Raw genomic sequence first — 72,089 nt, 5'->3', positions numbered from 1 at the left:
CCATCTTGAGCCACTTTGTATATTGGACATTGCCAGTCAATGTCAAACAAGTGTTTTTGACTGATCAGCACAATCATGTAATTTAGGGGCAGTGTGCAAAGGTTTGTGACATCATGTGGGGAGTTAATGTGATTTTTTGCCAAAGGAACTTTCTACCCAATCAGGGTCACTTAACATATACATACATAAAGGGGACTGACTTAGACCCACCAATCAGCTCCTGTGGCCTTACAAATGTTGTATGGTAATTTTACAAAGTATGTATAAAATGTTCACCCGCAGTGGGGTGCATTGACAGTTCATTTCAGTTCCACGGGGCAGGCTGAACCGTGCTCCCAGCTTTTTGGGTCCAATAAATGTGTGTTACTTTTTGCTTGGTGTACACTCCTTTTTTGGATTTTTTTTTGTTCCTTTGATTACTCTCACTGCAGATACCCTGGCACACATTCATCAGTGTCTCTGCTTAATAATGGTCTGCTACTGCCGGCATGTGATTGTTATTTACTCTATTAATAATGAGAGCAAAAACACTGAAAAAATACTGATTGTTAAGCTATTATATATACATCGGAGTAGTAGTTCCTTTGTGCATCAAAACCCATTGCTTGTGTTTATCTCTGTATTTCCTAATCCCTCAGTGATCAGAAATTGATTATTGTAAAAAGAAATTGTGCATTTACAGCTTTCAGATAGAAATTAGCAATTTGTACTTGATTATTGTCCCATAATTCAATGTTCACTTGATTTCCAGTGGACATGGAAAAACGTACTTTTGTTTTGGATTATATTATTAAACCAGTACATTTTGTATGAATCTAACTTTCATTAATCATTTTAAAATCATTTTCTGAAGAAACGTAATCATCTGTGCTTGTTATGTAAAAATTTCCCTTGGGCTATATGCTCTGTTGATAATACATCTGAAATGCTTCTTTGCATACATGTTTTTTCAAAGACCCCATCGCATGTATGTTTACATTTAACAAATTCAGAGTTTGGAAGGAATGAAACGTCTCTTAAAAAATAATTCCCATCAGTCGACTTAAGGAAAAACCTGGATACAGTTTTGCATCTTTCAGTTGATACCATTCTATACAGGTAATGGATTTTGTAATACAGTGTTTATAACGAAATTAAAATAGTGACAAACGTTTTCAGTGATACATAAATAACGACAAAAATGTTCAATTTTTAATTAAAGTATATGTGGGGGTGGGGTAAGGGATTACAAAGTGTGAGGTGTTCGGGGGTTAGTAAAGCAGGGGAAATGGTAGCTTGGGGGGTACTCCCAAGACAAAAAAAGAGAAAAAGAAGTGACCTTTCTTCGTTATTTTAGACTTACTGCAAAAATTGTCACTGTTTACTTGTTGTTATGAAGACGTACCATTGATTTTCCCTGTCAGCATTGGTGAATGTGAATTGTATTAAATAATTCATCTTTTCTAATGTACTTAATACTGTCGGCCAGTCTATAAGCATGGGACCAAGATTCAAACCTGTGCTGCACTGCATTGCTTTGGCTTCCAAGGCAAACGTGTTCCCATGAGTTACCGTCTCGGTATTTAGCTGATGAATTCACTCCATCACATGAAATGTATTGCTGTTGGGTAGAGTTCCCTCTGAATTGCAACCTACTGGCCTTGTTGAAAGTGATAAACTTCTCTTCTGTTTACCCTGGTTCCTCCCAACTTCCCACTTCAAGTGCTAAGAAGCATTAACTCTATGCGATTGTGCTGTATAAAACACCACCATAATAAACATATTAATTTAAAAAGTCTTCAAAAGATTTCATATGCTCTTGCTAGATGACAGAAAAGTCATAAATGTAGAATAATAATTGTGCTCTTCCTTTCAGCCACGCTAGTGTTGACAACTACCAGTGACCAACTTTTCATTTCAAAACAAAAGCACACAAAAGGTAAAGTGAGTTTATTAGACAAAGGTACACACAATTAAGAAAAGGGAGAAGAAACACTGGTCAAAGAAAAATCTTTATGATTTACATCTCAGAATATACAAAAACACTTTGTAAAACAGAAGTTTTAGAATAAGGTTCATGTTTTGTGCCAGCAAAGGTAAACAAAGAAATGTAAGTTTTTTTAGCGGTTTGAATAAAATAATGTGTGTGGACGTTATTGTTCAAACACAATTTCTTGAAGCAAATCAGAGTTCAATGAAGCAGCTTAAAGATACAAGCACCGTCGTAGAGGTGAAATTAGGTTTGTACAGAACATCTAATGGCCAGCACTAAGCACCTTTAGCAAGGGTGTGTAACTGAACTATCAAGATCAAAAATGGACAAAACACATAGCACAATAGTATAAGTCATTGCAAGAGCTGTAGATCCCATTCAAAGATGATGATGCACCCCACAGATGCATGCATGGCAATATTGTGTCAGTCAGAGACTTGGTTGCTATGTTAAATACATGGCTAAGCAGATGATGCTTTAATGGAGTTCCTTTGAATATTTGGAAAAATGCAAAAAGCCAAAAAATGATGAAAAATTGAACTTTCTTTTTCTTTTGATCTTTTTTAAATTTAAAATTACTCATCTAATTAATCGATAGTGTTTTTTAATTTCTAGGAGTTAACATTTTTTGAGTTATGTTTAAAGTGTACTAGACAGATATGGATCATGAAAATAATAAAGGGCAGTTTAAGTAGAGCAGTGTACATTGTGAATGCAGATTGCTTAAAAAGATTATCTAAAAATGTATATTTTATACTTTTTTGACATTGTCTACACCATGGAACCTAACCACGTGCCCAATTTCAGGTTTGTAGCATGTTGTGAAGTATGCTGAACATTTAAAACAGACACACACGCACACATATCCACATTTGGCAGGGGTAAGCATTGCAGATTGCTGATCTTTTATACTGTTTACATTGTCTAGACCATGGACCCTACACACATGCCAAATTTCAGGTGTGTAGCATGTTGGGAAGTATACCAAAATTTTCAAACAGACACATACTAATATCCACATACGGCGGGGTTAAGCATTGCAGAATGCATAAAAAAGAATCCCAAAATATGTATTTTATACTTTTTCCATTGTCTCCTTTTTTAATTTGTGATTGTGCATTCAGTCACAATTGCACTTTTTTACACACACAACAATACTATTAAGGAATGCAAGACAAATTAAATAGTAAATGATTAAACAAATACACATTTTTAGACCATATATGAACATATCAAGCTGTATCAAAATTAAATAACAACTGATGTGCATTATAATGGGATTTGAATAAAGTGCAATTCATATAAAAGATTTAGCAGTGTAATAGACAAAGACATTTCTTTCCAAGCTGAAAGTCGATTCCAGAATTCCTGCGTGGCAAGCCATTCAATATCATGCACATACTTTGGAAAATATTTTTCTCTTTGAGTTTGTGTTGCTGTACAGGTTATAAGGATATGTCTCATGTCTTGGGGATATCCATCAACACACAAGTTACATTCTCCTGCAACCTTATCTAGGCTTTGCCAAATCCTTACCATTTTGTTAGTTTTGAACAGATTGAAACAACATCATAGCAAATGATAACGCCAGTTTGGATTTGGAAATTTTCTTTAAAAAGGGAGTACATAGTCACTGAATTTTTCACAAACACCAACATTTCGAATGCTTTTCATATTAGAAAATTATGCTGAGGTTAAAATCCAGTCAGCTCTCATTACTGATTGTTTCACTTTTTCAGGATTTACACTGAGTCTCTCACTACTTGATTCACATGTTTGTAAGATGTTTTCAACATCAGCTTGAAAGGAAGACAAATATTTTCTGTTTTTTGTCACTCTTTGGGCCTCAATATCGTCACAAAGGGAGTTCACGCATGGAGCAAGAATTGATCTATACAATGCAAGAAATTTTCAATTGAAGTATGATTGTAATGAGTGCAAACCAAGTTTATAGCACAGCCGAGAAATCGGCAAGGACATAGGTAAGCGCATTGTCATCTTCCACAGCAGACCTTCTTTAACAAATCTATTCACTTTTATGCAACTTTTTCTACAGTTTTTGTATCCGTCGGCGTTTGCAAATGTCTGACATCATCGACTTTCCGTAAAGTATCATGTGACCACGCGCTCATGCGTGGCATGATGATGTGTCTGCCAACGTGTCCACAATGCTTCGCGAACAGTTCGGAAATGCATTTTCAGCTGATCTAGGAAATTTGAAGCTCAGAATTTACCCTTGAACATCTCCTAAACCTGTTCTTACTCATTACCTGTTTACAATCTAGCACAGAGCACATGCTTGGAGGAATATTAGCAAAACTGCTATTGCCAACCCAACAGCCACCACCACCAGCTGGAGAACCTACACAACAAAACAATCACAGTACTTCAAAAGACAATGAGGAAGGCCAAGAAGATGAGCTAGTGTAAGTGCCTACCTTTAGCACCCAGAGAAAATCATGGGTGTAGAAGTTATTTACCACTGTTGGGAATGTACCAAAGGCTAAAGCTACCAAAGTGAAATGCCCTGAGTGCAACATTGTGCTCAGTCGTGGACTACCTGGACAGTACTCCTACGGGACCACCTCAATGTGGTGCCACACCAAATCCAACCGCAGCAATGCTCTCAGAAAGGTTGTTCCTTTCTTAGCAAGTACTAGATTGTCTTCCTCCCCTCATCTTCCTCATCCAATACTGTAACCACACAACCTGCTTCTGTGGGACACAAAATCCCACCAGCTACCCTGCAAGCAATAAAAGAGGCTGTTGATCCATATCTTTCGTAGACTACAGTACTCTGTATATACTGCAACAGACCACTCTGCAGGAGGGAGAAATTTCAAAGTGCTTTTAAAGTGGTAATCAAGGAGCATTATAAACACTACCTTAGCTCTAACACACAGGCAACATCTCCCCTTGTCCACCTGTCTCTCCATATTACTGCTTGGTGCCTCTCCCTCATTTCCCTTCCAGACCTCGCCTGCAACCCCCCCCCAAAATAAATAAAAAGGTTCATTTGGGAAACACCTTTCACAGTTAAAAAATATAACAAAAGAATAATAATCTTATAGACTCTATCTAATTTACATGTCTCAGTAAAGTAAATAGACTCAATGAGATTTTCCAACATTTCCATTAGCATGTTGTGTTATGCTAATGGAATAATGTAACGTTTATCCCCCATTCCAGGAGCTGGAAAGGGGCTAACAGCTGGTATCCCAAATTATCAGCCCATGGAAAGCGAGGGTGGATAAAAGGTCTCCGGACCATTATCCCCCGTTCCAGCCTCTGCTATAGAGGTTGATGGCCACTAGCACCCTGGGTTGCCAGAGCTGTAACCCGGAGTGCTAAAAAAAGTATTCTCCTGCCTACAGTGGGACGCACAGGGCATGCCACTGTAGGAAGGAAAATCCCTTTCCAAGATGGCCACCATGGAAAGCAAAGGCAGAGATCCATGCGGAGCGCCTCTTCCCTTTCCATGGCAGCCTGCGGCAGGCAAAAAGAAGGAGCGAATGCAGAGGCAGCACCCGCCACGGTTGAGATATAGTAAGTAGGGGGGTGGAGGGTGAAAAAAAATGGGATTGATGGTTGAGAGGAAGATCGCAGCAGGGACAGCTGGCCGTCAGGTGGCTTGGAACATGGGGTTGTACCATCAGTTCAAGCCTACGTTCCTACCCACCTGATCGGCTGGCTTCCCCACCCACAGTGCTACATTTCTATTTTAGAGAAAAATATAAAATGACAGAAACAATTTTCTGCCCCAAATACTTTTCTCAATTTCTCTAGCATACAATAAGGACCATAATCTATGGACCGTTATAACTATCTAAGGTTTCCATAGTCCCCTTTCCATGCCATGGATCATTAAAATACCAGAATGGCACGTGCACACCATCGCACAGGGCAGCCCTTCTACCCTTTTTATTTTATATTTGTAACACTTCCTCAATGCTTCCTTTCAAAAAGTCACACATCCATCCACCAACCACTTCCAAAAAATGTACATATAACCCTATGACCATATTAAGCTTCCACACACCAACTGCCACTTAACAATCTTTTACAAATCTTTTGCATCTACATATCCCTTACTTATACAAAAGAATTGTACATAATACTCCTATAAATGGACTTACGCATTGTGCAGTGAGAGAAGTGCATAAATAAAATGGGCAGTACGGATGGGCAAATGCACATGGCAACCCAGGAGGGAAATGCCAAGGTATGCGAAGGTGGGACGACACTGGGTAACTAATGGAGCAGAGGAGTCCTAAGGGTGGGATGCATCTTAACCATAACATCCCTTTAACAAACTTTTTTCTGTCAATTTAATAGGTTTTTATAAGTGAAAATGTTTCATGGTGTTACATCACTATATATATATATATATATATATATCAGTGAAAAAAACTTTGTTAAAGGGACGTTATGGTTAAGTTGCGCTAATAAAAACCTATGAAATTCAGTGAAAAAACTTTGTTAAAGGGACGTTATGGTTCCAAGTAAAACTGAAAAACCCTTGAAATTCACCAGTTATGGTAAGCTAAGCAACCATAACTCGCACCACCACCGTGCACTGCTAAGACTAACACCCAGGACATCAAAGATGACATCACTAAACTGTTCCCTCCACAATGAATTACAATTATGTCTGGATGTTGCTCTGTCTCCAAAGTAGCACAGAGAGGTAGCAAGTCCAACCACATCATTCCACGTACTCCATGCCAGTGTACTTCCACATGTGGGAATCCAAGATCTACAGCTACTCCATAGCTTTCTGCATGCCCTAAAATCCAAACAATCTGTTTGCTGAAACACACAGCCATAGCTATCTTTTGTTCTCTCAGCAAAAAGGGTATCTGAGAAAATCTCTCCTGGCACAACACACCCAACAAACTTTCCTGACCAATCCCTTTCAGTGCTTATTCTCATTTGCATGACTTCTGAACCCAAAAATCCCCGGATGTAACTCCCGATGTCCGCGAACTACCGCCATGTCTGCGGACATATCGTAACATGAACAGCCCTTCTACCATTTCCACTACACTCTCTCTGCCATTCTCTCATTGGATGTACCTCAAAAATAACATGACCATGCACCAATCACATTCAAGACCTCTACATCTAACTGCATCATCATAGATCAGCACTGCAAATGTACTCTGAATCTCTCTGAGTACAAGTGTCATATCATTGGCAAGCACCATCTACCAGAAATACTGTACAAGTCTTCAAGATTTCTACTTGCAGCTCCATGCATATCCATATGCATGAACACAAACTTCAGGTATGCATATTTTCTGTATAGTAGATGAACACATTTTCATACAGACTTTTACCTTGTAAAATCTGTAAAATGAATTTACTGTACTTTTTTCAATTTCCTAAAATCAACTATCACTTATAAACCTTTATACTATTTACTTTCTTTATACACACACACTCAAATCATGTTAAACTAACATTTTTTAAATGAAATATATAGACTACATATATTCAAACAAAATTGCATGCAAACACAATCTATGTTTAAACCTTTATAAAAATACTTATACAATTTCATATTTTTTGTTTTTATTTATTTACTTAATTACTTTAAATTAGACATGACATTGAGGCGCTATTACCTAGAACAGTTTACTTACAGAAATAGTGGTATTCACTAATATATTATAAATTTCACAAGACATAGTAAAGATATTTTTTTTTGCTACAGTTAGTCATTCAATACAATTTGTTCATTAAGAACATATCATATGTACTGAACTGATGCAATGTATCTTATGTAAATAAATTAGTTTAATGGTTTTACAGAAGGCACTGAGGATTTCAATTAAAAAAATCAATATCTAAATTAAAAACAGTGCTATATACAAACAAAGTTACTAATTTGAAGCTTTTACAATTGCAGTGAAGACCAGTTTCCTGAAAAGAAGCAGCCGAATTCGAAGAAGAAAGAAAAACTAAGAAGTTACCTGTTAATTTAAAAAAAAAGTAAGTAAAATATCACCATAATATTTGTATTATTAATCAAATATACTATAACATTAATACGAGCTATTTTGGTTTCTAAAAATAGAGATTTTGTACCATTTTGTCCAAAAATTTCCATGTCTTAAACAGCGATTTACAGCCAGAATGGCCCACAAATTTCTATTTTTGGACACACAAATTAGCCAACTGAACCACTACAATTTTCATATTATAGAACAAACAACTGTTTTAATTGTATACATTAGATTTACTATTTGTACTTTTCCACACCACTAGCTTACTTTTTTTTGTCATCTGAACCACAAGTAACACATAAATTCAAGAATACCTATCCCTACTAGTTTTAATTCCCAATGCACAATCACACACCATTACATACATCTTTATCATCTTACTCAAACACTCATGCACACAGCACACATACATTCCAGAACACCCCAACCCATATCTCCTTTATTTTTTTCAACAGACCCTAAAGAATGCCTACCAAAAGCCAAGTCCGTAGAAAGGAATGCAAAAGAAGAGCAAATGAAAATAAAGGTGTCCAACATAAGCATCCATCTCTAGCAGAATTTGTAAAAAAAGTTGAAACAAAACAGCTAATACAATCATTTAGTGAAACACAAGAAGTTTCAAGTACAACAACTTCGCTTCATCTATCAACATGTAAAACAAACCAAAAAACAATTAACAGAAAATCAGCTATCAGTACAGATAGAACTACTTCTTCAAATTTTAATATAGTGCAAAGTAAGCATACCAAGAAAAGTATTTTAGCCAAAATATACCGTCACAAAGTCCTTCAAAATCTTATAAAAACAGGAGAGAAATCAGGTTCAAAGCTTAAAACCTATCGTAGGAAATTAATCTTAGAAGCATTGATGGACAGTGCAATTCTTCTCAAAAGAAATTTATTTATTTTACTGTTAAAAAAAATAAAACCACTAACAAAACTAATAACTAAATTACAAAAAAGACTTCTCAATAAGCGAAATGTCAACAGAAAGAACTTCTTAAGTATCTGCGGAGGTGAATGGAATCACACTACGAGCACAGAACCATATTTTAATGAAGAAGCGTACAAACAAAAGCAAACAAATACAATTGCCATAAATAGCAGTGGTCGAGGTTATGAAAAAGTGAATAATACCATAATGGAACAAGAAGTACTCCTTACAAAAATATGCCCAGAAAACTTAGAATTACCCCTCCATTCAACTGAATCAGAACGTCTAGTGCACAAATGGCCATGCACGTCAATGTGTAACATTCCCAAACAATGTTTCAAATCTTTATGCCAATTCCTCAATAAATATGTAAAAAGCAAAGACAAAATCAAAATTAAATTACTGCAAAATATAGATACCTGTCCAGTGTGCAAGTACACAGGACTACAAGGACATTCATTGGCTTGCATTACAGGACCTACTTGTAAAACCACTTTCCATGATATCAAAAGGATATCAACACATCATTCAACTATAAGAAATCTAGTCTATAAACTGTACTATGCTAAAAGTCCTGCTTTAGCACTAGCAAAGTTAAATAACATCCTTCTACATGGTACAGCAAAAGACCTACTTGAAGAAATTCACTATATCCAGAAAAAATATTTTGGAAGTGAAAGCCATTTACAGAATGAAATAGCTTTAAACCAATTAAGCAACAATTCTACACATGGCAACCTTTTGCTAAACACATACAAAAAAGAAATACTAAAATTTAAAAGTACATCAGCTGAAGTACCAAACCATGTATGTGTATGTTGCCGTAGAATTTTTTATAAAAGTAACACAAAAACTGTGGACCTATCATACAAAATAGAAGACAATGAAGATTCTAAATGGTTTGAATTAACTCTCTACCTTGTAGCAGAAAACAAATATGAAATAACTGAGCCCTTAATACTTTGCAGTTATTGCACTACAAAACTTGACAACAACCAAACTCCTTCACGTTCTATCACAAATAATTTGGAATTATACCCAGTACCAAAACCTCTACAACAACTTAATTTATATGAGAGCATCATAATTCAAACAGTACACCCATTTCAAGCAATAATACGCCTTCAACCAAAAACAGCAAAATTACCTCCCTCTGAATTGGTAAAAGGCATTCGTGGAAAAGTAGTTTATTTACCATCAAATCTAAAAGAAAATGCGCATACTCTAGGAGTGCAACGTCCAATGCAGCAATCTTTAATTATATTAGTAAATGGAGTACCTACAAAAGACAAAATAATATGGCAACAGCTGGTAGATTTATATAAAGTTAGACAAGCCTTCCAATATCTTAAAGAGAATAATGAATATTACAAAGACATTAATATTGAAGAAAACTTGAAAGATACAACTGAAATAATTCAAGAAACACAAGAAGCTGGTCAATTTGAGCTACTAGATCCTGCTACAATATCAAATACTTTAGACCATTATACAATTCATCCTTTGCACTGTAATGACACCGTACAAGATGTACTGGAAACTTACCAAATGCGTCAAACAAAAGGATCGCCAATCAGTATATGGGAAAAAAGTATAGAAGCACGCGCTTTTCCTCTACTCTTTTCTACTGGCAAAGGAGGAAGGTATGATGATAGACCTATTCAAATATCAGCTTCAGAATACCGCTCATTACGGATGTATTCTGAAGATCCCAGATTTAGACAAAATGTGGAATACATATTCCACCTACTCTTTGAAAGTGAACTAGCAACTTTATGTTACAGAGTTGCACACATATTAAAATCAGGATCACACTTTCAAAATATGACAGCTACACAATTATTAGAGAAAGTGCAACAAAAGGATGAGGTTTTACAATCAAATATTACAAATCTATTAGCAAATATGCGTGGTACTAAAGAGTACTGGTTTCGACGCCATGGAGATGTACGTTGTATGATCAGAAACCTTGGCCCACCCACTTGGTTTGTTACATTAAGTTGTGCAGAATATGCATGGGAAGATTTACATGATTTCCTACGCATATCACATAAAAACAAAACAAACATAGATATTCTAACACCTGGAGAACTTTGTTCTTTGGATCCTGTTAATGTTTCAAGATATTTTCACCATCGCTTCATTGCTATGCTACATTTTATTTGTAATAAAACTGTTCCTCCCTGATTAAACTGTTCCTTAACTGATTAAAGATGCTCCTAAATTTGGTCAAGACAGTGATGCCACTGTTTTACAGTTTATTGAAAAATATGTCACTTGTGAAATTCCATCAGAAGCCACAAATAGTGATCTTCATGCACAAATTTTACAATTTCAAAGACACAAATGTGGAAAATATTGTCGTCGCAAATACAAAAACAAAGGCAAATACTACACCAAATGCCGATTCGGTTTCCCTAGACCAGTTACAAATACAGGTCAAGTAAACAACCTCATGTCTTCAGTTAGACATAGTGTTAAAGGTAAGTCACCTAAAATACATATTACATAAAAAGAAAAGAAGAAGAAAAATATATCAATGATTATAATGCAATCATTGCCCACTTATGGAATGCAAACATAGATGTGCAGTACATTGCAGACAATTCTACTGCAGTTGCACGATATGTCACAGCATACTTAACTAAAGCAGAAAATACAGAGCTCCAAGACCTCTGGAATGACCTGTCATCAGATAAAACAGTATCTCAGAAATTATACAGCTTGGGCATAAAAATGCTCACCCATAGAGAATGTGGATCTTATGAAGCAGCTGATCGTTTAACTGGTACTTCATTGTATGGTAAATCTGAAAATATAGTATGGCTAAGTCTTGGTCCAGCTAAATCTAGAAAAAGAGTTCTAAAATCATATGAAGATATAGAAACAATAGCCAAACATGATCCCAACAGCCAAGACATTTTAAAAAACAATTTATTGGGCACATACTACCCAAACAGAAGTAATACTTTGGAAAACATGTGTCTATACCAAATAGCCCAAAACTACACATACAAAAATAATATGAAACCTGATGAAAAAAAGGTAAATATAGAGTGACAGACTGTGAAGGCAGCTTAGTTAAACTCACTAAACCAAATTTAATTAATCATATCAAATTGTCATTGAAGACTCCTCAACATAAAGAAGTATATTACATGTCCCTGCTACAACTCTTGAAACCATGGAGAGAAGAAGAACAATTACTAGATAACTATGACTCATATGAGGATGCTTTCAAAGCAAATGAATGCACTATAACTGATGTAAACTTTACACAGTACAAAACAATGTTGCACAATGAACAGCAACATGAAGAAGAACTCCAAGCCCAACTAGATAAGGATACTCCTGACAGTAGTCAACCTTCTGTAACAGGAAGCCAAGAACCACTGGGAGAACCACTAATAACAAATGAGGCAGAATTAGCTATGATAGAAGTAGAAAACACCATGTGTCAGTATGAAGATAAGGAAGACTTAACTATACTACAATCAAAACTAAACAATGAGCAAAGTAGCATTTTTCAAGAAGTAACAAAACAAATTGCACATGGTGTAAAACATGAAAATAAATAATGTTCCTGTCATAATTATAAACCTATACTACTGTACGTCAGTGGTGAAGCTGGTTCTGGCAAAACATTCCTAATCAAAATCATTAGTAAGTTCCTTCAACAATTGACAAACAACAAACTGTCAGCTGTTGTCACTGCCCCCATAGGTTTAGCTGCCCACAACATAGGTGGTGTTACATTACACTGATTACTACTATTACCAGTAGAACACCAGAACAAATTAGACTATTACAAACTTTCTGCAGAAGCTGCAATGGAATTACGCAGAGTATTGAAACAAATGAAAATGCTACTAATAGATGAAGTGAGCATGGTCTCGAACCTGATGTTAGCTTTGATTCACCTCAGATTACAAGAAGTACTCAAAACAGACTATGAAGAGCTCTTTGCAGGAAAACACATTATTGTTTTTGGAGATCTGCTTCAATTAACACCAGTAAAAGGTGAACCTATTTTTAAAACATTAGGGCACAAACTCTGCCGTAAAACCGTTGGCAGCATTGGAAATGTCAACCTTTGGCAACATTTCCAATACAGAGAATTAACAGAAAACATGCGCCAATCTGCAGATCTAACTTATGCCAACATTTTAAAAAGTTTGAGAGTTGGTATACTTTCTAAAGAAGCAGAAGCAACATTGAAAACCCGGCACATTAATGCACTTTATGGCGATAATGCATGTGCTACAGATGTTATGGAACAATTAGCCCACAAAAATGTCAATTGTATGGCCTTAATGCCAACTCTTGCAAGCTGTCTCAAATTCAATGAAATAATGTTAGGTAAAGAAATGCAACCAATAATGGAAATTAGCGCCACAGACAAACTAGATGTACATGGTATGACACTACCCATGTGTGACCAAGCCACAACAAGACTAAATAATTTAGAAAAATCAATCTCAAACACAGCAGGCTTAGAAAAGATGTTAAAATGATCCTTAAATTGCAGAGTAATGCTTAAACGTAACCTTGACATGGACCAAGGACTAGTTAATGGAGCACTGGGTACAGTTGTTGGCTTTCAAACATACCCACGTGACAACAAAATTCAGTTTGTCAATATACTCTTTGACAAACTTTCAGAAGTAAAATGGATAGGACGCTCAACAGCTGGATTCCTTCTCTTCAAAGATATGTATGTACGCAGAGAACAATTTTCTCTAACTCTTGCATACGCAGTCACGATTCATAAATCACAAGGTCTTACCCTAGACAAAGCAATGATAGATATTGGTAACACAGTCTTTAAAGAAGGCATGAGCTACGTAGCACTATCACGCTTACGTACACTTGACGGTCTATTTCTAATCAACTTTGATGCAAGTAAAGTAAACTCTGGTATTCCTTGCATTTTAGAATATAATAGACTTCGCTCACTATACACTCCCGTCTAAACACATATTCTGTTCCACAAAAACTAAAACGTTGTAAAAGAAAACTAAATCAAACAGAAATGCAACAGGACGTCATTGCAAATCCTCCAAAGAGAGTAAAAGAAACTAATACTTCATCAAGTACCACAAACAAAAAAGAATCAATTAGAGAAAGTAAACCAGGTACTTCGTTAAAGAAGGAAGACAAACTCCAAAAAAAGCAGTTAGATACAGAACTACCTGGACCATTTAAATTCTCAAATATAGTTGGTGTAAGTTGCTATGCAAATGTAGCAATGAATATTCTATTTCAATTACCACCAATTGTTGACAACATTTACTTACACAGTACAGACCCTTTGTGTTTGCAAATGTTAGTACTTCACAGAAATGCAGCAAACAATCCTGACAACACATATAGTGTTTTTGGAATAAGACGACAATTGGACTACTGTGCTGGAATGGTGAAATTCACTATAAACTCACAGGAAGATCCACAAGAATTTCTAATGTACTTACTATTAGTACTGGAAAACAAAAACATACCTATAAATGAAATCTTCCAGATTTCATACATGTGGAAACATACATGCACTCTGTGCAACAATGTGACACAAGAAGAAATTCCCAATGAACGCTTCATATATATATCAATACCAAATTGTGAATCCATTCCATTTCAGCAACTTGTACAAAATGCAAACCATGGTAGATTATGCTCTACCTGCAATTCAGATAATCGCTCCACGTTAATAATACAAACACATAGTAAATACGTAATACTAATGCTTCTACGTTACAATGCAGATGGTACCAAAAACAACTGCAAGCTGACTGGATTCACACATAGTCAAATATCACTTGGTAAGAAAACCTTCACAACAATAGGTATAATCTACCACGCAGGAGCCACAACCAATTCAGGGCACTACACGGCATATATAAAAAAGAAATGTGGATGGTTTGAATGTAATGATAGTACCATTACTCTAAAGCAGAGATTACCAGCAAATCTTACAAACGCTTATTTGATGTTCTTAAAACCAAAATTTGATAAATAAACTGTATTTAAACCTTTAGGTAAATTTGTGTTAAAAAAATATAAACTGTTAGAATACTCCAAAAGCTATCTAACTGCTCAAATATTCTACAACAACTAATCAGATAAATGAATACCACTAAATTAGACCAAAAAAAAACACAGTTAGAATACGCCAATTGGTATCTAACTGTCCCAAAATTATAAATTTGTGTTAAAAAAATATAAAACTGTTAGAATACTCCAAAAGCTATCTAACAGCTCAAAGATTCTACAACAACTAATCAGATAAATGAATACCACTAAATTAGGCCAAAAAATACACAGTTAGAATACGCCAATTGGTATCTAACTGTCCCAAAATTTAACAATATCCAAATAGATAAATCAAAACCACTAAAATATATTAAAAAAATAGACAGTTAGAATACGCCAATTGGTATCTAACTGCTACAAAATTTTATAATATCAGAACAAATGAAGAATCTGTAACTGCTCCAAAAAAAATACAACAAAGCAAAGTATAAAGCATTAGCCAGAAACAAAAAGTGAACACTGAAAACAAACAAACAAATAAACTGTAGCATAACAGAAAAAGGTTTTTTTTTAATCCAACATGGATTTTTTTGTCTCCCACAGACCCAATGATTTTAGCAACAAATACAGAAACTGAGAAAATTGCACAGTAGTCTGATTTGTACTCTACTAAATATGAGGGTCGAAAAAAAATAAAAGTATATTGCTTATACAATGTAATAAGTCATTACAAAATACTAATACTAACATGCTATTTTCTTTTATCACAGAAATGAAGAAGAAAAACATGGACTCCCATTACTAGACCAAAACGTAAGTATACAATAATAAGGACAACCATAGCAGCATATCACATCCATAGTATCTAATACCTTTGTTCCTTATACATTTGTTTTTCACCCAAAGTTATAAGCAAATATGAATGTGATATGCTGCGGTGGTTGTTGCCCTGGCAACAACCACCGCAGCATATCACATCCATAGAGTCAAACATTTCAACTATGATCTATGGGAAACTTTTAATGTCCGCGAACAATGTGAGTGTTCTTAGAACACCTTTGAACTTGCCAGCGAACAATACAGACACCGTTTTCAGGACACCCCCTACGAACATTTCAGAACAACGCGATAGTTCTTAGAACACTTTCAACTTAACAACAAACAATACGGACAGCGTCCTAAGGACACCCCCTACGAACATTCCAGGACACCGGGAGTGTTCTCAAAAACGTCTTCAGAACACGCCCATTTTGTTTATTTGCGAACATTTCAGGACACCGCGGGTGTTCTTAGAACACATTCAACTTGACAGAGAACAATACGGACAGCGTCCTCAGGACACCCCCTACAAACACTGCCCGGACACCGGGAGTGTTCTTAGAAGCTTCTTCAGAACACCACCATCTTGTTTTTTTGCGAACATTTCAGGACACCGCAAGTGTTCTTAGGACACATTCAACTTGACAGAGAACAATACGGACAGCGTCCTCAGGACACCCCCTACGAACATTCCAGGATACCGGGAGTGTTCTTAGAAGCTTCTTCAGAACACCACCATCTTGTTTATTTGCGAACATTTCAGGACACCGGGAGTGTTCGTAGGACACATTCAACTTGACAGAGAACAATACGGACAGCGTCCTCAGGACACCCCCGCAAACACTCCCCGGACACCGCGAGTGTTCTTAGAAGCGTCTTCAGAACACCACCATCTTGTTTATTTGCGAACATTTCAAGACACCGCAAGTGTTCTTAGGACACATTCAACTTGACAGAGAACAATACGGACAGCGTCCTCAGGACACCCCCTACGAACACTCCCCGGACACCGCAAGTGTTCTTAGAAGCGTCTTCAGAACACCCCCATTTTGTTTATTTGCGAACATTTCAGGACACCGCGAGTGTTCTTAGGACACATTCAACTTGACAGAGAACAATACGGACAGCGTCCTCAGGACACCCCCTACGAACACCCCCCTGGACACCGCGAGTGTTCTTAGAAGCGTCTTCAGAACACCCCCATTTTGTTTATTTGCGAACATTTCAGGACACCGCGGGTGTTCTTAGAACACATTCAACTTGACAGAGAACAATATGGACAGCGTCCTCAGGACACCCCCTACGAACATTCCAGGACACCGGGAGTGTTCTTAGAAGCGTCTTCAGAACACCACCATCTTGTTTATTTGCGAACATTTCAGGACACCGCGAGTGTTCTTAGGACACATTCAACTTGACAGAGAACAATACGGACAGCGTCCTCAGGACACCCCCTACGAACACTCCCCGGACACCGCAAGTGTTCTTAGAAGCGTCTTCAGAACACCCCATTTTGTTTATTTGCGAACATTTCAGGACACCGCGGGTGTTCTTAGAACACATTCAACTTGACAGAGAACAATACGGACAGTGTCCTCAGGACACCCCCTACAAACATTTCAGGACCCCGGGAGTGTTCTCAAAAACATCTTCAGAACACCCCCATTTTGTTTATTTGCGAACATTTCAGGACACCGCGGGTGTTCTTAGAACACATTCAACTTGACAGAGAACAATACGGACAGTGTCCTCAGGACACCCCCTACGAACATTTCAGGACACCGGGAGTGTTCTCAAAAACGTCTTCAGAACACCCCCATTTTGTTTATTTGCGAACATTTCAGGACACCGCGGGTATTCTTAGAACACATTCAACTTGACAGAGAACAATACGGACAGCGTCCTCAGGACACCCACAACAAACACTCCCCGGACACCGCGAGTGTTCTTAGAACAGTTTCACTTTGCTTGCGAACAAAACGGACACATATTGAGTCCTTAGAACACCCCCGAGTCAGTTTATTTATAACATTTCAGAACACCCGTGATGTCCGCAATCAAATCGAACACAAAAAGAACGTCTAACACATAAAAAACACAACTTTCATCTTATCTCATACACTCCCACCCTCCCCAAACACTCCTACACACCAACACACTCTACAAAATACACATTTTGAACAAAGTTTCACCGCGCTGTCCACGGACGTCCGCGAATCCAAGATGGCGGGCGCTACCGAAAAATCTGACGCGCTTCACGCTCCACGCCGTCCAATCAGCAAACACGTTGCTTATCTTACCATAACTGCCGAATTTCAGGGGTTTTTCAGTTTTACTTTGAACCATAACGTCCCTTTAACTACGTTTTTTCACTGAATTTCATAGGTTTTTAGTAGCGCAACTTAACCATAACGTCCCTTTAACAAAGTTTTTTCACTGAATTTCATAGGTTTTTAGTAGCACAACTTAACCATAATATCCCTGACTTCATATACATGTAACATAGAACATACTAACCCCCTCGTAGTGATTTTCATGTCTGCGGACTACCGCCATGTCCGCGGAGATATCGAAAATCTGAGCTTCGTGAATGTAAATTTAAATAGTGTGCCCCATTTCCCCTTTGAAGTTGGCTCTGAAAAGAGCCATTTTGTTTGTTTTTTTTACAGATGCTTGACAGACACCTGTTATTTTGTATTTTTTTTCTTGTTTTGTTTTCTTACTTTACTCCTAAAATCTTCACATAACCTTCTCCAAAGCAACCCTTACATTCCAAAATAGAAAGGCATTTCCCGTAAAAGATAAAGAGATGCCATCTTCTTTAAAATTAACAGCATTACTGGCATCAATATTCCCATTATTACAGAAGAACATACCAGCTCTAAGCAGGAAGGCACACATGCCTCGGTTGATGACAAACCTAGCAATGTTTTGCTGAGGACAAAAAAATGAACTATTGTCCCATATTGCCCTAGGTAGTAATTCAGAAAAAATTACTTTCGCATTTGGAAGGATCTTCATTACGGCTTGAACCAAGTGTTCCAAATCAGCCAACAAAGTAGGGGCACTGACGTTGCCCAAATGGAAAGCACCATAGTGCAAAACTACCACATGCAGACTATTCATCGTGGCCATATCCTCACAAACTTGTACAATTCCCTGTACATTGCAATCAGGCACAGTGCTCGACACCACCTCCACTCCTTTCACATCAAAGTTCTTTGCAACATGCCTGCATTGAGCGTACTGTTGTAAACCATGCACAAACATATCTCCAAGCATCAACACCCTGACTTTATCTACTTCTGCCATCTTCACCACACACAGTCTCTTTCAACACAAATCCACAACCTTGACATCTGATTGGCTGATCCGTACAGTCTTCTTTCCATGTTGGATTTCCTGGAAAAACCCGGATGTAGCACGCCCTGTCCACGAACAGCCGCGGTGTCCGCGGACGGCGTCCACTTTACTCTCTGTGCCATTCCCTCATTGCATACAGCTAAGCAATCACACAATACGAATAACGTCCTCAGAACACCCCCATTTTGTGAATTTTTGAACATTTCAGGACAATTATCATTTCATTATTCAACATATTAACATTACAAATATTATACTTTCATCTTGTACTCTGCACACAATGCTTTGTTTCTCCATTGGTAACTCAGTATACTAGATAGAATCCCATAATACAATGCTATTTATATCAATGCATCGTTCAAAGCACTAATAACGGTATGATATTTATTGCAATATCCTTGACACTTTTTTCGCAACATTATAATAAAAATCCCTAGTACACAAATTCCATGAAAAGTACATACACATGTGATGTCATCAGTGATTTCATCAATGACATTTGCGATGTCATCTTTGATGTCCTGGGTGTTAGTCTTAGCAGTGCACGGTGGTGGCGCAAGTTATTTTTCATAGCTTACCATAACTTGCGATTTTCAGGGATCTTTCGGCTGTACTTAGAACCATAACGTCCCTTAAACAAACTTTTTTTAATATCACGCAAACAATATACAAAAATGGCGTGCAAAAACCAACTTCTCACAGATGGCTTTACACAGAATGTTGCAAAGTAAGAATTTATGCTCGTTCACAGTGAAGGTCAGCTGCTTCCATTTTTTTCTCGGGCCCCGGAGAGGCTCACGAAGCGGACTATAAGGTTGTATTGTGTTTTGACCTTGACAGACAGAGATTGTGATGAAAGACTTCTCTTGAAGGAGTGTTGCTAAAATGTAAGAGAAGATAAGGATGCAATTTCTGAAACTAAACCACTTTTATATATTATATCACTATGCGAAAGATCGTTCGCACACGCAGAGTCGTATTTTGGGACTGCACTACTCGTAGACAATGGAAATTGCAATTGTACTGTAAGTAACCCTTTAGATTATTTTATACCAAATATAATTACAATGGCGTAGCATTAAAGACCGCTCAAGTTGAACTTGTTCGTTCAAAGTGGCATAATGTTTTCTACCGCGCACTATCACCGCCGAATTGATCCCCTGTCGTTTAGAGGGCTCTGAAAAAGGCAGGCGACACAGGGTGGGTTAATAGAAATAATTTAACCGGTCTATAGGCGGTCAAGCGCTCTACTCGCTGTGCTACTTCACTGTAGCCTGTCAAGTGGCACAGCGAGTACAGCGCTCGCTTTGACATCCGTGCACAGCTTGCTAACGCAAGTTTGAATCCCGGTAAGGCCAAACTCAGCCTTTCATCCTTCCGTGGTCGATAAATGAGCACCACACACTGTATTTAATAATAAGCACCGCTTAGATGCCTCACGGTTCTTAGCGCTATATGAATGGAAAAATATTATTATTTTATTATTAACATACTCTGTTGCACTATCTTCGATAGCAAATATTTTCACGCCCTAATAAATAAAATGATGATTTTTAATGAAGATCGGATGGTGAGACTAATTTATGTTTTTTAAAATAGGTATGTGGCTCCATTTTGCCTATGTCACGATTTACAGACTCCAGCGGATGGGGTCTTCAACTGCCAGGTGCAGGTCCAAATATGCAACTTCATGACCCTCACCATTTTATGGGACAATCGCCAAGGACCAATATGCCCTTACGCAGTACTAGCGGCTACAAACAACATACCAACCAATAGGGTGGTCTATTGGCTCGTTGTTGTAGCAACCTTCCGATTATCAGAGCGACCATTTACTGCTTTTATCATAAACCAACAGCCTATCTACCGCAAAGGAACAACGCGTGGCTCCAAATAAACTTTTGCTGATCGACAGCAGAGACAATAGCAAATCGCTGAATATTCACTAAACATTTCATGTGAAATAAATGTACTTTACCAAATGTACAATCCTGCTGTTTACTTTTAAACCACAGTTTCATATTCCGAATTGTGGCGCACTGAGTTGTAAGCTGATCTAACACTCTCTGTACCGCAAAGGAACATTGCGTGTCTCAACATGAACTTTTGCGGATCGACAACAAAGACAAATGCAAATTGCTGAATATTCTCTAAACATTTGATGTCAAATAAATGTACTTTACAACATTTACAATCTTGCTGTTTGCTTTTAAATCACAGTTTCATATTCCGAATTGTGGTGGGCTGTGTTGTGACATAATGTGTGTTGTCTTCCGGGTTCTGTGTAAAGTCGCGTAGTACTGGAGACGACTGGGCGCGTTTGATTACGCACCCTGTAACGTCACGGAGAGAGGCGGGGAATATGAATGCTTTGATAATATCAGGCTTAGGAGCGGGAGATATGATTTAGTGTCGCAAAAGCAAGTCAGCCAGGTCAATAGCGCCAGTCATAGGATTATCACATAATGTCGGCGCACACCAGCCGGATTTATCGTTTCTTTAGTGGACAAAAAGTTGGTTGATGCCCCTAGGAAATTGTACTATTAGCGGACAAAAGGAGTGCTATTGAAACACTTTCACCCTGACAACGAACAATACAAACAACGTTCTCAGAACACCCCCATTTTGTGTAATTGCAACCATTTCAGGACACTGCGAGTGTTCTTAGAACACATTCAACTAGACAGATTACAATACGGACAGCGTCCTGAGGACACCCCCAGTTTGTGTATTTACGAACAATTAAGTACACCGCAAGTGTTCATAGCTCATTTTTACCTTCCTTGCGAACAAAAATGACACATACTCCGTCCTCTAAACATCCCACCATTTAGTTTATTTACAAAATGTCAGAACAGCCGTGTTCTCCGCGGACAAATCGAACGCAACAAAAACATCTAGCACATAAAAAAACAAAACATTGAACCTATCTCATACTCCCCCACCCTCCCCAAACACTCTTACACACCAACACACGGCACTAAATACAATTTTTTATCCACGTTTCACTGCGCTGTACGCGGTCGACTGCGAATACAAGATGGCGGGCGCCACAGAAAATCTGACGCGCTCCACGCCCCTCGCCGTCCAATCAGCGAACAGGTTGCATGTCCGCAGACATGACGCAAGGCCATGGGCCAATCGGGGTGCTGTCCGCAGAGCGAACAGGGAAGTCCGTCCGCGAAGCGAACACAGATATCACTAATTTTTTTGCCTTACATTCTGGTCATTTTTTAAAAAACTACTGGACAGATTTACACCAAATTTACAAAAGCACGCTTTTGGGACCAGGCCGCCGCTCCTGCCGCAAATTTGGTGTAAATCCATCCAGCGGTTCGGGCTGTGGCCGTGCGCAAAGTTTTTTCCCATTCAGTCTATGGGAAAAAAAAAAGTTTTGGGACCCCGCCTATAACTTTTCCCCCCCTGGACGAATCCTCACCAAACTTTGCAAATAAATTCAGAGTGACCCAACTACTTTCTTTGCAAAGTTTGGTGAGGATCCGTTCAGGGAGAGCGAAGTTATAAGCCGCCCAAAAAGTGCTCTTCGATGGCCACTACCGTGGCCATGTAATATATCCACAAAACTCTGCACCGACTTTCCGGCGCAGTCCTGAGCTGCACTCCCAGAGTAGAATACCGCTGTCAAGTCATGCACTGACGTGCTTCACAAATCTTGCCACAGCCAAATTAGATTTAAAATGTCATCTTTATTACAAAATAGTTAAAAAAGGTTTTCTGTGTGGACACTTCCAGCCCTCGCCCAGCCAAAAGGAAAGTCTCACACCGATGACGCATTTCGCTACTGCTCGTAGCTTGGTCACATGATTTCCTCTAACAAACAATTCCCCTTTTAAACCGTTTCCCACAGTTTTTTTTGCTCTGAATGGTAATGGCAATTAAAATGGGACTGGGGACACTATTGCAATGCTCATGCTTTCTGTCTGCATGCTGCCCGCCATTACAGAGTGGTTTCTTTATTAACCATAGTTAATGTTATGAGTAATTTAACAACCTACATGGCTCTCAGATTGACATAGGTGTATAGGCACTGGGTTCCCTTTCGTGTTTAATACATAAAAGGTATCATGCCTTAATAGCATTACAGTACTAGATTAATTGTCACGAAACATATGCATATTACTGATTAGTTAATTCTATCTTTCAACTATGTAAAGCCCCAATAAAGTGCGTAGTGCTAAATAATTGAATGCCCGCATAAAGTGCAATGCAATATTAGGGGGGCAGACTATCAAGGATCCCAGATCAATGTGTAGGTTTAAAAGGGAATTAGATGTTTGCTCAGAAATAATCTCCCATTGTCAATCAATGGGAATAGTTAAAATGTTTACAAAATGTAAGCAATGTTAAAACTCAGAAAGAGAATGGAATACACAGGGTTAAGAAACAACTGATATCTTTAGCTTTCCACACAGGCATTGAATTAATTCCATATCTCATTTACCCAGGAATGTCTAAAGTTCCTCGTCTATATTGTGTCCTAACGGGAACTTGCTCTCAAAATCTATAATGCATCTAATCTCCCATTGTCTCAACAGCTTTTCTCTGTCACCTCCCCTTGGTCCAATGTTAACTTGTTGTAAACCCATAAATGAGAAATCACATAACTTCCATTCATGTTTCTCCCAGAAATGTTTTGATATAGGGTATGCATAATCATGATTCTTGATGGCTCTGATATGTTGTTGTATGCATATCTTTAGTTTGCACTTGGTACTCCCTATGTACCATTTGTTGCAAGTGCATTTCAGTGCATAAACAGTGTACTCTGAATCACACGTGATTCTGTCCATGATGGTGATATCTTTTTCCAGTATTGGATGTCGATATATGGTGCACTCCTCCGCAAACACACATATCTTACATTTTCTGCATTTGTAGAAACCCTTCGTTCTGGGATTTAACCAAGTAGGTTGAGGTGAAGTCATTTCTGGTGGCATGAAGCTGCTAACTAACTTGTCTTTAATGGAATTGCACTTACGAAATGAGAAATTCAGGTAGTTACCCAATGTTTGTCTCAGATCTGTGTCCACAACCAATGAGTTCCAATATTTCCGTATAATGCTTTTGATAGATTTAACTGATTGTCCACATGTCAATATCAGGCGAGTTGCAGCCTCTTTCTCTGTACTCAGTGTCCTATTAGAGTGATCCAATAACAATGTTGACCTCTCACATTGACTTGCTTTTAGATATGCTCTCTGGATGACTTGTTTAGGGTAACATTGTTTTTTGAACCCCCATGCTGTCATTTTCCTTTCTTCGTTATAGGAACTGAGTTCGGAACAATTCCTCCGTAGGCGTATAACCTCGCCGTATGGAATGCTCCAGATTAGATTTTGGCAGTGCGCACTGTTAGCATGTAACAGAGCATTTACTCCCGTTGGTTTCCGAAACAGTTTAGTCTTCCCATCTTCTATGAGGACTGTGACGTACAGGAAGACTACTTCTTTGGGACTGTGGGTCTCAATGAATTTGAGGTTTTTATTCATAAATATTTAATTGTGATATTTGTGATCTCATCTTTGATGTCCTGGGTGTTAGTCTTAGCAATGCACGTAGATGGCGCGAATTATGGTTGCTTAGCTTACTATAATGGGGGAATGTGCAGTGGTGTTTGGTTGCACTGTGAAGTATAACATTCCTTTAGTGAATTTTTTTTACTGAATGTACATATTTATGTATGGCAGAGAAGGAAAAGAAGGGCTAAACAAGTGATGTCGTCATTGATGTCATCATCGACATTTGAGATGACATCTTTCATGATCTGGGTGTTAGTGTTAACAGTGCACAGGGGTGGTGGCAGGTTTGGGGGCTTAGTTTACCATGACTGTCGAATTTCAGGGGTTTTTTGGTTTTAATTTGAAGCATAAAGGGGAGGAGGAAAGTTTTTTTTTTTAGTGAAGTGTACAGGTTTTTGTTAGGGCAACTTAATCATAACGTCCCCTCAATGAAGTTTTTTGTGTAGTGAATTGCACTTGTTTTTGGGAGGGCAACTTAACCATAATGTCCCTCAACAAAGTTTTTTTTGTAGTGAATTGCACTGGTTTTGGGGAGGGCAACTTAACCATAACGTCCCCTCAACAAAGTTTTTTTTGTAGTGAATTTCACTGGTTTTTGGGAGGGCAACTTAAGCATAACGTCCGGAACTGTATAGGTTTTTGGAAGGTGGAATTTAAGCATGAAATTGTGGCAATGAAGTAGTTGAGCAGAATATACACTTTAATCAGGTGATTTTGAGAGATATGTAGTATAATCTACGTACTTGGCATACATTTAACATAGAACATACAGAACCCCCTCCCTATTGATATTGGAAAGGGACGCACTGGGCGCCTGTTTGCGGATGGGGTTGGACAGGATCAACATTACCCAAAGAGGCGGGGGATAGCTGAAAATGTACTATTGTTTTACACAAAAAATGTGCAACGTAGAAGAAGGACATAAAGATATTATAAGTAGTAATACGTAAATATGGAAACCTGAAGCTGGGAAAAGAAAACAACACATTTAATAAGCATCTAGAATAAAGTGGATGGTACCATAAAAAAGAAAGGATGCCTCCAGCGTAATCACTTCATAGCAACTCGGCAGCCTCGAACGACAGTGGATGGACGCAGTAGGACGAAGGAACATTACAGCAAAAGAGTGAGTGCAGATCATTTTTTTATATGAGTGATGTTTTTTGTGGTATGTGGTGCAGAAATTATAATTCGTTTCTGTTGTTTTGACGCAGAAATGGCTAGTACTTTGGAGTGGCTGGAGGAGTATTTATTTCCCGCATGGGGAATGTCTGAAGTCAGCGCCAATAATGGTACAGAGTGCTCTGCATATGCAAAATAGTGACCAGTATTTTAGAGGCATTCAACTTATGAATTTTTTTTTTTAATAGACCAGGAAAGAAAAGAAGAAAGGGCAACAAATGAGACAGAAGAAGACAGGATAAAAAGGATAGAGCAGAAAATTGACACATTGAACAACAATTTTCAAAGTTTACGGGAGTTTGTGGAGGACTGTGTGAGAGGAAAAGTTTGTTATCATTGCCCCACCTGCACCTGCCCTGTTTCTCCATTCCCTAGTGAACCTTCCCCAAACCTTGAACAGGAAAATAGACGTTTTGTTGTGTGTGTGTGTGTTTGAAATATTTTTGTACAGTAGTTGTAGAGAAAGAGTTGGTGTGTAGATTTTTTTTTTTTAAACGTAAAATGTTCGCGAACAGCACGCCTGTTCAACCTATCCGCAAGGAATGGAATGTGGGTGCTGTCTAATGGCAAGTAAGACGGATGTGATGTGTGACTGCACCATCTGTTTAAATTGTGCGTACATAAACAGAAAGGGGTGTCCAAAGGATATACTACCTCAGCGTACCGCTTGGAAACGAGATAATACATGTTCGTAGAACACCCCAGATGTCCGGAATGGATGTAAATGAGGAAAATAGGAGTGTATGAAGGACAGTATAGCGGTCTGTATCGGGCGCAGCCAAAATGGTGCCGTCGTAGAACAGGCACAGTGGCCCGCAAGTTTGTAGGCAAACAAAATGGAGTTGTCCTAAGCACACTGGAACTGTCTGTACAGTGAACATAGCATGCGTGCACATGCGCAGTAAAAACATACGTATTGCGAACATCGCGCCTGTACTTAACTGTCCGTCTCACTTCTGTCGCACTTTGAAGTAGTTTGAGAACCCGAACACTGTCCGTAGGACACTTGTGCGCATGCGCACGTTTGATACTTTCCATTTGCTGTCCAGGGGACTTTCATTACTGTGGCGGATGTGTTGAGGACGTCATCATGTGACCGCACCTAAGCTGAGCGTGGGGACTAATTTTCGCGGTTGGTGTACTTCCGCAACAATACAAATGAACTTGTAGACACAAGCCAAAGTATTGTAGAGTAAAATGTAATTTCACACATCCCAAACAATAGGCCACCTCAGGACTTGCTGTGTAAAATTTGTGTACCGTTTTGTAGGGACGAAGACGGTCACGAGGCACACCCCTGCACCCCTACAAAAGGCCACACCCCGAGCGCATCTTCATTGTCCTTATAGCTACAGCAGATTGAGGTGTGTTGCCTTTACTTCTGTAGTGACCAAAAGAAAACAAATTGGTATGGCTTCCATGGCTGCTGTTGGGTCATTAGCCTCTGCACCACCCCCAAACCCGCCACCACCACCACCTCACCAAAGGCCTACAGAGAGATATATTAGTGAGGATGTAGCGATCGAGGAAGAAGAGGAGGAAGAGAATGAAGTGGAGGAACTCTGCACTCGGAGCACTTGGCGGGAGTCATGGGTGTGGCGGCTGTTTTCCATTTATGGGAAAGTACCAAAAGCATGTGCGAACCTGGTAAAGTGTAACCAGTGCGAGGTGGTGTTGAGTCACGGGAGATTTGGAGTGTACAGTTTTGGTACGACAACCATGAAGCGACACCTCACTTCGTTCCACACTGCGGACATTCGCAAGGTGGTGCCATGTGAAGAGCGTAGCCATTTGAGTTCCTCCACAGAATCCTCGGTATCCGATCCTCCCACCACAAGAGACACTCCTGTGGGGAGAACCTCCCTCCAGCTGCCTGACAAGCCATTCGCAATGCTGTTGACCCTTACCTTTCAAAGGTGACAGTAGTGTGCACGTATTGTGATGCAGTACTCTGCAGGGGGGAGAGTTTTCGAAGTGCTTTTGAGGCTGCAGTCACCGAGCACCAGAAAATCTGCTCCTTACCTAAATAAAACTCACCCTAAATCTTTCTCTGTTCAGTTTCCCTTTTTTATCCCCGTGGCTGGTGTCCCTTCCTTACCCTCCTTTCGCCTCTTCTTCTAGTGTGCTGTGTGCTGTTAAGCAATGAACGTAAAAACCACAAAAATTACACAAAAGGCTCTTTTCACAGCCGCCTTTTTCAGTATATCAATAGAACTAAGAAGTGACGACCGTAGACCCCTCCGGAGTTCTGAAAAAGTTCACGGACAGTCATAGAGGAAAAAAGGGAGGGTGCAAGCGGAGCAAACGCAATAAAGTCTACGTTGGGAGTAAGTGGCGGCTCTGAAAAGAGCCTTTCGGTGGTATGGGTCAAAAACAGTGGATTGGGGAAAACATATTGTCAGATAGGTTAGTGTGATTGCAAAAGAGGTCGCAATGTATTTTGTACATTGCGAAGAAAAATCTGATTGCCAGCATATGTTAGGTGGACTCCTTCTCTGCGGAAAATGAAAGTGCTGCGAAACAAAATGTTTTCATTGTGGAAAGAGGACATTCCAACATCTCTTAAAAATGCACACACAGCCTTATTCACACTGCATCTTGCTTTCTCCATTTGTGGACCAAACGCAGAAGAATGCAGCCATATTTGTCTTTGGGCAATACGGGAAAAAAGTATTTGACAATTTGGAAACATGCCTATGAGCTTCGCGAGTCCTTCCTTCATTGCAAATTGCAAAGAAATTCCAGATACATGGCCTAAACTGTTTCCTCCACAATGAATGATCAGTATATCTGGAGGACGCTCTGTCAGTAAAGTAACACAAAGGGGTACCAAGTCCAGCCAGCTCTTGCCACTCACGCCATGCCAGTGCACTTATGCATGTGAAAATCTGAGATTTGTAGATAAACTGCAGCTTTCTGCATGCACCTTCAACCAATGTATCCATGAATCTCCCAAAATCCAGATAATCTGTTTTCGAGCATGGAAAGCCATGGCTGTGTGGTCTCCTGTGAGGGAGGAGACGGTCTTACTAAAGTACGTCGGTCAGAACACACCTACTGAACTTTATGGACCAATCTCTAGCTCCGCTCATTCTCATTAACATGTGAGTCCACCCTTGAATCCCCGGTGGTGATATGTGCTGGCTACTAACTACCGGCATGTTCGCGGACATGTACATGATCAGAGCGTGACGACAGTACATTAAAGTACTATTCCCCTTTTTTCCCTGTAAGGTAGGCTCTGAATAGAGCCTTTTTTAAAAATTTTAGGCCAGATACCGTACAGACATCTGGCATTTTATGTATTTTTTTGTATTTTGTGTCCTTGCTTTACTCTTGCAAACATTACAGAACCTTCCCTAGAGCAAGCCTTACGTTCCAAAAGAACATCGCATTTCCCAAAGAAGATAGCGCAACACCATCTCCTTCAAAGTAATGCGCATTGCTTGGAACAATGTTATCGTGGCTACAAAAAAACATAGCAACTTGTAGCATGAATGGACGCATGCCACGATTGATGATACATCTTCCGATGCTTTGATCTGGACAGAAAAAAGAAGTGTAGATCCATTGTACTCTCGGGAGTAAAGCAGAAAAAATTACTTCCATTGTTGGGAAGATGGTCATGGGTGCTTCAACCAACTGTGCCAAATCTGCCACAAAGTACGTGAAGTCAGATATCCCAAATGGCAAGCACCATAGTACAAAATTACCACATGAGGAGTGGTCATTCTATGCATGTCTCTGCAATCTTACAGAAATTCTGCAGCATTAGCATCAGTGTCAGCCCTCCACACCACCTCCACTTCTCGCACATTGAAATGGTGTGCCACATGCCTACCCTCGGCATATTGTTATAAGCCTTGCACAAAAATGTCTCCAAGCATCAAAAGCCTGACCCTCTCCACCTCTGCCATCTTCAGTGTGCGCACTGTCTTTCCACACAAAAGAGTAATGTGAACATCTGATTGGCTGATGTCTACAGTCGCCTTTCTATGCAGAATTTGCTGTAGAAACCCGTATGTGACACGCCCTACCAGCGGACAAGCGTTGCCTATGTGCAGCACGTAACTCTTACCCAGTCCTTCCACCCTTTCTACAGCGGTACCAAAGTGAGTCCCTCATTGGACACAACTAAGCAGTCGCACAATCATCCACCAATCACATAGAACATCACTAATTTTAACTCCGTCATCAACATTGCGCACTTCAAAATTACTGTCGATGATTCTGAATGGAAGTCGAATACCATTGCAAAGCACCTACTTCACAAGCTACTGTGCAAGCATTGCGAATTTCTACGTACAGCCCCATACATGTCCACATGCATCAGTATAGAGTACAGGTATGTATATTTTAATCAGAGAGCATGTGGAAGCCTTATGATTTAAAGTAGACAAAATAATGCCGCTAAATGTCCATAGGGAATACATAACAACGCTCCCCGTTTAAAGTGCAAGATTGCCGATTTGTCATTCACAAATAGCACAACTGTTTACTGTCTTCCGCATAACCTGTGCATACGTTGCAAGCATGCCTATTTAGGGTAGACCTCAATTTTGTATGTGGAAATGTCAGAGTTCTGTATTCTGTATGGCCTACAGTAATGCTACTTGCAATGTGATCGTATGAGAATAGTAAGCGCTCCCGACTGTAGTGCTGACATTTCATTCTGAGGTTCTCCCTATTTTTTGACATTGGGCTTTTCATTAACAAGTACAAAATGTTTCCCCATCTAGTACTTTGCCCTATCACTTACAAACCTCTCTCCTATGCATAGTACATTTTGTAAAGAACAAGGCATTTCCATACCCTTAAAAGATTTAGTTATTTTGAAGGACTTTCAAGTACCATATTGCAAGTAGTATGCAAACATTGCACAGAGTGAAGTGAAATGTGCATGTGCACTGGGTTGAAATATGAAAGTTCAATCCTCTGACGAAAGAAGCACAAGTAATGTCTGCAGTATCATCACTGCTGCAAGCACACACAGTAATTGATTTTGTTTTTTAATTCGCATTGAAGACTACTCTCCTGAGAATCACCAGCATCTACACTGCAGACGACATATCCGAAGAAACCTGGTCATCTTGCACAAAAAAGTAAGTACAGTACAACCTTTATATTGTAACCACTCCTTAAAGAGGCTGCATTGGTTATTTGTTTATTTTGGGCACCAAAGCAAGCATTGATTTGTAAACCATTCTACCTACAAATATCCATTTATTGAACAAAGAATAACAGGCAGAATGGTTGACAAATCCCTGTGTGTTTGGTACTGAAATAACGTAGGTAATCCTTAACAGGTTAGATTGTAAAAAGAAGTTGCTGTAGCAAGTTTTTGGCATTTCGGTTATTAATAATGGTTCTCGTCACAAGTAGGCCACTTTGTACTCTCATCTGAAGGACATTGTAATAGTATACAAACAGTAAAGTAGCCTTACCAAATGACTGAGAGCTTCCCCATCAGACTTATGCACACATGCACACTGCACACATACATTGGACAACAGACCAAAGTATATATTTTTTCTCAACAGACACCAAAGAATGCCTACCAAAAAGCAACTCCATAGAAAAGAATGCAGAATTAGAGCAAAGAAAAATAAAGGTGCCCAATGTAAGCATCCACCTTTGTAGAGTTTGTAGAGAATCTTGGTATAAACCAGCTAATGCAGTTGGGTAACATAATAAAGGAAGTCTAAACTATCGAAACTGTACCTCCTCCATCAAAAAGTGTAACAAAACACAGAAATGTTGTCAAAAAATGGCAGCGAGTACAGCTAACAATGTTCCTAATAATTCTGATATAGTAAGAAGAACCCATAGTAAAAAAAGTATTTTAGCAAAAATGTTTCATCACAGAGTCCTTCAGAATCTACTAAGAAGAGGACCAAAATCATCCTCACCCCTTAAAACGTACCGTAGAAAGTTAATTCTACAAGCACTCGTGGACAGTGCAATCCTTCTCAAAGGAAGTCGTTCATATTAGTATTAAATAGGATGAAAGCGCTAACAAAACTAAGTACCAAACTACAATAGAAACTCAGCAATAAACAGAATGTGAACAAAAATATTTTCTTGCAAGTTTGTGGTGGTAAATGGGGTCACACAACAACCACATAGCCATATTTTAATGAAGAAGCATACAAACAAAATCAAACAAACACAATTGCCATCCATAGCAGTGGACGAGTGTATGAGAAAATCAATACTACCATCATGGCACAAGAAACACTGCTTACAAAACTATCTCCTGAAAATTCAGAATTACCTCTCGATTCAGCAGAACCACACCGTCCAGTATACAAATGGCCATGCACATCAATGTGTGCCATTCCAAACAAAGCTTTCAAATCATTACGTCAGTTCCTCAATCAATATGTAAAAGGTAAAGACAAAAGTAAAATGAAAGTGCTGCAAAATATGGATATTTGTGCAGTGCGGAAAGACACAGGACTAAAAGGACATTCATTAGCCTGCATTTCTGGGCCTATTTGCAAAAGTACCTTCCATGATATCAAAAGAATATCAGTACATCATTCCAATGTAAGAAATTTAGTGTATAAAATATACTATGCAAAAAGTCCAGCTTCAGAATTAGGCAATGTAAATACCACTCTTCTGCATGGTACACCCAACCACTTACAAAAAGAAATGGACCGTATTCAGAAAAAGTATTTTGGAAGTGAGAGCCACGTAGAAAATGCAACCGTTTTAGAACACAGTAGCGACAATTCTGCACATATCAACCTTCTATTACACACATACAGAAAAGAAATTGTAAAATTTAAAAGGTCATTGGCTGAAGTACCAAACCATGTGTGTGTGTGTTGCCGCAGATCTTTTACAAAAGAAACACAAAAAATGTGGACATAGCATACAAAATAGAAAACAATGAAGACTCTAACAGGCCGATTCATGGAATAATTAGCGCGGTGCAAGTGGCCAAAAACGTGCGATTCGCAGTGGAATAGCGAAAATCGCAGTGCAAGTGCGAAAATCGCACGAAAAGCAGCACACATCGATTCATGGAAGGCCGTGCGCGAGAAAACCATCGGATGTGCGCTAAAAAAGTGCGCGGCGCACGTTGGCGCACAGGCCATCTAACGGCGTGCGCCAGGTCACAGCGAAAATCGCACAGGCCACAGCGAAAATCGCACATAGCGCGGTGCACACAACAAAAGTAGGCGGAACACGGGGCGTAAAACTCGGAATGGCGAACAACTTGCCAAAATGTGGGCGTCACGGGGAAGTACAGGGTGCAAGTGCGCGGAACGCCCACACGCTCAACTACACACGTATTCAGGGAATCGAATAGGGAAAAAAAGCGCACGGTCAAACCAGCGCACAGGCACAAACACGACCGCCACAAGAAAGCAGGCGGTAGCGTCTCTGCGCCTGTAATAAATGTGCGCCAAAAGGTGCGCCAACAAATAGCACCTACATACAGCCATGACGAATGTCCTATACTGTGGCCCTCCAGGACAAATGACGTGCAAAGGGGTACCCACAAACACGGACACCCGCTGACTGAAAAATAACGTGTGCGTGTATTCCGGGGTGCGTGGGAACTTTTACACGCGATTTGTCAGGGTGCGTGCGCGGGAATTTCCACACGCGACTTGGCTGGGTACGTGGATCTCAGGGGTGCACGGGAAGTCTCACACGCGATTTGGCAGGGTACGTGGATTTCAGGGGTGCGCGGGAAGTTCCACACGCGATTTGGCCGGGTATGTGCGCGGGAATTTCCACACGCGACTTGGCTGGGTACGTGGATCTCAGGGGTGCGCGGGAAGTCTCACACGCGATTTGGCAGGGTACGTGGATTTCAGGGGTGCGCGGGAAGATCCACACGCGATTTGGCCGGGTACGTGCGCAGGAATTTACACACGCGATTTGGCTGGGTACGTGGATCTCAGGGGTGCGCGGGAAGTCTCACACGCGATTTGGCAGGGTACGTGGATTTCAGGGGTGCGCGGGAAGTTCCACACGCGATCTGGCCGGGTACGTGCGCGGGAATTTCCACACGCGACTTGGCTGGGTACGTGGATCTCAGGGGTGCGCGGGAAGTCCCACATGCGATTTGGCAGGGTACGTGGATTTCAGGGGTGCGCGGGAAGTTCCACACGCGATTTGGCCGGGTACGTGCGCGGGAATTTCCACATGTGACTTGGCTGGATACGTGGATCTCAGGGGTGCGCGGGAAGTCCCACACGCGATTTGGCAGGGTACGTGGACTTCAGGGGTGCGCGGGAAGTTCCACACGCGATTTAGCCGGGTACGTGCGCGGGAATTTCCACACGCGATTTGGCTGGGTACGTGTATTTCAGGGGTATGCGGGAAATTCTACACGCGATTTGGCTGTGTGCTCCCAGGCATTCCCTGTACACCCTCCACGGCCCCTGCAGGCAGCCGACACCACAGGGGACTACCATGCACACCTGCTCATGTCACCCAGCACCCCCACCCCCCAACATCCAGGGGCACCCTCCACCAGGCCCCCACTCATGGCCCCTATCACCCCCACCCCCCAGCAGTGCAGGGGCAGCACCACCAGGCCCCCACTCATGTCCCCCTGCACCCCCACCCCCCAGCATCCAGGGGCACCCTCCAGCAGGCCCCCACTTATGGCCCCTATCACCCCCACCCCCCAGCAGTGCAGGGGCAGCACCACCAGGCCCCCACTCATGTCCCCCTGCACCCCCACCCCCCAGCATCCAGGGGCACCCTCCACCAGGCCCCCACTCATGTCCCCCTGCACCTCCACCCCCCAGCATCCAGGGGCACCCTCCACCAGGCCCCCACTTATGGCCCCTATCACCCCACCCCCCAGCAGTGCAGGGGCAGCCTCCACCAGGCCCTCACCCATGTCTCCCACCACCCCCATCTCCCAGCCACCATGGGCAGCCCCCACCAGGCCCCCACTCATGTCTCCCACCCACCTCCACCCCCCAGCCACCATGGGCAGCCTCCACCAGGCCCCCACTCATGTCTCCCACCCACCCCCACCCTCCAGCAGTGCAGGGGCAGCACCACCAGGCCCCCACTCATGTCCAACGCATGTCTCCCACCACCCCCACACCCCAGCATCCAGGGGCACCCTCCACCAGGCCCCCACTCATGCCCCCCTGCACCCCCACCCCCCAGCATCCAGGGGCACCCTCCACCAGGCCCCCACTCATGGCCCCCTGCACCCCCACCCCCCAGCATCCAGGGGCACCCTCCACCAGGCCCCCACTTATGGCCCCTATCACCCCCACCCCCCAGCAGTGCAGGGGAAGCACCACCAGGCCCCCACTTATGTCCCCCTGCACCCCCACCCCCCAGCCACCATGGGCACCCTCCACCAGGCCCCCACTCATGTCTCCCACCACCCCCACCCCCCAGCAGTGCAGGGGCAGCCTCCACCAGGCCCCCACTCATGTCTCCCAGCACCCCCACCCCCCAGCAGTGCAGGGGCAGCACCACCAGGCCCCCACTCATGTCTCCCACCACCCCCACACCCCTCAGCAGTGCAGGGGCAGCCTCCACCAGGCCCCCACTCATGTCTCCCACCACCCCCACCCCCCAGCATCCAGGGGCACCCTCCACCAGGCCCCCACTCATGGCCCCTATAACCCCCACCCCCCAGCAGTGCAGGGGCACCCTCCACCAGGCCCCCACTCGTGTCCAACTCATGTCTCCCACCACCCCCACCCCCTAGCCGTGTGGGACACCCTCCACCAGGCCCCCACCCATGTCTCCCACCACCCCCACCCCCCAGCCACCATGGGCATCCCCCACCAGGCCCCCACTCATGTCTCCCACCACCCCCCCCCCCAGCAGTGTGGGGCACCCTCCACCAGGCCCCCACCCATGTCTCCCACCACCCCCACCCCCCCAGCCACCATGGGCAGCCCCCACCAGGCCCCCACTCATGTCTCCCACCCACCTCCACCCCCCATCCACCATGGGCAGCCCCCACCAGGCCCCCACTCATGTCTCCCACCACCCCCACCCCCCAGCAGTGCAGGGGAAGCCTCCACCAGGCCCCCACCCATGTCTCCCACCACCCCCACCCCCCAGCAGTGCAGGGGCAGCACCACCAGGCCCCCACTCATGTCTCCCACCACCCCCCAGCAGTGCAGGGGCAGCCTCCACCAGGCCCCCACTCATGTCTCCCACCACCCCCACCCCCCAGCATCCAGGGGCGCCCTCCACCAGGTCCCCACTCATGGCCCCTATCACCCCTATCCCCCAGCAGTGCAGGGGAAGCTCCACCAGGCCCCCACTCATGTCTCCCACCACCCCCACCCCCCAGCATCCAGGGGCACCCTCCACCAGGCCCCCAATCATGTCTCCCTGCACCACCACCCCCCAGCATCCAGGGGCACCCTCCACCAGGCCCCCACTCATGTCCCCCTGCACCCCCACCCCCCAGCCACCATGGGCACCCTCCACCAGGTCCCCACTCATGTCCCCCTGCACCCCCACCCCCCAGCATCCAGGGGCACCCTCCACCAGGCCCCCACTCATGTCCCCCTGCACCCCCACCCCCCAGCATCCAGAGGCACCCTCCACCAGGCCCCCACTCATGGCCCCTATCACCCCCACCCCCCAGCAGTGCAGGGGCAGCACCACCAGGCCCCCACTCATGTCCAACTCATGTCCCCCTGCACCCCCACCCCCCAGCATCCAGGGGCACCCTCCACCAGGCCCCCACTCATGTCCCCCTGCACCCCCACCCCCCAGCATCCAGGGGCACCCTCCAGCACGCCCCCACTTATGGCCCCTATCACCCCCACCTCCCAGCAGTGCAGGGGCAGCACCACCAGACCCCCACTCATGTCTCCCACCACCCCCACCCCCCCGCAGTGCAGGGGCAGCCTCCACCAGGCCCCCACTCATGTCTCCCACCACCCCCACCCACCAGCAGTGCAGGGGCAGCACCACCAGGCCCCCATTCATGTCTCCCACCACCCCCACCCCCCAGCAGTGCAGGGGCAGCCTCCACCAGGCCCCCACTCATGTCTCCCACCACCCCCACCCCCCAGCAGTGCAGGGGCAGCCTCCACCAGACCCCCACTCATGTCTCCCACCACCCCCACCCCCCCGCAGTGCAGGGGCAGCCTCCACCAGGCCCCCACTCATGTCTCCCACCACCCCCACCCCCCAGCAGTGCAGGGGCAGCACCACCAGGCCCCCATTCATGTCTCCCACCACCCCCACCCCCCAGCAGTGCAGGGGCAGCCTCCACCAGGCCCCCACTCATGTCTCCCACCACCCCCACCCCCCAGCAGTGCAGGGGCAGCCTCCACCAGGCCCCCACCCATGTCTCCCACCACCCCCACCCCCCAGCCACCATGGGCAGCCCCCACCAGGCCCCCACTCATGTCTCCAACCCACCCCCATCCCCAGACACCATGGGCAGCCCCCACCAGTCCCCCACTCATGTCTCCCACCACCACCACCCCCCAGCAGTGCAGGGGCAGCCTCCACCAGGCCCTCACCCATGTCTCCCACCACCCCCACCCCCCAGCAGTGCAGGGGCAGCACCACCAGGCCCCCACTCATGTCACCCACCACCCCCACCCCCCAGCAGTGCAGGGGCAGCCTCCACCAGGCCCCCACTCATGTCTCCCACCACCCCCACCCCCCAGCATCCAGGGGCACCCTCCACCAGGCCCCCACTCATGGCCCCTATCACCCCCACCCCCCAGCAGTGCAGGGGCAGCTCCACCAGGCCCCCACTCATGTCCAACTCATGTCTCCCACCACCCCCACCCCCCAGCATCCAGGGGCACCCTCCACCAGGCCCCCACTCATGGCTCCTATCACCCCCACCCCCCAGCAGTGCAGGGGCAGCCTCCACCAGGCCCCCACTCATGTCTCCCACCACCCCCACCCCCCAGCAGTGCAGGGGCAGCCTCCACCAGGCCCCCACTCATGTCCCCCTGCACCCAGGTCCTCACAATCCCCAATCATGTGCGTTATGGTCAGCCTCCACAGCCAAAAGGCCCTACCAAGTAACCCATTCACCCACATGGAAATGGAATTTACATATTACACCCCCAATGTTCATAAAGCAAATGAACCCATGTCCGTCATACACAATGGTTGCAATTCAATGGGAAAACACTCAACATGACATGCATGAAACCAATGAGATGATACCACACAGTGAAGTATGAAAACAAAATTGTATTAAAAAAAATAGAATGCAAATGAAATGAAACAAAATACAATGGCAATGAAAAAAAGATAAGCTGCATGTCCGTCCAAAAAAATCAAAACTACAAATCCAAATCCAAAAAAATGTTGTCCAAAGTCACATTAAAAATAAAATCAATCCGAGAGAGAAAAATAAATGCAATGACCATTGCTCCATGGAGAATAAATAAAAAGAAAAAATTATAAAACAATCCAATGAAGAACTATGTGCAAAACATCCAAGGGACCATGAGCCCAACTGAACAAAGGAAACCTACAAAAAACCCTAACTAAAATGCAACTATATACAAAAAGTGGAGCAGTGTCCGTCGACTCCAAATCATAAGAAGAAACAAAGGAAACCTAAAACTAAAGAACTATATACAAAGGCGGCGGGCAAGTCCAGCAGCTCACTCCGTGGTGTTCCGGGTCAGGGCATCATCAAACTCCTCGTCTATGTCCCGGAGGCGGTCCTGTTCCATGGCCCAGAGGGTCCGCAGGGACGACGCCATCTGCTCCTCCAACCCCCTGCGGATTGCCTCGAGGCACTCTGCCCGCCTCAGAGCCCTCCGCATGGAGTTCTCCGCCCTGACCATCGTGAGCCGCGCCTCTTCCACCCGCCGCCTCTCCGCACCTATCTGCTGGCCCAACCGCAGCCACACGGAAGACACTTCCTGTCCTGGGTCCTCCTGCCCTCCGGCCGATGCCTGCCCCTCCGATGTTGATGGCCCCGAGCCATGATGCCTCCGACGTTGACTCTGCTGCTGCCTCCGATGCAACTGCCTCTGCCAGCACGACGGCATCCAGGCTGATGGAATCCACCGATGCCGTCGTGCACGTGCCCTGCCTGATGATGCCGGCACATCCTCCATCTGCTGGGGTACAGTTGCTGTGGTGTCCACCCCTGCTGGACCTCCGACTCCCGACTGTGGCAGGGATGGGATCCCCACCGAGCTGGCTGCATTGGTCAGGGTAGGTCCGCAGGGGGCCCTGGTGGCATCTGGGCCGGAAGACAGCAAGGAGAACGACCGGCGTATAGCCACCACAGAGGAGGAGAGGGCCGCCAGATTGGCCGACACATGCAGGAAACCCCGGAACATGGAAGATCCCAATTGGGCCACGTCGGCACGGTGCTCTTCGTGATGACGTGCGTGCTCCTCCCGGGAAGCACGCACGTCATCACGAATTGCACCCGCGCATCGCGACCCCAATCAGGACCTTCTCCATACGGCCACGGGTCCCCTCGTCCGCAGGTGGAGGGGAGTCAGGTGACATGGACATCCCCTCTACCTGCGGACGGGCTTGGGACGGGGCATCCCTCCTGGTGCATGGTGGTGCACTCACAGGGTCAGGGACAGCGACATGCACAGGCCCCTCCACGGTGACCTGTGCTGCCTCCTGCCCCTGGACTGCACCACTTGCACCAGCAGGGATGCCCCCACCAGGCCCCATGTGTGCCTCAGTGGCGGCCTCCTCCTCCTCTGTGGAAACCACCAACCTGGATGGCTCCTCACCGTCTTCCGCCGTAGCAGGCCCCTGTGAGGGCTCACCCACCCCTTCCGCTGCAGCCGTGGGGGCATCCCCGCCGCCTTGCTCCACAGCGCCGTCTCCGCCCTCTTCTTCACTAGCCGCTGCATAGAGGGAGACATAGAACACAAGCATCAGGGTACTGTTCAATGGTCCCCTAGACAGGAAGCAATAGCAGATGAGTACCACTGTCAAAGTACACTTCCATCATGTCCCTCCAGAACACATGGGTCAGTCCAGGCAAAACACACACAGTAACAGGCATGGTGCATGCCATGGACATTTCCATACATGTCCAATGGACTCTTGAAACATACAATGATATGGAACTCACATGCATCATGGGTCATGCCTATCACATGCACACACTTCACCTCAGTCACATCCATCTGGCCTCATACACCCCAAACACAGCGGATACAAGGATAACTAGACTGCATCAGTGAATCTGTGCATTGTCACACACATGTGTCATGCATCCATGGCATTCACAAGTCACAGACACGCAGGTCAGGCACACAGACATGGCTACCATATATGTACCTGGCATCAGCACCCATCCCTCACCCCCAACCATGTCCAGGAACAGAGACTGGCATGCTCTCATGTGTAAAATCTGCATAGGGCTCCCCATGTCGCATTTAAACACATGCAACAACCATGTGGTTCACACATCACTGGTCGCAAATGCATTACCATGATGTCCCTGCACACATACATGCATACATGGCCTATGTCACACATACATGCAAGTATCAGACAACCAGCACACCGCAACATGCCCTGTCTCACACAGCAATGCTTGGCCACTTACCGCTCAACTCCAGACGGGTCTCCCTCTCAAGGATCTGGGCGTGGAGCGCTGGGCGTACGCGTTCCAGGGCCCTCATCTGGATGGAACTCATGCGGCCCCGGCCCCCCTCCACGAGGCTCCGGGCCTTCACAAGGGTCCTGGACCTCAAGTCCTCCCAGCGCTTCTTGATCTTCTGGACGTCGCGGGTTGCCACCCCCTCCGCGTTGATGGCAACCACACAGTCGGCCCAGATCCTCTCCCGTCCTTTCTTGCTGGCGCGGGACGATCCAAAGAGGGCATCATACTGCCCCAGGACATGCTCCACCAGGACACCAACTTCGGTGGCAGTGAAGCTGGTGCCCCTCTGCCCCTCTGGCCTGGGGTTGCCACTGGTGCCAGATGTCGAAGTGCCCGACATGGCAACCCCAGAGGCAGGAGTGGGTGGGCAACTGGGTCCTGGGGCTGGGCTGTGGAGCGATGTTATCCCAGTCGGGAGTCTTCTGTTCCAGCAGGGGTGGACACAGCAACTGGACCCCTGCAGATGGCTGATGTGCAGGCACCAAATGGCAGGGCACGGTGGCAGCAGGCAGGCAGGCAGGCAGCAGCAGCAGATGGCACGTGGGAGGCTGCTCGGGGCACTGGGGGGCAGTAATTCGGCCTTCTGGGCAGGAGCGTGGTCTTCCGTGTGTTTTCGCGTGGCCAGCTTGATACGGAGTGATTTGGCACGTGAAAATCCTGCACGTCAGCGTGAAATTCGAGGAAAGGCCTTTAGCGCGTAAGCACGTCCGCACGCATATGCGATTCTATTGGACCAAAGGCCCTCAGCGCGTAAGCGCGTCTGTGACGTGACCCGCACAGGTGTTTCCCTTATAGCACGTGATGACGGAGCACACGTGGAAAGACTGCACGTCAGAGTGTCATCGCGTGTAATTGGACAAAAGTGCGCCTACATGCGATTGGCCTATGTATGTGTATTTCAGGGGTGCGCGGGCACTTACACACGCGAGTACATCAGCGCACGTGTATTCCGGGGTGCGCAGGAATTTCCACACGCTATTGGCCTGGGTACTGGATTTCAGGGGTGCGCGGGAAGTTTCACATGCGAGTACATCAGCGCACGTGTATTCCGGGGTGCGTGGGAATTTCCACACGCTATTGGCCTGGGTACTGGATTTCAGGGGTGCGTGGGAAGTTTCACACGCTCGCCTACAACACGCGCAAAGAAACACGTACGCCAGTAGGAAGCAGGCATACGTCGACCCGCGACGCATATATTTGCGTGCAAAAAAATAACAAGCTCCGATGCCAGGATGAATATACCATTCCTAGCAGCAGTGGCCGTGGGCTACCAAAGGAGGAGGAGGAGGATAGTCAGGGCCAGAATATTCACACCCAGAACCAGCCTTTTCGGGATGCCTGATGACCAGGTGTATGGGAGGTACAGGTTTCCACCACACATAATACTGGACCTGGTGAGTGAGTGGGAGGATGACCTCACATCACCCACCCTGTGCTCCGAAGCACTCAGCCCCCTGGAGAAGGTCCTCAATGTACTGCACTTCTTAGCCACTGGATCATTTCAGCGGACAAGTGCCCTAGTGGGTGGGGTGTCACAGGCCACGCAGTCACGCTGCCTACACCAGGTTTTGAACATCATCACTGCACGCCCATCAGTCCCCAGGCACATATACCTGCCCAGAACACCTGCAGAAAGGCATGCTGCCGCCCTGGATTTTTACGGTGTGGCACGATTCCCCAAAGTGCTAGGTGCCATCGACTGCACCCATGTGGCTCTACGTCCCCCCAGGGCATCTGAGCACATCTATAGGAACCGCAAGCACTGGCATTCCATCAACGTGCAGGTAGTATGTAATGCCAAGGGAATCATCACCTCAGTATATGCCAACTATCCCGGGTCCACCCACGACAGCTTCATTTACCGAATGTCCACCCTAAGCCGGGACCTAGAAGCTGGGCGGCATGGCGATACATGGCTGCTTGGTGAGTATGAATGCCACTGCACATGCATGCATGTCAGATACTGAGCAAGGTCACAACCCCACCAATGATACCAATCACCACCTCCACAGGGGACAGTGCCTACCCTCTCAGCCCCCACATGATGACGCCAATTCGGAACCCCACCACGCCACCCGAGGTAAGATCTAACACAGCCCACATTGCAACCCGGGGCATAGTGGAGCGCACATTCGGAGTGCTTAAGTCACGCTTTCGCTCCCTTGACCGTTCTGGCGGGCAGCTGTTATACGCTCCCCCAGTAGTGTGCAGGATCATAGTGGCAGCATGTGTCCTGCACAACATTGCAACACGCCGGGGCCTGGCCGTGGACATGGTGGTGCCTCCACATCCCCAACCACATGCACGCCTGCTGCGCATGGGAGGGGAAAGGGCACGGGGGGGGGGCAGCCCGTACACAGCTAGTGGCTAATTACTTCACATAGAAATCACACCCCTGTGGAGTGCACACTGCCCTGGCACATACCATCTGACAATCAATGATGACTCAACCTGACTTTGATCCTGAATGTCTGGAGAATCAACAGTAAAAACCAAATCAGCCTGAGATTGTTCACCTGGAAGTGTTACAATGTGTGCATCCCTACCTACACAGACACCACCAATGCAGTTTCGTGAAAAAACACATTCATGCAGCTAAAATGAATACCCACTTGCAAAATGCAACATGAGGACAGTGCCATGTCACCCAACCCATCCCCAGCACCGCCACACGACACACCGTGCCATGTCATGCTATGTGCAGGTAAACAAAGTAATCCCCACAACATGACACAAGTGTCACAATGTACAGTGTCCCTAATTGAAACTCGCGACACCTGAAATGCTCACAGTAATGCAGGACCAACAACACACTTGAGCAGGTATTTAGCAATAACACTTATCAGCTACTGACCCTCAAAACTACCATTAACATGACATTACGAATGTAAGGAATTAGTAGTCTCACCACCTGGAAATACCTGCACTCCCTCCACTTCCAACTGTACAGTGTTGCCGCCATGTAGAGTTGTAGGTGCACTGCTGCCAACATGGACCCCATCTCCAAAGTAGAGGGCCTTGTGTAGACATGAGGAAAGGACCTGCAAATTAGGAGGTAGACACGGATGATGAGTTACACATCAATGCAACATGCAGTGTACAACACAACAGCAATATGCACTAGGAATGTATACACAGTATTGACTAGACTACCCACACATGTAGTGGGAGTCCAATGTCACCATGTACGTCAATGTCACTTGGGCACACCCTTTGCAAGCCCATGGAAACGGGAAGCAGGAGGGGTGTGTGTGACAAAAACCCAAGCATCTGAACCAAATACATGACAAGCCTGCATGTGCCCAGCCACAATGCAGCGTATGCCCACGGGAGCCACACAAGGCAACACATTGTCCCAAAAAAAATAAAAAATAAAATAAAAATAAAAATAAATAAAACAAAAATCAAAAATGGCCATTAATGGGCCCGGGGGGTTGGGGAGGCCACCCAGGAGGTCCGAGGACAGGGTGCACACCAAAACCCACCTGTGTGGATCTTGCGAAAATACAACACCTCCATGGGCTCATGGCCCACACGGCTACCCTATAACTGCTGTCGCTATTATCACCCTGTGCAGCTGCTCCGGAGGTGGTTGCACTATGGGAGGCAGCCCACGCAAGGCCCTAGTCTGTTCCTCCATGGCTGCAAGCAATCGGGTGGGGTAGGTCTCGTTCTGGAGGATGAGTGTGCGGAGGTCCCCATGCAACAACTCACGGGATGCCCGGACCTCCGCCCTAGTTGCCTGCATCTCAGATGAGAGCGTACGGGTGAGACGCTTCAGCTGCTGTTCTGTCCTTCGGTTTGTTGAAGCCTCAAGCTCAACAAGAGTTGTCCTGAGGTGAAGGAGTTCCAGCCTCAGGGCTTCCCTGTGGCCCTGGGACTCTTCCTTGTGGAGATGGCTTCCTGCAGAGTCGCCAGTGCCGCCCGCCTGTCCCTGTTGGACGCCAACATGTCCTCCCTGTGTGACTGGCAGATGGAGTCGGTTGCCTGCTGTAGTCGCTCCATCAGCCTTTCGGGGGGGACAATGGAAGTGGCCACCCTATCCATGGCCTGAGCCATCATCTCTGATGATGCTGCCTGTTGGGTTGCCATACCGTAAATGGATTGCTCCCATGTGGTATTGCCAGGTGGCGTACGGCCACCACGTCGGCGGGCACCACACCTGTCTGGGGCAAGGCGAACTGCGCCTTGCTGTGCTGGCACTGCCTGAGGCTGCAGGACTGCATTCCCCCTCTGATCTGCTGGCCCAGGAACAGGATCAGATGTCGCGGAGTGTGACCCTGCATCCGTAACCACCAAAGGCGTAGCTGCCAACACTGACATCCCCATTGAGGGTTCTGACCCTGGTGCAGGTGGGTGGGACAGAACAGAATCCCTCCCAGGAACACTCACCTTCGACGGCACGTAGGTCTCATCATCCAAATCAACACCTGAGTACAGCTCGGGGGAGGTGCAGCCAGAGACACCCCTTGAGAGCACGACCTGCAGCAGTTGTGGGTTCTCACCCACCACCACACCTCACTGGTGGTCGGTCGGCCCTCGGACCCCTCCTGGGTCTGCACCATCTCCACAAGCCCAGCAGTATCAGGTGCGTCTTCCCCTGCAAAGACATAAAAGCAAACAAATGGAAACAGGCATTAGCACCATGGCACACAATGAGGGCTGAGAAGCAACAGAACCAGTACTTGATTGACACATGTCCCACATGACTAAAACCCTCCCATGCATGCACCCTCACTGCGTATGAAGGGCAGGCAAATGGCACACACTGATGACACCAAGATGGAAGATGAACACATTTTCTGCATGCTGCCTGGCAGTGGCATCACACATTGGCCTGTGATTGCCAGGTGAAATACACATGCCATCACACAGATGGCATGTACCATTGCTATTGAGTGAAGATGGGGAGGAGGGCAGCACTTATTCATTCAGTCCAGTTCCCTCATGTAATAGCTTTTCTAATTCAAACAGGTCTGATTTTTCACCTGGAGCTGCCAGTCCAAAATGGTCCGATTGCACAGGGACATGTCTAAACAAATGATATCCAGGTAACAAAGTCACTCCACTTTACCATAGCCATGTCAGACATGTGACTAGAGGACTGAGAAATGCCTAGTAAAAGTGGTGGAATGCAAACAATCTGCCTGAATGAACAGAGAAAAATAAGCAACAATGTTGTGGCAAGGTGACACTTCAAGGGCAACTGGCGTGCTGTTGGGCTAGATGTCTACTGTTGGCAGACGGGATACTGCTATGGCCAAATGCTGCTGCGCAGAATGTATTGCATGAAGCACATGGGTGACCCAAACGACTCAGGCGCACACACCCTCACCTGGCACACAAACAGAAGCCCTCACACACACACCATGCACATGGATGACACACACATGCATGTGCACTCACCAGACAAGGCCTCATAATCAGGCAGATCTCCCACGCCTTGGATCTGTTCCTCTGTGACGTAGGTACCAGCGACTGACTCATGTGGAGTGAGTTCCATGTCTTCTACTGGAGACCCACCTCCAGTCACTAGAGTTGCGGCATGACTTGAGGCCAGCTTATTCTTTGCCCTGCGCTTTAGGTCATTCCAGCGCTTATAGCAATCATTGGCTGTGCGCCTCACGATTCCAAGGGCACTTACGATGTCCGCAACGGTCTGCCAGTGTGCCTGGCGTTGTGCAGGTGTGGTCTTGGATCCTGCAACAATGACCATCTTGTTATCATGTGCGGACACATACTCGACAAGTGCATTCAGTTCGGCATCCGTGAAGCTGGGCTTCCTCGACGGGCCGGACTGTGTAGCCGTGTCTGGGGCATCAGCCTGTGCCGGACGAGCACTCTTCCTCTTCCGCTTGGAAGGTGGTGGTGATCCTGAGTGTCCTACGCCGCTCTGGACACTAGGGGCAGGAGCCCTGGTGGACTCTGTATCAGGAGTGTGGGATTGCACACTCAGCATGGGAGTTGGTGCAGGCATTGGCTCAAGTGTAATGGTGTCAGGGGGAATGTCAGCAGGATGGACTAGGACCGACACTGTCCTGGCTGGGTGTGTGAGAGCTGGGGTGGATGGAGCCGCAGCTGCCCCTGCAGCCTCTCCACCCTGCCTACTTGGGGCAGCAGATGACCTTGCTGCCCCTGATCCACGTGGCCTGATGACATCAACGTGCACCAGCGCACGTGTCATAGGCCTGCTGACCTGGAAGTCAGCCATGGAGTCAGCCAGGTCTGGTGCCACAATGGGCTGGTCCAACAAGGGCTGAGCATGGATGGTGTCAGCCACATCAGCCTCAACCAGGGGGGGCGGGGGGGATTATGGGTGCCCTTGACTGGTCCTCCACACATGGGGGGACAGGGTCACCCTGCAAGTAACGACCACGTCCCCTACCGGATCCACCACGGCCACCACTTGTGGCTCGTCCACCTTTGCCACCCTTACGGATTCCTCGCCTCCCAACCATGGCACTGATGTTAATGTGCGTATGGGAGTGGCTGTAAACTATTGTCCTGGGCAATTGGGGGTCAAAGGGGTTGGGTACCAGATGGTAATTGTACCCTAGTGCTCTAGCAAGGCTGAATGTGACCCCTGGGGAAAGATGACGGGTCACGCAATGCACAGGAAGCCCAAAAAAGGGAGATGACGTACACGCAACCCCTCCTAGACCACGTGTGCGGAAAAAAAACCTGCACTACGCTGTGGCACCCATTAACACAAGAATGAAAGTATGCGTGTCACACGCAGCCTAGAATGACCTCTGAAGGGGTAGGCTACACACGGGGCAAGCACAGATGTTACGTGCGTGACTCACCGTCTGCCAGGAAAAAGAGCGTGAAAAAGAAGCGCGTTTGCGCGTTGGCAACACCCCCGCCAAAAGAAGAATTGTACGCTGTCTGAGGAGACAGGACAACAGTAGAAGGGAACGCTGTTTGAGGGAACAGGCCCAGGAAAACCAGAAAAAGAGAAAAAAGAGAAAAAGCTGTCAGAGGTAACAGGGAGTACGAACTTGAAACGCCGTGAAGTAAATCGCGTGTGAAACGACAAGAAGTACAGATTTCACCCACTCGCTCTCCACGAAAAGTACGTACAAGGAAATGGTGTTCTACACGTACCTTTTATCCAGGCCCACACGTCCAGCGTCACTTCCGCGTGTACGCGCTAGGGCCATTTCCACCAATTACACGCTTTGTCACTTCCGCGTGTAGGGCCATTTCCACCAATTACACGCTTTGTCACTTCCGCGTGTAGGGCCATTTCCACCAATTACATGCTTTGTCACTTCCGCGTGTACGCGCTAGGGCCATTTCCACCAATTACACGCTTTGTCACTTCCGCGTGTAGGGCCATTTCCACCAATTACACGCTTTGTCACTTCCGCGTGTAGGGCCATTTCCACCAATTACATGCTTTGTCACTTCCGCGTGTACGCGCTAAGGCCATTTCCACCAATTACACGCTTTGACACTCGGACGTGTCTTTCATTTTTTTAACACGCAACATTTCAAACGTGTGCCATATTCAACGTGCACGTGACTTCATAGACCCGCATACGCTGGTGGCCTTTGGGCCAATGAATGTACAGACGTGTGCTGACGCGCTTACGCGCTAAGGGCCTTTCCTCGAATTACACGCAGACGTGCTGGATTTTCACGTGCAAAATCACTCCGTATCAAGCTGGCCACGTGTTCACACACGGAAGACCACGCTCCTGCCCAGAAGGCCGAATTACTGCCCCCCAGAGCCCTGAGCACGCTCCCACCTGCCATCTGCTGCTGCCTGACTGCCTGCTGCCCACGTGCCCTGCCATTTGCTGCCTGCACATCAGCCAGTGGTGCTGTTGCTGTGACCACCCCTGCTGGAACCGAAGACTCCCGACTGCTTTTCCATCGCCCCACAGCCCAGCCCCAGGACCCAGTTGCCCACCCACTCCTGCCTCTGGGGTTGCCATGTCGGGCACTGCAACATCTGGCACCAGTGGCAACCCCCCGGCCAAGGAGGCAGAGGGGCACCAGCTTCACTGCCACCGAAGTTGGTGTCCTGGTGGAGCATGTCCTGGGGCAGTATGATGCCCTCTTCAGAAGGTTGCGCGCCGACAAGGAAGGACGGACTCGGATCTGGATGGACATCGTGACTGCCATCAACGCGGAGGAGGTGGCAGTCCGCGACTACGAACGTGTCAGGAAGCGCTGGGAGGACTTCAGGTCCAGGACCCTCAACAAGGCCCGGCACCTCCTGAAGGCAGCGGATGCTAAGGGGCGCCGGGGCCACTTGTCAGAAGATCAGATGAGGGTCCTGGAACGCATATCCCCAGCGCTCCACGTCCAGGTCCTTGAGAGGCAGACCCGTCTGGAGTCGAGCGGTAAGTGTACATGCATACTGATTGTAAGCTGTGCGTGTGGTGTGCCAGGAGTGTGCAGGTTGAACACGTATTTTTATGTGGGCAAGTAGGGGGGGGTGTACAGGGCCGTGAGGGTGACACATGCGAGGGGTCTCATGTGTGACACATGGATGGTGCTTGTGTGTGTGGGCTTGCATGGCACAGGATGTGGAGGAATGATTGTCAGGTGTGACATGGATGTCGATCGGAACACTGCGACAGTTGGCGGAGGTGTACACATGCATGCAAGTTTGGTGGTGTGTGTGCATGTGTAGTGTACTCCCTATGTTGCATGTGATGTGTGGATGACCTTTGGCTGCTCATGCTGTTGTATGTGAATGGATGGTGCTGGCTGTTGCAATATGCCTGTGGTATGGCTCATGTGTGCAAGTTGAAATGACATGTGTGTTGGGGATTGTGATGCCATGTCTGAGGTTTACCAATGCCACTCATGTATGACTGTCATGTGTGTATGAGTCCATTGGACAGTGCCCTGATGCCTGTGTTTTCTTTCTCCCTGTCTGCAGCGTCAACTGATGAAGAGGGCGGTGAAGGTGCTGTGGAGCACAGCGGCAGGGGTCGCACCACCAGCCGGAGACGCAAGGCCCGGATCCCCTCCCAGGTTCTGATCTCGTTGGGGAGTGAGGAGTCCGGTGCCGTGTCCCAGGCCGCAGCTGCCGAGGGGAGGTCCAAGAGGTGGAGGTTTGAGTTGGACTCCTCGGCAGCAGAAGGGGCAGCTGGGACCCCACAGGGCCCAATGGAGGAAGATGGCACGGAGTCATCCAGGTTGGTGGGGGGTTTGGAGGAGGAGGAGGCCGTGCAAGCGACAGAGGCGGGGTCTGGAGGTGGGTATTCCACTGGTGCTAGTGGTGCAGTGCAGGATCTGGGACAGGAGGCAGCACAGGCCGCCGCGGAGGTGCCTGTGTGCAATCCTGTCCCTGCTCCTGTCACTGCATCATCTTGCACCAGCGGGGATGCCTACCTCCAGACCCGTTCTCAGGGAGGGGATTGGCTTACAACACCTGGCCTTCCTCTCCCTGCGGATGTGGCTATCCTGCACCAGGTTGAGCCTGTCCAGGGTGGGGTGGCGTTGCGTCAACGGGCCATGCGAGCTGACCTGCAGTCTTTTCATGATGAGTCTGCACGTCTTCTTGCATGGCTCGTTGACTGCGTTGACCCACTGGGACAGCTCACCAGGGCTGGATTCCTCCGTTTCCTGGACCTTGTTCCGACCCCCTCCTCCACGGAACCCCCTATGCCCGAGTCGTCCTCCATGCCATCTTCCCACCCATGTGTCACCTGGGTGCCCTGTGGAGCAGCCTCTGACCGTGCGGCCAGGCTGGTGGACAACAGATCCCTGCCACAGTCGGGAGTCGGACGTCCAGCAGGGGTGGCCACATCAACGACTGCACCCCAGCTGGAGGAGGATGTGCGGGCACCATCGGACAGGGCACATGGACAGCAGCAGCTGCAGCAGCAGGAGGCTGTAGGTGGGAGCCACGATAGCTCGGGGCCTTCAACATCGGAGGGGCAGGCATTGGCCGGAGGGCAGGAGGACCCTGGACGGGAAGTGTCTTCCGTGTGGCAGCGGTTGGGCCACGCCATAGATGCGGAGCAGCGGCGGGCGGAAGAGGCGTGGCTCACGATGGTCAGGGCGGAGAACTCCATGCGGAGGGCCCTGAGGCGGGCCGAGTGCCTCGAGGCAATCCGCAGGGAGTTGGAGGTGAACATGTCGGCATCCCTGCGGACCCTCGGGGCCATGGAACAGGACCGCCTCCGGGACATAGACGAGGAGTTCGATGATGCCCTGGCCCGGAACACCACTAAGTGAGCAGCTGGAATGGCCCGCCGCCATTGTATATATTTATTGTTATTTAGTGATAGGTTTCCTTTATAGTTTATTTTTATTTGGAGTCGACGGACACTGCTCCACCTTTTGTATATAGTTCCATTTTAGTTTTTTGGTAGGTTTCATTTCTTCTGTTGGGATGATGGACCCTGAATACTTTGTACATAGTTGGACTTTGGATTTGGACATTTTTTTTACTATGAATATTTTTTCCCATGGAGCAATGTTTTTATATTTCTTTTTTCCATTAATTTCCTTTTTATGGACTTGAACTTTGGAAGAAATATTTTTGGATTATCATTTATTGATTTTAATTTGAAAAGGGACAGCCAGCTTAATTTTTTTTTTTTTGTGTATTTTGTTTAATTTTGATTGCCATTACTGTTGTTATTAATACATTATTTGGATTTATTAATTCTTCAATGTGTGGTTTCATCTCATTGTTTTCATGCATGTCATGATATGGGTTTTCAGGTTCACTTGCAACCATTGTGTGTGTGTGAGACATATGTGTTGATTTACATTGTTTCCATTGGAGTAGTATCATGGGTGCATGTAATACTTGGTTGTGTCTTTGGGCTGTGGTGGCTGGCCATGAGGCCCATGCTTGAGGATTGTCAGGGCCTGTGGGCAGGGGGACATGAGTGGGGGCCTGGTGGGGGCTGCCCATGGTGGCTGGGGGGTGGGGGTGGTGGGAGACATGAGTGGGGGCCCGGTGGAGGCTGCCCCTGCACTGCTGGGGGGGTGGGGGTGGGTGGGAGACATGAGTGGGGGCCTGGTGGGGGCTGCCCATGGTGGCTGGGGGGTGGGGGTGGTGGGAGACATGGGTGGGGGCCTGGTGGCGGGTGCCCCACACTACTGGGGGGGTGGAGGGGTGGGAGACATGAGTGGGGGCCTGGTGGGGGCTGCCCATGGTGGCTGGGGGGTGGGGGTGGTGGGAGACATGGGTGGGGGCCTGGTGGAGGGTGCCCCACACTGCTGGGGGGGTGGGGGTGGTGGGAGACATGAGTGGGGGCCTGGTGGGGGCTGCCCATGGTGGCTGGGGGGTGGGGGTGGTGGGAGACATGGGTGGGGCCTGGTGGAGGCTGCCCATGGTGGCTGGGGGCGGTGGTAGACATGGGTGGGAGCCTGGTGGGGGCTGCCCATGGTGGCTGGGGGGTGGGGGGGTGGTAAACATGGGTGGGAGCCTGGTGGGGGCTGCCCATGGTGGCTGGGGGATGGGGGTGGTGGGAGACATGTGTGGGGGCCTGGTGGGGGCTGCCCATGGTGCCTGGGGGGTGGGGGTGGTGGGAGACATGGGTGGGAGCCTGATGGGGGCTGCCCATGGTGGCTGGGGGGTGGGGGTGGTGGGAGACATGTGTGGGGGCCTGGTGTGGGCTGCCCATGGTGGCTGGGGGGTGGGGGTGGTGGGAGACATGGGTGGGAGCCTGGTGGGGCCTGCCCATGGTGGCTGAGGGGTGGGGGTGGTGGGAGACATGGGTCGGGGCCTGGTGGGGGCTGCCCATGGTGGCTGGGGGGTGGGGGTGGTGGGAGACATGAGTGGGGGCCTGGTGGAGGCTGCCCCTGCACTGCTGGGGGGGTGGGTGTGGGTGGGAGACATGAGTGGGGGCCTGGTGGGGGCTGCCCATGGTGGCTGGGGGGTGGGGGTAGTGGGAGACAAGGGTGGGGGGCCGGGTGGAGGGTGTCCAACACTGCTGGGGTGGTGGGGGTGGTGGGAGACATGAGTGGGGGCCTGGTGGGGGCTGCCCATGGTGGCTGGGGGGTGGGGGTGGTGGGAGACATGGGTGGGGGCCTGGTGGAGGGTGCCCCACACTGCTGGGGGGGTGGGGGTGGTGGGAGACTTGAGTGGGGGCCTGGTGGAGGCTGCCCATGGTAGCTGGGGGGTGGGGGGGTGGTCGACATGGGTGGGAGCCTGGTGGGGGCTGCCCATGGTGGCTGGGGGGTGGGGTGGTGGGAGACATGGGTGGGGGCCTGGTGGAGGGTGCCCCACACTGCTGGGGGGGTGGGGGTGGTGGGAGACATGAGTGGGGGCCTGGTGGAGGCTGCCCATGGTGGCTGGGGGGTGGGGGGGTGGGAGACATGGGTGGGAGCCTGGTGGGGGCTGCCCATGGTGGCTGGGGGGTGGGGGTGTTGGGAGACATGGGTGGGGGCCTGGTGGGGGCTGCCCATGGTGGCTGGGGGGTGGGGGGTGGTAGACATGGGTGGGAGCCTGGTGGGGGCTGCCCATGGTGGCTGGGGGGGTGGGAGTGGTGGGAGACATGGGTGGGGGCCTGGTGGAGGGTGCCCCACACTGCTGGGGGGGTGGGGGTGGTGGGAGACATGAGTGGGGGCCTGGTGGGGGATGCCCATGGTGGCTGGGGGGTGGGGGTGGTGGGAGACATGGGTGGGAGCCTGGTGGGGGCTGCCCATGGTGGCTGGGGGGTGGGGGTGGTGGGAGACATGGGTGGGGGCCTGGTGGAGGGTGCCCCACACTGCTGGGGGGGTGGGGGTGGTGGGAGACATGAGTGGGGGCCTGGTGGAGGCTGCCCATGGTGGCTGGGGGGTGGGGGTGGGTGGGAGACATGAGTGGGGGCCTGGTGGGGGCTGCCCATGGTGGCTGGGGGGTGGGGGTGGGTGGGAGACATGAGTGGGGGCCTGGTGGAGGGTGCCCCACACTGCTGGGGGGGGTGGGGGGTGGGAGACATGAGCAGGTGTGCAGGGTAGTCCCCTGTTTTGTGGGCTGCCTGCAGGGGCCGTGGAGGGTGTACAGGGTACACCTGTGAGGACCCACCCAGCCTAATCGCGTGTGATTATTCCCGCGCACCCCTGTAATACACGTACCCAGCCAAATCGCGTGTGATAATTCCCGCGCACCCCTGTAATACACGTACCCAGCCAAATCGCGTGCGATTATTCACGCGCACCTCTGTAATACTCGTACCCTGGCTAATCGCGTGTAAAACTTCACGCGTACCCCTGTCATACACGTACCCAGCCAAATCGCGTGTGAAAATTCCCGCGTACCCCTGTAATACACGTACCCTGGCTAATCGCGTGTTTAACTTCACGCGTACCCCTGTCATACACGTACCCTGGCTAATCACATGTAAAACTTCTCGCGATCCCCTGATATGAATGTTACCCGCTTTGCGTTCCTTGTTTGGCAGCCCTATGAACTGGTCCAGGGTTAGCGCAGCCCTTTGCGATGATTTAGCGATTTTGATGGCTTTTCCTTGCTCGAGGGCGTTCTTGTGGGGCGTTACTGGCGCTGCTGCAGGGTCGCTGCGATACTCTGCGCCATGGCTGGTTTGGGAGCCTAAAATCCATGAATACGCTGTGCGCAGAAATCGCACCTGGCGCAGACAATCGCACGCGGACACTCTGCGCCAGCCGCTTCCGACACTTTTCTGCGAAATTCTATGAATTACCCTGTAAATGGTTTGAATTAGCTTTGTACCTTTTAGCTGAAAACAAATATGAAATAACTGAACGCCTAATATGTTGCAGTTACTGTACTGCAAAATTAGACAGCAACCACACTCCTTCACGTGCTATTACAAATAATTTGGAATTGTTTCCATTACCAAAAATCCTGCAACAGCTCAATTTGTATGAGAGCATAATAATTCAAACAGTTGATATGAAATGATATGATATGATATGGCATTTATAACGTGCCTATACACAAGTGTTTCAAGGCGCAATGAGGCAGGGGGGGGAACAAGAGGAGACAGACAACGATCCTACTAGGCCAGGTGTAATTCAGATCGCGCAAGTGCAAGGGTAGGGGGGAGGGGAAAAAGTGCAAGGGGGAAAGAGAGAGGGGAAGTGCAGTATAGGGTTAGTAGAATAACATTTCAAGCAATTATACGCCTTCATCCAAAAACAGTAAAATTACCTTACTCTGAATTGGTGAAAGGCATTCGTGGCAAAGTAGTTTACTTGCCATTAGGTATAACGGAAAATGTACACACTCTAGGAGTGGAACGTTCAATAGAGCATTCTTTATTAGTCTTGGTAAATGGAGTACCAACAAAGGACAAAAAAATTTGGCAACAATTAGTGGACTTACAGAAAGTTAAACAAGCATTGCAATATCTAAAAGACAATAATGAGTACTACAAGGAAATAAATATTGATGAAAGCTTAAGGCAAACAACTGAAATAATTCAAGAGCCATCAGAAACTGGACAATTCGAACTTCTGGATCCAGCTACAGTATCCACTCTTTTGGACCATTACACAATTCATCCATTGCATTCCAATGAAAGCATAGATGATGCACTAGAAACATACCAAATGCGACAAACCAAAGGGTCACCAATGAGTATTTGGGAAAAAAGTATTGAAACACATGCTTTTCCACTGCTATTTCCTACTTGCAAAGGTGGAAGATATGATGATAGACACACTCAAATTGGGGCATCAGAATACTGCTCATTGCAAATGTATTCGCAAGATCCCAGATTTAGACAAAATGTGGAATACATATTCCACCTACTCTATGAAAGTGAATTAGCAACACTATGTTATGGAGTTGCACACATTCTTAAATCTGGAATGCACTTTCAAAATATGTCAGCTATGCAGTTAATACAAAAAGTACAAGAAAAAGATGAGGTTTTACAATCAAGTATAACAAATTTGTTTGCAAACATGCGTGGTACAAAGGAATACTGGTTCAGACGGCACGGAGACGTGTGTTGCATGATCAGAAACCTTGGACCACCAACTTGGTTTGTTACGCTAAGTTGTACAGAATATGCATGGGAAGATATACATGAGTTCCTACGCATAGCAAACAGCAACAAAAACAACATAGATATATTAACACCTGGAGAACTTTGCTCTCTAGCTCCAGTTAATGTCTCAAGATATTTCCATCATCATTTCATTGCAATGCTACACTTTATTTGCAATAAAACTGTTACTCTCCTTGGGGAAGTGCAACACTTCTTTTGGAGAAAAGAATATCAAGCGAGAGGTGCACCACATATTCACATGATGTTATGGATCAAAGGTGCACCGAAATTTGGGCACGACAGTGATAGCACTGTTTTGCAGTTTATCCAAAAATATGTCACATGTGAAATCCCTTCACAACAGATACATAGTGAGCTGCATGGGCAGATTTTACAATTTCAAAGACACAAATGCGGCAAATATTGTCACCACAAATACAAAAACAAAGATAAATACTACACCAAATGCCACTTTGGTTTCCCTAGACCAGTAACAGAAACAGGTGAAGTAAACAACTTCATGTCTTCAGTTCGACATAGTGTTAAACGTAAATCACCTAAAAACACGTATTACATAAAAAGAAGGGAAGAATCAAAATATATCAATGATTACAATGCAATCATTGCCCTATTATGGAATGAAAACATAGATGTGCAGTACATTGCAGACAATTCAGCTGCTGCTGCACGCTATGTTACAGCCTACGTAATAAAAGCAGAAAAAACAGAGCTTCAAGACCTCTGGGATGACCCTGCATCAGACAAAACATTATCACAGAAATTGTACAGCCTAGGCATAAAAATGCTCTCTCAGAGAATGTGGGGCCTATGAAGCAGCAGATCGTTTAACCGGCACTGCTTTGCATGGAAAATCAGACAACATAGTATGGCTCAGTCTTGGTCCTGCAAAATCTAGAAAAAGAGTTCTAAAATCATATGAGGACATAGAAACAATTGCCAAAAATGATCCCAACAGCCAAGATATTCTAAAAAACAATTTACTAGACACATACTATCCGAACAGGAGTACCACTCTGGAAAGCATGTGTCTATGCCACATAGCTCAAAACTTTGCATACAAAAATAATGTAAAACCCGATGAAAGCAAACGTAGATATAGAGTGACCGATTGTGAAGGTGAAACTTAACAAACGAAGCTTAATTAATCATGTGAAATTGTCATTAAAAACTCCACAACTGAAAGAACTATATTACATGTCTCTGTTACAACTTTTCAAACCATGGAGAAAAGAGGAAGACATACTAGATAATTATGAGTGCTATTAAGATGGTTTCAATGCAAATGAAAACACTATAACCGATGTGAACTTTACGCAGTACAAAACAATGATACAAAATGAGCAGCAACAGGAAGAAGAACTTCAGGCCCAACTAGATAAAGACTCTTCCAACAGTAGTCAACCTTCTGTAACAGGAAGTCAAGAACCGTTAGCACAACCACTAATAGCAAATGAGGCTGAAGTAGCTATGGCAGAAGTAGAAAACACCTCATTACGAGGTTGGAGGTAGCCATGGCGCTATTAGCGCCATGGCTGCCTCCAAAACCCTTCCGACTCCGCCCTGGTGAATGGAGCAATTACCGGTCCATTCCAAGGTTGGCAGGACCGGTAATTCCCCATTCACCAGGGCCCTTCCCCATTCCCATTTGAGCCCCTATAGGGCTCAATGGGAATGGGGGAGGTGCAAATAACAGTACCACAAATTGCAGTACTGTTATTAGCTCCAGAGTCCCTTTGCGGGTCCCGTCCTTAATGCCTGGAAAAACTAGGCGTTAAGGGAGGACCCGCAAAGGGAACTCGTAGTAGGGCGGTAAGGGATTACTGGCACCGGTGCCCTTACCATTGCCGGTAATCCCTTACTGCCCACCTCATAATGAGGCCCCATGTATCAGTATCAAGAAGATACAGAAGACTTAACTATACAACAAGCAAAACTTAACAACGATCAGCGCACCATTTTTGAAGATGTAACAAAACAAATTGTACATGGTATACAACACGAAAATAAAGAATGTACCTGCCAAAATTACAAACCTATACTGCTGTACATCAGTGGAGAAGCTGGATCAGGAAAAACATTCTTAATCAAAATCATCAGCAAGGTCCTTCAACAATTGACAAACAACAAACTGTCAGCTGTTGTAACAGCCCCCACAGGTTTAGCTGCCTACAACATAGGTGGTGTGACTTTACACCGATTACTACTGCTTCCAGTAGAGCATCAAAATAAATTAGACTACTACAAACTTTCTGCAGAAGCTGCAATGGAATTACGTAGAGCATTGAAACAAATGAAAATGCTACTAATGGATGAAGTGAGCATGGTCTCCAACCTAATGTTGGCTTTGATTCATCTCCGATTTCAAGAAGTACTTAAAAATAATAACAAAGAACTCTTTGCATGAAAACACAGTATCATTTTTGGAGATCTTCTACAATTGACACCAGTGAAGGTGAACCAATTTTTAAAACATTATGCCACAAACTCTGCCAGAAAACTGTTGGCATCATAGGTAATGTTAACCTTTGGCAACATTTCCAGTACAGAGAATTAACAGAGAACATGCGGCAATCTGCAGATCTCACTTATGCCAACATCTTAAAAAGTATTAGAATTGGTGTATTATCGCAAGAAGCACAAGCTGTGTTGAAAAACCGGCATATACATGCACTTTATGGCGATAATGCATGTGCAACTGATGTTATGGAACAAATAGCGCACAAAAATGTCAATTGTATGCCATTAATGCCAACTCTTGAAAGCTGTTTCAAATTCAATTAAACAATGTTAAAGAAAGAAATGCAAGCAATCATAGAAATTAGCGCCACAGACAAACTAGACGTACATGGTATGACAGTACCCATGTGTGAACAAGCCACAACAAGACTAAATAGTTTAGAAAATTCAATCTCCAACACAGCTGGGTTGGAAAAAATATTGAAATTATCATTAAATTGTAGAGTAATGCTTAAACGTAACCTTGACGTAGAGCAAGGACTAGTTAATGGAGCACTGGGCACAGTTGTTGGCTTTCAATCATACCCACGTGATAGCAACATTCAGTTTGTAAATATTCGCTTTGATAAAGTTTCAGAACTGAAAAGGATAGGGCGCTCAATTGCTCGATTCCTTCTCTTCAAAGACATGTATGTACGTAGAGAACAATTTTCTCTAACTCTTGCATAAGCAGTCACAATTCATAAATCACAAGGTCTTACCCTAGACAAAGCATTGATAGCTATTGGTAACACAGTCTTTAAAGAAGGCATGAGCTGCGTAGCACTATCACGCTTACGTACACTTGACTGTCTATTTCTAATCAACTTTGATGCAAGTAAAGTAAACGCTGATATTCCTTGCATTTTAGAACACAACAGACTACGTTCACTATACACCCCAATCTAAAAACATATCCTGTTCCACAAAAAGTAAAACATTGTAAAATAAAACTAATTCAAACAGAAGTGCAACAGGATTTTACTGCAAATCCTCCAAAGAGAGTAAAAGAAGCTAATACTTCATCAATTACCACAAACAAGGAAAAACCTATTTCTCAAAGTAACTCGGGTACTTCTTCAAAGAAACAACACACATTCTGAAAAAATGACTTGGACACAGACCTATCTGGTCCATTTAAATTTTCAAATATAACTGGTGTAAGTTGCTACGCAAATGTAGCAATGAATATTCTATTTCAATTGCCACCAATTGTTGACAACATTTACTTACATAGTACAGGCCAATTGTGTTTGCAAATGTTAGTACTTCATAGAAACGCAACAAACAATCCTGACAACAAGTATAGTATTCATGGAATAATATAACAATTGGACTACTGTGCTGGAATGGTGAAATTCACTATAAACTCACAGGAAGATCCAAAATAATTTCTAATGTAATTACTACAAGTACTGGAAAACAAAAACATACCTATAAATGAAATCTTCCAGATTTCATACATGTGGAAACATACCTGCACTCTCTGCAACAATGTGACACAGGAACAAATCCCTAATGAGCGCTGTGTGTATGCATCCATACCTAATTCTGAATTTGTTCCATTTCAGCAACTTGTACAAAATGCAAACCATGGTAGATTATGTACTACCTGCAATTCGGATAATCGCTCCACCTTACTAATACAAACACATAGTAAATAAATAATACTAATGCTTCTACGTTACAATGCAGATGGTACCAAAACCAATTGCAAGCTGACTGGATTCACACATGGTCAAGTATCACTTGGTAAGAAAACTTTCACAACAATAGGTATAATCTACCACACAGGAGCCACAACCAATGCAGGTCACTACACTGCATATATATAAATAAAATGTGGATGGTTCGAATGTAATGATAGTACCATTACTCTAAAGCAGAGATTACCAGCAAATCTTACAAACGCTTATTTAATCTTCTTAAAACCAAAATTTAATAATTAATCTGTACTTAACCATTAACAAAACTTCAATTAAAAAAACTATAAACTGTTAGAATATGCCAAAAGCTATCTAACTGCCCCCAACATTCTATAACAACTAAACAGATAAATGAATACCACTAAATTATATAAAAAATAAACAGTTTGAATATGCCAACTGGTATCTAACTGCCCCAAGATTTTGCAATAACCAAACAGATAAATCAATACCACTACATTATAACAAAAAATAGACAGTTAGAATACGCCAACTGGTATCTAACTGCCACAAGATTTTGCAATAACCAAGCAGATAAATCAATAGCACTATATTATAACAAAAAATAGACAGTTAGAATACGCCAACTGGTAACTAACTGCCGCAAGATTTTGCAATAACCAAACAGATAAATCAATACCACTACATTATAACAAAAAATAGACAGTTAGAATATGCCAACAGGTATCTAACTGCTCCAAAAATCTGAAACAAGCCAACAGAAACAACAAGTGAACACAGAAAACAAACAAACAAATAGACTGTAGCATAACAAAAAAAGTTTTTTTTAATCCAACATGGATTTTTTTTCCCACAGACCCAATGATTTTAGCAACAAACACAGAAACCGAGCAAATTGCACAGTACACTGGTTTGTAATCTACTAAATACGAGGGTGAAAATAAATAAAAAATGTCTATTATTCAATGTTATAAGTCGTTACAAACTACCAATACTAACATGATCTTTTCTTTTATCACATAAATTGACAAGGAATATATGTACTCCAGTTACCAAACCAAACAGTAAGTATATTATAATAAGTACAACCACCGCAACATATCACACCCATAGTGGCTTATAACTTCGGTGCTTATAAATTTGGTCTTGGCCATGCACCCAAGACTCTAGGCCCTAGCCACAACCATCGCAGCATATCACACCCATAGTGACTTATAACTTCGGTGCTTATAAATTTGGTCTTGGCCATGCATCCAAGACTCTAGTCCCTGGCCACAACCACTACAGCATATCACACGCATAGATCACACCCATAGAATCAAACATTTTAACTATGCCATATGGGCACTTTTTATGTCCGTGAACAATATGAGTGTTCTTAGAACAGTTTCAACTTGCCTACGAACAGTACGGACAGGTATAGTGTCCTTAGGTCATTTCCATTTTGTTTATTAACAAACATTTCAGAACACAGCGTGTGTTCTTAGAACAGTTTCAACTTGCTTACGAACAATACAGACAGGCATAGCATCCTCAGGACACCCCTATTTTGTTTATTTACGAACATCCCAGGACACTTGATGTGTTCTTAGAACAATTTCAACTTGCCTACGAACAATACGGACAGGAATAGCGTCCTCAGGACACTCCCATTTTGTTTATTTACGAACATCCCAGGACACTGCGTGTGTTCCTAGAACAGTTTCAACTTGCCTAGGAACAGTACGGACAGGTATGGTGTCCTCAGGACACCCCCATTTCGTTTATTTACGAACATTTCAGGACACTGCGTGTGTTCTTAGAACAGTTTCAACTTGCCTACGAACAATACGGACAAGCGTAGCGTCATCAGGACACCCCCATTTTGTTTATTTACAAACATCCCAGGAGACTTGATGTATTCTTAGAACAGTTTCAACTTCCCTACGAATAATACGGATAGGAATAACGTCCTCAGGACACCGCCATTTCGTTTATTTACGAACATTTCAGGATACCGCGTGTGTTCTTAGAACAGTTTCAACTTGTCTACGAACAATACGGACAGGCGTACGAACATTCTAGAACACTTGATGTATTCTTAGAACAGTTTCGACTTGCATGCAAACTATACTGACAGGTACCGTGTCCTTAGGACTCCCAATTTTCATTAACTACGGACATTAAGGACAGCGCTGCTGTCCGCAGTCAGAACTAACACAACAGTGGTGCCTGCCACCTAAATAAATACATTTGACGCATCTCTTACTCCCCCACCCTCCCCAAACAGTCTTACAAGCCAACACACTTGACTAAATAGTATTTTTCCACCAAGTTTCACTGCGCTGTCCGCGTCCGCGGATAGAAGATGGCGGGCGTGCCCAGAAAATCTGACACACCACACGCTCTCAACCACCCAATCAGCGAGCACGTCGAATGTCCGCGGACATAATGCGGATCGCCCAGCCAATCAGGACCCTGTCCACGGAGTGAACAGGGAAGTGTGTCCGCGGACCGAACATAGATATCACTAATTTTTTGTGACCTACTTTTTGGTCATTTTAAAAAAAACTACTGGACGGATTTTCACCAAATTTGCAAAAGCATGCTTTCGGGACCAAGCCTCTGCTACTGGTCCAAATTTGGTGAAAATCCGTCCAGCGGTTTGGGCTGTAGGCATGAGCAAAGTTTTTTCCCCATTCAGTCCATGGGAAAAAAGACATTTTGGGACCCCCCTTATAACTTTGCCGCCCCTGGACCAAACCTCACCAAACTTTTCAAAAAAATTCAGAGTGGGCTATATACTTTTGCAAAGTTTGATGAGGATGGGTCCAGGGAGAGCGGAGTTATAAGCCGCCCAAAAAGTGCCCTTCCTATGGAAACAGCAACTTAACCATAACTACACAGCCACTACTGTGCTACTGTGGCTGTGTAATATATATATATATATATATATATGTCATCAATGATATTTGTGATGTCATCTTTGATGTCATGGGTGTTATTCTTAGCAGTGCACAGTGGTGGCACGAGTTATGGTTGCTTAGCTTACCATAACTGGTGAATTTCGGAGTTTTTTTCAGTTTTACTTGTAACCATAACATCCCTTTAACAACATTTTTTCACTGAATTTAATGTTTTTTAGTAGCGCAACTTAACCATAACGTCTATTTAACAATGTTTTTTCACTGAATTTCTTAGGTTTTTAGTGGTGCAATTTAACCATAATGTCCCTTTAGCAAAGTTTTTTCACTGAATATCATAGGGTATTAAGTAGCGCAACTTAACCATAACATCCCTTAAACACATTTCTTTCACTGAATTACATGGCGTGCGGTAGCAGCCATGTAGTTATGGTTAAGTTGCTAAACCTATAGGAAGAGCACTGGCTTATAACTTCGATCCCCCTGGACGAATCTTCACCAAATTTTGCAAAGAAAGTATATTGTCCACTCCGCAATGTTTGGTGAGGTTTGGTCCGGGGGGGCAAAGTTATGGGGGTGGTCCCAACATTTCTTTTTTTCCATAGACTGAATGGAGAAAGAATGTCTGTTGCGCCTACAGCCCGAACCGCTGGACGGATTTTCACCAAATCTGCGGCAGGAGCGGCGGCTTGGTCCCGAAAGCGTACTTTCGTAAATGTGGTGTAGATCCGTCCAGTAGTTTATTTTAAAATAACCAAAAAGTAGGTCTAAAAAAATGTGTGATATCTATGTCCGCTCCGCGGACACACTTCACTGTTCGCTCCGTGGACAGGCCACCGATTGGATAATCGGCTTGTGTCATGTCCGCAGACACACAACGTGTTCTCTGATTGACTGGGATGAGGCAAGAGGTGCGTCAGATTATTTTGTTCCGCCCCCATATTGGATACACGGACATGCGCTGGAAGTGAGCATTAATCCAATTTTGGGGAGTTGGTAGCTGTGTATGAGTGCTTGGAGAGGGTGGGGAGTAAGAGATGGGTAATATGCTGTATTTGTTTAGGTGGGAGAAGGCTGTGATGTGTTTGTGGTGTCCGCAGACATAATAAACACTGGGCGCACTACTGGCTATTTTAGTTTAGTATGATGTTGGTTTTGGATTGTTAGAAGAGTATTGGGAGAAGAAGGTATGTAATGAAGAGTTTCTACGTAATTATTTTTTAGAATGTTAATTGAAGTGGGTAGGTTTTGAGGTGAATGTATTATGTGTTTGGGTTATGGTTATTTGGTAGGTGTTTGTTTCTATGGGTGTGTTATGCTGCAGTGGTTGTGGCCAGGGCCTAGAGTCTTGGGTGCATGGCCGAAGTGCATCACTGAAGCATAACAAACCCATGTTACCAAAGATTTTTACTGTGGTATGTGGGCTGTTTAGGAGATATATTTTTAAAAATGTGTGTACTGATTGGTAGTAGTGTAATAGTATTTATAGGACAGTGAGATGATGTGTCTTACTTTGTTTGTTGGTTTGTGTTCAGAATGTTGGTATTGATGTCTCTAGGCATTTTGGGTTCTATTTATTGGTGAGGTGTTTGTTTGCATGGCTGTGTTATGTTGTGATGGTGGTGAGTTTAATTATTACATACTTAGTGTGTCTTTTGTTGAGGCTGTATGAAGAGTTTTGGCCAGGCCATGCAGTCAAGACTGTACTGTTTGGCACCAAGTGCTTCAGCATAAAATACCCATGGAAGCAAACATTTTGGATTGCGATACATGGTCAGGTGTTTGCTTGAATGGGTGTGTTATGCTGTGGTGTTTGTGGGTCCAATCATTATATACTTACTGTTTGAAGTTGTGTAGTTCTATCAGTTTTTTCATGCAAATGACCAAGAGGGGTCCTCGGGGTCCCTCAGATAGACATTAGTCCTGATTACGAGAGACTTACACAGGGTCTTCATCTCATTATCTTCCACAGAGAAGAAATATCCCACAAATATCAGTCTTTGTCCTGCCCTGGGGCAGTCCAGCACCAAAATGCTAGGCAATTCTCCTCTGAAGAAGAGTACTGATAGCAATCCCAGGATACCCCTTGTTTTTTTCATATTTAACCCTTTAAGTGCCATGGGTATTTCCCCCCAGTGTCAAGAGCTTTTTTTGGTGATTTCGGTATGTGGCTATTCAATGCCTTGTAACTTTTTTGTTACACGAGATATCTCGGCCAAATTTGACACCTTTTTTCCCACATGTAGGTGGTTGTAATGCCACCCAGGAATCCTAGGTTGCTGTAGGGGGGGTTGAGAGAAAATAACCAAAAAGGGCAAAAATGTTATGTTTTTAAAAAAAATGAGAATATAATGATGTACAAAGAAGTTTGCTGTACTGCATTCCCCAATTTCCTGGGTTTCAAGAACAGGTTGAGTGGAAACGAAAAAACATTATTTTGATGTTTTGTGAGAGGTAGGCGATTTTGGCCATTTTTGCCATTTGGACATGCATGGATGGAATGGAAGAAAAGGGTAGGAAAGCCGAATTGGAAGCCAGAAAGGCATAGATTTCTGAAAAGTAGGCAAAATTCCAAGTTTAGGAAGGGGTGATTTGCGCAGGTGGGGCAACAACTAGGTAGGGGAAAATGCCAAAGATTGGGGAAAAAGCGGGAAAATGACTAAAAAAAGGTATGTGGTGGACATGGTTGGCTTGGTACGGCAATGGCTTCTATGAATTTTGAGAAAAACAATGCTCCGCTACATTCCCCTGACACTTGCAGTTAGGAAAGCACACATGTTTTGTAGTGTTTCACAAAACAAGCAATACCACAAGCCGAACACTGAGCCATGGTACACAGGAGTATTATGCTTACGGCCTGAACAAATGTACTTAGCATGTGTAAATCAAGAAAACCAATGTGGTGAGGAATGGCAAGCATACATTTTATGAAAGCGCACAGGCAGACCTTTTCAAGGGTAGGTGACTTGTGCAGGTTACAAAAATGTATGGTGCCTAAAGCAGCATCTAAATGTAGGGCACATGTGGGAAATGAAAGGGTTGTGTGACAAAGGACACCAGCAAATGGGTAAAACGTTATGAAAACCACACAAACACAACAAATGTCATACCTTCCCGAATTCCCACACAGGTCCTGATGGAAAAGGTACCTCACATGTGTAGGTGCACCTACCTTGGCGCCAAGCAGAAAGCCAAACACACCCCTAACCCCAAGTCTTTTCCGACAACTGAATTTCACGATTTTTCCAGATGGGCACACCATACAGATATGGGCCTCGGATGTCCAAGCCACCAAGGAAAATGGGGAACCCCATGCATTTCTGAAAAGAGGACACCTGTGGGAATCTGCAGAGGTCTGACTTGCGCAAATCGGCCCAGAATGTATTACCCAGAAACCCCAGCAAAGTCCGAAATGTGGTGAAAAAAACCCCATTTTAAGCACATTTCACTCAGCTAACCCACCGAAACACGCCGCCAACAACACATGGCCTACTTCCCCGTGTTCCCACAGGTGGCCTGATGAAAATGGTACCTCACATGTGCGGGTGCACTTACCTGGGCACCAAAGGGAAATCCTAAAAGACCCCTACCCCCAAGTCTGTTCTGACAGCTGAATTTAATAATATTTCCAGATGGGCACACCATACAGATATGGGCCTAGGGTGTCCAGGCCACCAAGGAAAACAGGGAACCCCATGCATTTCCGAAAAGAAGACACCCGTGGGAATACGCAGAGGTTTGACTTGCGCAAATCGGCCTAGAATGTATTACCCAGAAACCCTGGCAAAGTCCAAAATGTGGGGAAAAACCCCCCATGTTAAGCACATTTCACACGGCTCATCCACCGAAACACGCCGCCAGCAACACATGGCCTACTGTCCCGCGTTCCAAGCGGTGTCCCCATGAAAACCGTACCTGACATGTGTGGGTGCACCTACCTGGGCACCAAGGGGAAAGCCTAAAAGACCCCTACCCCCAAGTCAGTTCCGACAGCTGAATTTCACAATTTTTCCATACAGGCACACCATACAGATATGGGCCTAGGGTGTCCAAGCCACCAAGGAAAACAGGGAACCCCATGCATTTCCGAAAAGAGGATACCCGTGGCAATCCGCAGAGGTCTGACTTGCGCAAATCGGCCCAGAATTTATTACCCAGAAACCTCAGCAAAGTCCAAAATGTGGCAAAAAAATGAATTTTCCGCACATTTCACTCAGCTCACCCAACGAAACACGCCGCCAACAACACATGGCCTACTGTCCCGCTTTCCCACAGGTGTCCTGATGAAAATGGTAACTCGCATGTGTGGGTGCACTGTAAGTGACTCCAATCAAGCAATCCCACTAAGTCAGTGCCTTGTCTGGGATGCCCAAGGGAAGCCCTTATTTATGTATTTTTTTATGACAAGTTATAATCTGGATGATGAACCCTTGTATAACACCCCTCTCTTAGAATCCCCCTTGACCCCACTGAGCCAAGAAGTAGGCTTGTTTTGCAAATTTAAAAGGTTTATTTGAAAATTAACAATATATATATATATATATATATATCACACTTTTATAATAAATTAATAATTGATATCACACTTATGAATATAATGTTGATCAACAATGGGTAACCTGACACTAGCACACTTCTTTACAATCAATGAGGAGTTGGTATAGGATGGATAAGGCAGCAAAAATACTTTTATGGTTTCAAGGGAAAAGCAATGAGGAATAAAATGCAGTACGGAAATAACTTGATATGATTTTAGCAAAAGATAACATAATCACTTTTTCTCTGGCAATTCACCCCCCCCCCCCATGCAATGTAAGAAATGGGAGGAGGAGCACACAGTTCTCAGGAATGCAATCAAATACAATACGAAAGTCAGTTCCCCCCCAGCAAGCTTAGAGGAAAACAGGTAGAAGTTTGAAACACAGGCCCCAAAATGCTTTGAATGTGATGACAAAGAAGTGAGAAATGTGCTAAAAATGCTTTTAATTCCCTCTAGAGGTTCAGGGTGGGTGATATCTAGTTTATATTAGTCCAGGCTCACTTTAGCAATGCTCTATGTGTAACCAGCAGGTTAAAACGAATTTTAGCAAAGGAAAGCAAGAAGCTGCTGATTTTTACACGTGGCTGAAATTGTGCAAAATGTCAAATCGTGGCAATTTTACTCGCGCGCGTCGAGCGTCATTGGGGAGGCACTATAACGAGTATGAAGCCTAGAATCTTAGCTTTAAGATGAAAGTTAAATCTCGTTCCTAGCACAAACGGTTCCAGATATACGGACGATGTTGTGAAAGTAGTTTTTCGGATTTGAAATTTTAAAGCTCAGAATGACAGATTTCAGTTTTAAAGATGACAGAATGACACGATTCTAGGAGGCAGTTCTAAAAGGCTAAAATAGTTTGGATTAGATTATTTAAAACTAAGAGATTGGTTTTGGCACAGTGAGTACTCACACTATATTTTTGAAATAAGCCGTCAAGGTCTGGTCAGGTTGGACGGGACTTCCGGCGGGTGGTTCTGAACAGCGGTCTGGTCTCTGGTTCTGCTCTCAGCACTGCACAGTTCTGGTCTCTCTGGATCTCTGGTCTCTCTGGATCTCTGGTCTCTGGAGGTTGATGGATTTGAAGTCTGGAGTCTCCCGGCAAAGCGTCCCGCAAAAAAGTGGAAAGTGAATCCCCTACCTGGGTTTCAGTGGCCCTTTTTATGTGTTTTGAAAATGGGTGTGTGCCTGGGCCTAGCTAAGCCTGCCCCTTTCACTTATCATTGGCCAATTCCTCCTCTCTCCCTTGACATTTTAGGAATATTATTTTCACATGATTTTTGGTGGCGCTCGCCATCTTGCATTCGCGGACGACCACGGCCAGTGGAGTGTGTTGGTGTGTAAGAGTGTTTGGGGAGGGTGGTGGAGTATGAGATAGGTGTAATGTTGTATTTTTTTTATGTGCTAGACGCTTTTGTTGTGTTCGATTTGTCTGCGGACAACACAGCTGTTCTAAAATGTTCGTAAATAAACAGAATGGATTCGGTGTCAAGTTGAAAGTGTTATAAGAAGACGCGTGGGGTCCTGGAATGTTCGCAGGGGGTGTCCTGAAGACGTTGTCTGTATTATTCGTTGTCAAGCTGAAAGTGTTCGAAGAACACTTGCGGTGTCCTGAAATGTTCGTACATAAAGAAAATAGGGGTGTCCTGATGACTCTGTCCGTATCATCCTCTGGCAAGTTGAATGTGTTCTAGGAACGTCCTTGTGTCCGCGGACATTAAAATGGTTGAAATGCTTGAATCTATGGGTGTGATATGCTGCGGCGGTTGTGGCCAGGGTATAGAATGTTGGGTGCATGGCCATTTGGCCATGCACCTAAGACTCTATGTCCTGGCCACAACCACCTCAGCATATTACACTCATATGCCATGCACCCAAGAGTCTATGCCCTGGCCACAAGCACTGCAGCATATCACAATCATAGTGGCTTATAACTTTGGGTCAAAAACAAATTTATAAGGAACAATGTTATAAGCCAGTATGGGTATGATATGCTGCGATGGTTGTATTTATCATGTTATACTTACTATTTGATTTAGTAACGGGAGTACATGTTTTTCTTGTTCATTTCTGTGATAAAAGAAAATAGCATGTTAGTATTAGTATTTTATAAAGGCTTATTACATTGTACAATCACAATTTTTTCGTTTTCTGACCCTCATATTTAGTAGATGACAAACCAGAGTACTGTGCAATTTGCTCAGTTTCTGTGTTTGTTGCTAAAATCATTGGGTCTGTGGGAGAAAAAAAATCCATGTTGGATTAAAAAAAAACTTTTTCTGTTATGCTACAGTTTATTTGTTTGTTTGTTTTCAGTGTTTACTTGTTGTTTCTGGATAATGCTTTATACATTGGATTGTTCCAGTTTTTGCGAGCAGTAAGATATTAGGTATTTGTTTGGATATTGTAAAATTTTGGAGCAGTTAGATACCAGTAGGCGTATTCTAACTGTTTATTTTTTTATATAATTTCGTGGTATTGCTTTATCTATTTGGATATTTCTAAATTTTGGGACAGTTAGATACCAATTGGCGTATTCTAACTGTCTATTTTTTGTTTTTATTTGGATATTTCTAAAGTTTGGGACAGTTAGATACCAAATGGCGTTTTCTAACTGTGTATTTTTTTGTCTAATTTAGTGGTATTCATTTATCTGATTAGTTGTTGTAGAATCTTTGAGCAGTTAGATAGCTTTTGGAGTATTCTAACAGTTTATATTTTTTTAACACAAGTTTACTTAGGGTTTAAATACAGTTTAGTTATCAAATTTTGGTTTTAAGAACGTTAAATAAGCGTTTGTAAGATTTGCTGGTAATCTCTGCTTTAGAGTAACGGTACTATCATTACATTCAAACCATCCACATTTCTTTTTTATATATGCAGTGTAGTGCCCTGAGTTGGTTGTGGCTCCTGCGTGGTAGATTATACTTATTGTTGTGAAGGTTTTCCTACCAAGTGATATTTGACCATGTGTGAATCCAGTCCGCTTGCAGTTCTTTTTGGTACCATCTGCATTGTAACGTAGAAGCATTAGTATTACGTATTTACTATGTGTTTGTATTACTAACATGGAGCGATTATCTGAATTGCAGGTCGAACATAATCTACCGTGGTTTGAATTTTGTACAAGTTGCTGAAATGGAACGGATTCACAATTAGGTATTGATATATACACAAAGCACTCATTGGGGATTTGTTCTTGTGTCACATTGTTGCAGAGCGTGCATTTATGTTTCCACATGTATGAAATCTGGAAGATTTCATTTATAGGTATGTTTTTGTTTTCCAGTACTAATAGTAAGTACATTTGAAATTCTTGTGGATCTTCCTGTGAGTTTTGATGTCCTGGGTGTTAGTGTTAGCAGTGCACGGTGGTGCGAGTTATGGTTGCTTATCTTACCATAACTGCCGAATTTCAGGGGTTTTTCAGTTTTACTTTGAACCATAACGTCCCTTTAAAAACTTTGTTAGGTTTTTAGTAGTGCAACTTAACCATAACGTCCCTTTTAACAAAGTTTTTTCACTGATATATATATATATTTATTACATGGCCACAGTAGTGGCTATGTAGTTATGGTTAAGTTGCTGTTTCCATAGGAAGAGCACTTTTTGGGCGGCTTATAACTTCGCTCCCCCTGGACGAATCCTCACCAACCTTTGCAAAAAAGTATATGGCCCACTCTGAATGTTTAGTGAGGATTCGTCCGGGGGGGGGCAAGTTATTGGGGGGGTCCCAAAACTTTTTTTTTCCCCATAGACTGAATGGGGAAAAAACGTTGCTCGCGCCTACAGCTCAAAGTGCGGGAGTATTTTCACCAAATTTGGACCAGGTGTAGTGGCTTGGTCCCGAAAGCGTGTTTTTGCAGATTTGGTGAAAATCTGTCCAGTAGTTTTTTTTTAAAATGACCAAAAAGTAGGTCATAAAAATGAGTGATATCTGTGTTCGGACCGCGGACACACTTCCCTGTTCGCTCTGCGGACAGTGTCCTGATTGGCCAATCGGCTTCCGTGATGTCCGCGGGCATGCAACGTGTTCGCTGATTGGACGGCGTGGAGCGTGAAGCGTGTCAGATTTTCGGTAGCGCCCGCCATCTTGGATTCGCAGCCGTCCACGGACAGTGCGGTGAAACTTGGTTTAAAATTTGTATTTAGTAGAGTGTGTTGGTGGGTAAAAGTGTTTGGGGAGGGTGGGAGAGTATGAGATAGGTTAAATGTTGTGTTTTATTATGTGGTGGACGCTCTTGTTGTGTTCGATTTGTCTGCGGACAACACAGCTGTTCTGAAATGTTCTAAATAAACTAAATGGGGGGTGTTCTGAGGACGCAATATGTGTCCGTTTTGTTCGCAAGCAAGCTGAAACTGTTCTAAGAACACTTGCGGTGTCCTGAAATGTTTGTAAAAAAACAAAATGGGGGTGTTCTCAGGACACTGTCCGTATTGTTCGTTGTGAAGTTTAAAGTGTTCTAAGAACACTTGCGGTGTTCTGAAACGTTTGTAAATAAACAAAATGGGGGTGTCCTGAGGACGCTGTCCGTATTGTTCTATGTCAATTTGAATGTGTTCTAAGAACACTCGTGGTGTCCTGAAATGTTCATAAATAAACAAAATGGGGGTGTTCTGAGGACGCTGTCCGTTTTGTTTGATGGCAAGTTGAATGTGTTCTAAGAACACTCGCGGTGTCCTGAAATGTTTGCAAATGAACAAAATGGGGGTGTCCTGAGGACGCTGTCCGTATTGTTCGTTGTCAAGTTGAAAGTGTTCTAAGAACACTCGCGGTGTCCTGAAATGTTCGTAGGGGGTGACCTGAAGATACTGTCTGTATTGTTCACAGGCAAGTTGAATGTGTTCTAAGAACACTCGCGGTGTCCTGAAATGTTCGCAAATAAAAAAATGGGGTGGTCTGAGGATGCTGTCCGTATTGTTCTCTTGCAAGTTGAATGTGTTCTAAGAACACTTGTGGTGTCCTGAAATGTTCATAAATAAACAAAATGGGGGTGTTCTGAGGACGCCGTCCGTTTTGTTTGATGGCAAGTTGAATGTGTTCTAAGAACACTCGCGGTGTCCTGAAATGTTTGCAAATAAACAAAAT

Source organism: Ambystoma mexicanum, chromosome 5p (assembly GCF_040938575.1).
Source record: "Ambystoma mexicanum isolate Mex_15411 chromosome 5p, UKY_AmexF1_1, whole genome shotgun sequence".
NCBI classification, from domain to species: Eukaryota; Metazoa; Chordata; class Amphibia; order Caudata; family Ambystomatidae; genus Ambystoma; species Ambystoma mexicanum.
This window is presented reverse-complemented; position numbering follows the sequence as displayed.